General features: G+C 44.3%; 1 protein-coding gene across 1 annotated transcript; it reads right to left on the bottom strand.

Moving 5' to 3' along the window:
- Positions 1-34,854: 34,854 nt before the first annotated feature.
- LOC120667845 (dolabradiene synthase KSL4, chloroplastic-like) lies at positions 34,855-48,382 on the bottom strand. Its single transcript, XM_039947840.1, has 3 exons — positions 48,299-48,382; positions 35,168-35,447; positions 34,855-35,081 (listed from the first exon to the last, which is right to left on the bottom strand). The coding sequence occupies exons 1-3, from the start codon at positions 48,380-48,382 to the stop codon at positions 34,855-34,857; spliced, it is 591 nt and encodes a 196-aa protein (XP_039803774.1).
- Between the last annotated feature and the right edge of the window lie 23,707 nt (positions 48,383-72,089).

Raw genomic sequence — 72,089 nt, 5'->3', positions numbered from 1 at the left:
TGTAGATAGCATAGGAATTAAGTTTTCAAATTAAACAACACAAGATGTAAGGTCATTGGTAGACTTAAATCAAAGAGCAACATAGAATATGTGGGTCTATAATTTAGTCATTTAACCTCCACAAATAAAAGAGCCGGTATTTAATCATTTTAATTCCATTTAATTGAGAGTAAATGGTCAAGTCATATACAACATAGCGTAGGTAAAAGAAAGCAGCAACTTTCATCATTTTCCCATAAGCAAAGGCATTGCCAAAATGTATCAATGTGGTGAGCACAAATTTTGGTGATCCTACACTTATTGAAAACAAAAACAAAACTAGGTTGTCCTCCTAGAAGCCATGTGATAGGTTGAGAGATATATACAAAGGTTGCATCTATGGTTGAAGACATATATGTACAAGCATTTAGAAAAAGAGAGAGTTGAGGAAGAATTACCGTCCTTCTCGATGCTCGTAATGAAGTGTAGCGCGGCCTCCCCCATACTTAAGCATTGTGCTAAGCATGGAAGAAGAATCATGAGCATCTTGTGGCAACCGTGATTATCTTACTCCATGAGATCTTTCTTCCTTGTCTACGAAATCCCCCCCCCCATGCTTAGCATGATGCTAGGCATGGAAGGAGAAGATGGACCGTCTTGTAATTCTTGAAGTCCTTCCCTCATGTGTATGAATATCATCTTCAATGTGTCTTCACCTTTGTTGCCTCAATTTCCTTCAACTTATTCTTGTACTAAGTCATGGTCCCAGTCATTGCTTCACATCGTCGTCGCATCCTTCAATTCCTCGTTGTCCCATTGCTGCCTTATTTTCACGAATTTTTCTTTCAATTTAAAGAACAGAACATGTACTGAAACATTGCTCCATTGTGAAGTGCACAAAATTTCCTTTCCAATGAGTCCTCATTCGCCCAAAATTGATTCCGAACAAGAGAGTTATGTCCATTTCATCCCAGCGCTGCAATCTGTCCCGATGAATTTCAGAACACGCAACGTCCAATGTTCTTGCCATATCTCCTTGTACGGGTCTTTGAATTCATTGATCTTGGATGCGTTAGAACGGGAATTTCATGGAGCTTTTGAATATCAACTTTTTCTTCCTTGTACGTATCTGTCCATGTGCAAAATTTGATGAAAACAGCAGGGTTTGCTCTCAAACTTTGGAGATGTTGACGAATTTGATTTCTTCTTTGATCACGAATTCATGGGAAAGCTTTATCATGCCTACAAAACAATCAAGTGCACACAGTACCCCCGGGGTGACGGTCGGGAGTAGAGACAAATGCCAACAAACCAACCATCCCTAGAATATCAACTTGTGGGATAGCTAGCTTAGCGAAATCTAATGAGTGTACGTGTGTGCAAGTGTAAATGCAGATGAAAGGAAGATATATAAACAACGAAAATGTTTGCACCAAGTTCTAAACACCATGTTTACAACTAGGTTGCTTAATTTTCTATATAGCCATAAAGATATAACCGAGGTCAAAACACCATGTTCATTTCAAGGTTAAAAATTCTTCATGACGCAAGAAAGGTAAAGCGCATTGCAAAGCTTATAAATCAACCTAAAGCAACATGAGAACAAAATGGATTGCTATCTTGGTCAAAAGAGCTTAAAGATGGAGGTCCGCAAACAAGTTTAAACACCACGTTTACACAAGATTGCAAAAGGTAAATGCTATCATGATAAGCATTACATGGATAGGAAAGCATACATCAATAAGATTGAGACCAAGCTAGCAAAATGAGGGCATGAACAATGGAATGGATGCAAAGTGCAAATGCAAAGTTAGCAAAAACAAGTGTTAGCAAGGTTGAGAGGACCTTTCGATGTTGTTCCGCAACTAGCTTATTCAAAAACAATTGCTAAGAGTGACAAAAAGCCTTTGCGACACTTCATAAGAAGTGAGGCTTTTGTCAATGAAAAGGTTATTTATCAAAAAGGACCAAGCAACTGAGGTAACAAGGTTTTAGAAGTAGGTTTATGGGTTTCCTAAATTTTTTTTGGCTTAAAACAAAAATTTTGAAGAGAGAGTGTTGGGTATAGAAATTCTATCTAAGGTGGCTTTAAAAAAAACTAGAGAGAAACAAAAGTTAGATTTTTTTTTGAATGAAAAACATAACCTATGGTTTTATGATTGCTCTATGAGTGGTTTTCCTAAGGGTTTTAGGATCTCAAAAGCGAGGCTAGTCAATGTTTTTAGAAAAAAAGTTTTTTTTAAATGCAACATGCAATGCAATGCAAGGGTGAGACGAACAACATGGTATGCAATGCAACACGGGGTGGGTGAACAAAATGATATGACATGATGAGGTGGTCTAAAACAAAACAAAAAGTTAGCCTAAGTTAACTAGTCACAAGTTTAGAATCAAAGGGTGGTGCAATACTTCATAAATCTCTCTAAAAAGACACAAAGAGAAAGACTCAAAACACTAATAGGCACATAAAAAGGTCTACAAGTTTCCCAAGATCAAATAACAAAGTGCTCCCTCAATAACATTTAGAATGAACAACATGAAGTTGTGGTTTTTGTTAAAGCAATGGTACAATGTTACTTGATATTCCGATTAAAGAGTGCAATGTAGACGGTCATATTAATAAAATAAAAGATCAGGTTGCCTCCCACAAAGTGCTTCATTTAAAGTCATAGAGCTCGACTTTCTTACCTTCAAATTGATGCGAAGCCATGGTCCTTCATGCAAGAGGTGAAGGTGTTCCATGCAGCTTGATGTCGCCTCTTGTAATCCATCGTGGTTTGCTTGCAACATCTTCATTTGTCGAAGGTACACCGCTTGTGTATTTATTTGTCGATGATCTTGGGGTCTTTGTTGTGTTCTTCTCCTCTGAATTTGATCATGTACGCTTGATGAAAGCATTGCCCAAGCTCCTCCTCGTAGTCGTCATCGTTATCTCCTCTATCTTGCTCCCTTTATGTTGCTCCTGCCTTGGATTTTCCCCTGTATACAGAATATAACATATACCAAAATATAGTTCTATTGAAAAGTTTATGAAATTACCTTTCCAATAAGTGGTCATTCGCTTTAAACGGAGTCCAAACGAGAGAGTTATGACCGTTTTACTTTAGCGCTGCGTGCTGTCCAGAAAATTTCAGAGTGCACGACCTTCGATGTTTTGGCCATAACTTCTTGTAGGAAACTTTGATTGACTTCATTCTTGATTCGTTGGAACCAGAACTTCATGGGGCTTTTGAATATCCAAAAATATACTGCAATTTTCTTCTAAGGTCGAGCAGAATATTGATGATAACAATGACTTCTTACGAATCGATCCGAAGATGTTGATGATCTTGATCTTGTGGTCTTCAGAGCGTCTTGTTGTGCATCCTTGGCTTCAAGGTCATCACCATTGATTCACCAGCAAGTAGCATGGCTCCAATGGTCTGTCTCCACCGAGGCCTCCTGAAACCAGCGGAGCGATTTCCGCCTTGCTCTAGGGTAGCGACTTACCCTCGAGCGGCTCGAGCCGAGGCCTCCAGCAGTGCGCTTATTCTCCACCTCGCTCGAGGGTAGGGACCTACCCTCAAGCGGCTCGAGACCTCCTCGGCTGAGAAATGTCTCTCACATATGAACCGTTGTGCACTGATTAGGTGCTAATCAATGCCCGGTTAATACCATAATTCCTAGTAAATTGTCATGATCATCCTGAATGTGTTTTAATGTCATTTATGGGCGTAATCAAAGTGATAACGTCTCTTTGAGGGGAGCCGCACCTATATGAATGGACTGGAAACATTCAGGTGAGGGAGAGCTAAAAATTTGTCCTGCCATTTTTCGACATCCAGCTGTGTTGTGTCGTCGAGCTGTTAGATCTCGCCGACCCTTCCCTCGGCGAGCACTAAGGAGAAGGGTGAGCGGTATCTCCGAACCCTTGCCGTCGTGAAGCCTGCACAAGGGACGGCAATAAGGTTTCTAGGCAGCGCAACTGTGCGACCACTCGAGGCCGATTGACTACATTTCTGCACTGCAACAATCTGCACTGCATCGTCTCTTCACGAGGATGGAGCGCTGCTTGGCAAGAGTAATCGAATTTAACATGAGTATGTTTCGTTTCATTTCGTTTTACTCAATCAGTTTACAACTTTCCTTGAGATAGCAGTAGCATTGCTATTTCTATTTTGCCTCAAATTGTTGAAATCTGGTCTCTATAATGCATATTTCCAACATAACTTACCATAAAAATTTGAATTATCTTGGTCTACTAGTTTGGTAGATATGGTCAAATTACACCCTCTCTGGACTAACAGAATTCTGGTTTGACATCACTCTGAAACCCTGGGCATATCACCCTCTTAGGATCCGAATTGATCTTAGTGTTGACTAGATGAAATGTTCCTCACTACCTTAGGCATCTTCTATATATTTTTGAGAATTTTCTGATCTTGTTATCTATTTTCGATAAATTTCTTTGACTGTCCAAAATCAGCCATTCTTGTATAACCATCAGCTGATCCATCGGTCTTTTTGTTGGGATAGATGGACGAGTTGGTGGTGATCAACGAGCAGGGGCACATGCACTCAGCTTGTTTGCACTGGGACGGACTTCCTCGCCGTCTCTGGGAGCTTTTGAGTGCAGCCGGTTACCCCCAGCCACCACTCTACAATTGCCACGACTTCGTGGAGAGCGGGGTTCGTCGCTGCAGCGTGATGATGGTGATTCCGCAGCACCCGCTCAACGGGTGGGAGCCGATTGTGACTTAGGTGATCGGCCACAGTCTGCTGGACACTTGGGAGCTTACTACTATGAGGGCGATGACCACTTTCTACTCTCCGCACCCTCTAGAGGTGGTTCTGTCTGCTTTTGGGTTGTTCCCCGCACATGACCCGGCCGACCCACTTTGGCTTGACAGGATGGCCAAGGTGGACGCAGTTGCGACCCTCGACCCGGTCGGGGCACTTTGGACGACCGCGTTGTGCCTGGATGGTCTATACCGACTCCAGACCTTCCAGAGCTACGCCACCGCTCAGCTGGTTGACCAGGCTCAGGCCTTGCACCTGACCGTCCAACTGAGGGACGAACAGCTTCGGGAGGCCAATGACGAGCTTGAGAGTAGGGGTGCTTTGATCACCCAGTTCCAGAGTCAGGTACACAAGCTTCAGGACACGGTGATGGACCGTGACGCCACTATCCACTTCCTTGAGGACCAGTTTCACGACCTTCAGCTTGACCTCGACGACGCCCAGGGTCAGCTCCACCAGATGCAGGTTGCTCTTCACGCTCCACCCGGCCCGATGCAGGTGGATGAGGAGGAGGAGCCTCAGGAGATCCAGGGTGTTTCGGAGATGGACTTTGAGGAGCAGGCACCGTAGCCCACGCCGGTCGAGGCTCACACTTCCGCAGCGAGCGAGGCGTCGGTTAACATGTAGACCGAGGCGCTGTTTCCTAGCTTTTGTAGACTCCTCTTAGTGTGGCCTACTTTTTGGATCATGGGCTACTAGGCTAACTTAGAGTTGAGTAACCCTTAGTACTGATGTTAGTATCACTCAAGTAGAAATGGGAAGTTGATGTATGTAATGAACCCCTAATGCTACTCATGTGCGATGTTGGCGGACTGTGGAAAGCTGAATGCCGTAGCTAGTTCGAACTTTTATCCTTATTTCTTTTCCAAATTAGCTCATGAGTTGAATATCAAAGATGTTCCAAATTTTATCATCAAAATGCTCACAAACTTTCAGATCAAACGGATGTGTATAGCAGGAGATATTCGCAAATTACAGAGGCTCTGTTTTCTGTAAATTCAGAAAACCAGAGGAGTAATTGAATTCTTCGACTAACTTACTTTGGGAATCTGACTTTGCGTTGACTACCAAAGCTGTAGCTCATGAAATTTTCAATCTCCTATAAACATTTCAAGTTCATTTCATGCATAGAACTCCAGTTATGCGCTTTTTCGTGTCGCTGGTTTTCTGTGTACCATGATTTAAGCAAATCATATCCTTCCATTTATGTCTTGAGTTGTATATTTCCATTTGAGATGATGAAAATGTTGAGCCTAATGAAAACTACTCATGTTTCATATGGTTGGATCAACTCGAGGCAGTCCCAGTGGATTTGGAGCCGGAGGATATGGCAATCCACCACCACCCGCGGGTATAGCAGAAGTTCTTGCCGCGCAAACTGAAATTTTGCGGCAGTTGGTACAAGCTCAGCAACAACCGCGGGGTGGGCATCATGCTCATCAAGCACAAGAAGCGAGCTACCAGGACTTTCTCAGTACGCAGCCCCCGCTGTTCACTAAAGCGGATGAGCCACTTGACACGGACGCTTGGATTCGCACAATCGAGTCCAAGTTTTCGCTATTGACTGCTCCTTGTTCCGAAGCGAACAAGACTCAATATGCCGCGCAGCAACTTCCCGGATCAGCTCGTATGTGGTGGCATCATTACCATGGAATGCTACCGGCTGATCATGTGGTGAATTGGGATGAGTTCAAGAATGCTTTTCGAGCTCATCATATTCTAGCGGGACTTCTGGATCGGAAGCTCAATGAGTTCTTGGCATTAACTCAGGGCACTCGGACTGTATTACATTATGCCCAGGCTTTCAATCACTTGTGTCAATATGCTGGTCATCATGCGGACACCGACGCTAAGAAGCATGAATGCTTTCGTCGAGGCCTTAGTACCAAGTTGCAGGAAAGGCTGAATCTTGTCCGTGCTGATTCCTTCAATGATTTGGTGAATCTGGCCATTACCCTGGAGGATCTCATTTTTGCACACTGTGCTGAGAAGAAGTGCAAGGCACTTACTGGACCCTCGAGTGCCTCTGCGCCGAGGTATCGTATTGTGCAGAACACTCTAGCTGCGCCCTCTCAGAAGGCCCCTCAGCCAGGGCATTGGGTTATTCGGCCTCCTCAGCAGCAGCAGCAGGCTCGTTTCGGGCCACCCCAGCAAACTCTCTATGCTCCACCACCATAGCAGCAGACCGGCCCTAGGCCAAATTCTCAGCAGGCCGCTCGCCCTGACAACAACAACCGTTGTTTTAAATGTGGGAGCCCGAATCACTTTGCAAAAATGTGTCCGCAAGCGGGACAAAATCAGGGGCAGGCTTTTCGCAGAAATGATCAAAACAAGGGCAAGAAGCAAACTGTTCAAGTCAGGAAAGGCCGACTTAACTTCACCAATCTAGCTGATCCCCCTGAAGGAGCACCAATCATGTCGGGTACATTCTCTATAAACCATCACCCCGCAATTATTTTATTTGATTCTGGTGCATCTCATAACTTCATTAGTTCTAAATTTGGAGCAAGAGTTGGGTTAGATTTTTGTCACACCAAAGGTTCATACATGATCTCTACTCCGGGTGGTAAAGTCGCATCGAATCAAATCGTTAATAACGCACCAATAAAGTTGGGTAGTAAAACAATTTCCACCAACTTAATCCTACTACCACTCGAAGGGATGGATGTTATTCTAGGGATGAATTGGATGAATAAACATGGGGTACTATTAGATATCTCTTCCCGAGCCGTCAAAATTAATTCGCCTACCCATGGCCACTCGGTTCTATACCTACTTCATTCGGAACATGTCAATTCATGTGCTTATGCCATGAAAGATATTCGTATCGAAGATATTTCCGTAGTCCGTGAATATGCAGATGTTTTTTCCGAATGATTTACCTGGTATACCACCAGACCGGGATATTGAATTTGTCATTGAAGTACAGCTTGGTACAGCACCTATTTCAAAAAGGCCGTACCGAATGTCACCCAAAGAGTTGGCAGAACTGAAAATCCAATTGCAAGAACTACTGGACAAGGGTTTTATCCGCCCAAGTACTTCACCTTGGGGCTGTCCCGCATTGTTCGTAAAGAAGAAGGATGACAGTTTGAGATTGCGTGTTGATTACCGGCCTCTCAATGCGGTAACCATCAAAAATAAATACACACTTCCCCGCATTGATGTACTGTTCAATAAATTGGCTGGAGTAAAGATCTTCTCTAAGATTGATCTTCGTTCGGGGTATCATCAAATAAAAATCAGATCTTGTGATATTCCCAAGACCGCCTTCTCTACCAGATATGGTCTTTATGAATATTTGGTTATGTCTTTCGGTCTCACAAATGCTCCCGCTTATTTCATGTACCTTATGAATTCGGTATTCATGCCGGAACTTGACAAGTTAGTCATGGTTTTCATCGACGACATTCTGATTTATTCCAAAAATGAGGAGGAACATGAGAAACATCTACGCATTGTTCTTCAATGCCTCCGCGATCATCAGTTGTTTGCTAAATTCACTAAGTGTGAATTTTGGCTAGACACAGTCAAATTCTTGGGTCACACTATGTCCAGCGAAGGTATCTCATTGACCCCAGCAAAGTTCAAGAAGTGATGGACTGGAAACCTCCTACTTTTGTTCATCAGATTCGCAGTTTCCTCGGATTGGCGGGATATTACCGTAGGTTTATTTCGGATTTCTCCAGAATAGCAAAGCCCATGACGGAACTACTAAAGAATGATGTCAAGTTTAAATGAGATGCGAAGTGCGATGAAGCATTCCATACACTGAGAGCACACCTCACCACAGCTCTAGTTTTAGCTCAACCGGACAACAGCAAGTCCTACGATGTTTATTGTGATGCATCGGGCACTGGTCTTGGTTGTGTTTTAATGCAAGACAATCGAGTTATTGCATATGCTTCCCGATCCCTTCGATCACACGAACTCAATTATCCAACTCATGATCTTGAGCTAGCAGCGGTCATTCATGCTCTCAAGATTTGGAGACATTATCTTATGGGCACTCATTGCAATATTTTCACTGACCATAAGAGTCTCAAATATATCTTCACTCAAAGTGAGCTGAATATGAGGCAACGAAGATGGTTGGAGTTAATCAATGATTATGACTTGGAAGTTCATTATCATCCGGGCAAAGCTAATATCGTAGCCGATGCGCTCAGTCGCAAGGTTCACTGCAACTGTCTTTCAACAAAATCGTACAACGACTCATTATGTGCTGAAATGCAAAAGCTGAATTTGGAAATCATTCCTCAGGGTTCGCTAACTCACATTTCTGTGGAACCGACGCTCCATGACCAAGTCATCATGGCATAATTGCATAATAAGAGTGTCGGGGTCATCAAACAGAAAGTGCTAGAAGGCGAAAATAAATACAAGTGTTTCCGTGTGGACCATAAAGGAATTTTGTGGTTCGAGGATTGCCTAGTCGTTCCTAAAAATCATGAGCTACGGAAACAAATCTTGGACGAAGCACATCTCTCTAAATTTTCCATTCATCCGGGCAGCACCAAAATGTACCAAGATCTCAGGCAAAATTTTTGGTGGACTCGAATGAAGAGAGAAATTGTTAAATATGTTGCAGAATGTGACACATATCAGAGAGTGAAAGCTAGTCACTTGAAAGTTGCTGGAACTCTCCAACCTCTGCCAATTCCATCCTGGAAATGGGAAGATATCAGTATGGATTTCATTGTGGGATTACCCAATACCTCTCAACATCATGATTCCATATGGGTTATTGTTGACAGGCTCACAAAGACCGCTTATTTTATTCTAGTGCATACGGAATATCGAGCCAAGAAATATGCTGAAATCTATATCGATCGAATTGTATGTTTGCACGGTGTACCAAAAACCATTATCTACCATTATCTCGGATTGGGGTACTCAGTTTGTGGCACGATTCTGGGAGCAACTCCAAGAGGCTCTCGGAACTAAATTAATTCGAAGCTCAGCGTACCAACCACAAACTGATGGGCAAATCGAAAGAGTAAATCAAATTCTCGAAGACAAGCTTCGAGTGAGTGTCATCCATTATGACAAAAATTGGGACAAATGCTTGGCTTTGGCTGAATTCTCCTATAACAACAGCTATCAGGCCAGTCTGAAAATGGCACCTTTTGAAGCCTTATATGGTTGATGGTGTCGAACTCCTTTGAGTTGGCCCCAGACTGGAGAGCGCAACATATTTGGACCCGAATTAGTGGCCGAGGCTGAGGAGAAAGTGAAAATCATACAAGCGAATCTTCGAGTAGCCCAATCTCAGCAAAAGAGTTATTTTGATAAGCGGAGGAAGCCTTTGAAATTCAGTATTGGTGATCATGTCTATTTACGAGTTTCACCAACACGAGGCGTTCAACGCTTCGGAATCAAAGGCAAGTTAGCACCTCATTATGTCGGGCCATATGAGATTATTGAAGAATGTGGACCCGTGGCTTATCGACTGCGACTCCCGTCACGACTCGCAGCCATCCATAATGCTTTCCACATATCTCAACTCAAGAAATGCATCCGAGTTCCTACCGAAATCATAGACCAACAGGAAATATTGGTGGAACCCGACCTCCCTTATACTGAATATCCACTCAGAATTGTGGATCAAAAAGAGAGAGGTACCCGTCGAAAGGTGGTAAAAATATATAAAATTCAGTGGTCTCATCATACTGAAGAAGAAGCCACCTGGGAGACAGAAGATTATCTCAATCGACAATATCCGGGTTTTCTTAGCTTCACCCCAGGTATCCTATTCTCTGTCCTAAATCCAATCATCCAATCTCGGGATGAGATTCCTTTTAATGGGGGTAGGCTGTGACACCTCTGGTGTCTATACACTAAAATTCAGATCAAATCACTCAAATGAACTATAGGAAGGGTTTGGAAATTAAATTCAGCAAGAAAAGTACAAATAAAAGTCAAACTATACAATTTGAAATATAATGTGAGAGCAAAAAGGGTTAAAAACCTACTTAGAATCCTATTAAAAAATGTGCACAAAAATAAGTTTGGGTTATTAATGGTACCTTAAATGACATGTGCTGAATTCCACTTTCAGCCAAAACCCATCAAAAATCAAATAAAAACCAAAGCCCTTTAGTGCAAGTTTGAAAATTTAAAATAGTTCCAAATGTGTGCTTCAAATAAAAATTTTCCTAAAACAAAAGTTGTAGATCTCAAAAAGTTACACAAGTTTGGTATTCAACACTTTTTCATTTAAGCCCCGAAAAATAGAGAAAATTTTAGATTATCGAGAGGTCCCTAGGATTTTAGAAATTGAAAATAGGTCCTTTCCTTCATCTCCCTCTCTGTTTCCGCCGCCGCTCGCCGTACACCACCGGTGGACCTCGTCCACAGCGCATCGGCGACCATCTGGGCCCAGGAAGGTCTCAGGGGACACCTGGATGTCCGCTTGGCCTCTCCTCGCGCCTACACCCGTCCCTGACCACTTGACAAGGAGCCACAAGCCATGCGCCGCACCGCCTCCTCCGGTCGCCACCTCGCCGCTGAGTGTGCCCAAGCCGGTTCGACCTCCCCTGGAGCCTCAAACCTTCACCCTTAAGCGTCCTTGCTTATAAATCGAAGCCCCATGCTGAGCCACGCGCGTTCTCCCCCTCTTTCCCACTCCGCCCCCGCCATTAGCTTTGGCGAGCTAGAGCTCACCATGGAGCCGCCTCCCCCGACCCACATTGACCCCTCTGCCCGCACCAGCAGCCTCACCAGACCCCAGTGAAGCTCACACATGCGCCGAATCCCACTAGAGCCCACTCAATCGCCACTGCCCAATCGCGCCAGCGCCGGTGAGCTCAAGGCTCACCATGGACTGGCCGATTCTGGCGAAGACCGAGCACGACAACCATCCCAGAAGCTTCCTCACGCTCTCGCGGTGCTCGTGCGCTCGACGTTCAACCACCCCAAGCTCTTCTTCCTCCGCACCACCGGCTACCCGAGCTCCGCCGCCGCCTTCGACGCCGGCGACCTCGATTCCGGCCACCACCGACCCGAACACCGGCATTGGTAGGTACCTCTCGAACTCCTCTACCCAACGTGCCTCCCAGTTGCAGCCCTGATAAGCCCTGCCTAGCAGAACACCACCGACAAGATGCAACGGCGGAGAAGGCCGGTGAAGGACCCGGTTGTAACTTTTCTTTTTCGTTTAAAGGCTTGGCTGCAAGTTTTACAGAGGTTGACAATGAACTTCAAAAATGCATAACAAATCACAGAAAAATCGTAAAAATGCAAACTCAACTGATCTGGAATCCTTATAACAAAATCTACAAGTTTGGTTACACCAAAATCTGCAGAAACTCTACCTATTTTAATCTATGAAAAAGAATAGGAAAACCACCTAATGTTTGTTCTGGAAGTTCTGCTCACGGAATGACCTTGATACTTGGATATGTTGATTTTGGTAGAATGCTAGGCTTATGGTAAAAAGATGACACCCAGCTGAATCTGTTAATTTGCTTGAACAATCAAGATTCTTGAATCTGTTAAAACACTTCATGATTTAATACTGGAAAACATAGACATGATCTAGATCTAGAATTTTTCCTATATACATATGTAACTGAAATCTTGCTGATTTTAAGATTCAGACATGTTAGAGTTAGTTAGCTATATATCATGTTTAATGCTTGTTTAATCAACTTAATTCATCTTATATAGTTAATGTGCCTAGAAAAATCTAGATTTATTTCTGGAGTCTTACTTTAGCTCTGTAATCATTCTTGCAAAGTTTGCGTCATAGTTACTGAGTTTTGTTTCAGTTATAAATCATGCTTAGAATATCATAGCTAGGTTTGATATTTTTGTTCTGAATAAAATAAACCAGATATGATCATGGATTTTGGACATGTTCTTAGTCAGAGTAGATTATTACTAGGATAAAAAGTTTACCTGCAGTACTGATTATGTTGAACCTTGAATTAATATGCTAGCTCATGTAGAGTTAAATGCATAATTAATTTTTCTTGTAGAAATAATGGTTGATAATTTTTCTAGAATATGTTTAGGTCATATCTAGGTTTTGGTAAAATTTTGAGAACCGTATCCCTGGCATAACTTTCTGTGGAAATAATCTTGATCAATAGCTGGATAATTTTGTTAATTTTATAACCCCTAATACTTAAGGAAATAAAACCTGAAAATTTTACAGTACTGAGTAGATGATATGTAGATGCTTATGTAAATTTCATAGCATCGGAACCCATGTCAATCATTCTGTGAAAATTTGTGAAGTAATTAGAGTAATCTGTTTGCATGAATTTTTATGATTAAATGCTCTATGGTTAGATGCTGAAATTTACAAAGTAAATACCAGATTATCTGAACTGTTCTACATTAGATTTTCATCACTAGCTTATGAGTAGAATTGCTATTATGAAATTGTGAAAACATGCCATGCTCTATTGCTAAAAATGAAAACCAACACACCTACTCATTCATGAAGAAACATAGTGATAAATACTACTGCACAAATGACTGCCCAGTAAAGAAATTCACAAAGATCATTATTAAGTTAATTTGTTGGACTACAACTTCATTGTGAAGGAAAGAATCACTTATCATTTTGTAACCATGTTAATCTTGCATTGTATATAGAAACAATAAATCTTGATGACAGAGAATACGAGCTGGTTCCCGCGGACTTGTGTGTTGCTCAGGAGGTTAATTTGAATTGCACTAACTTAGCTCAAGACCTGGGTCAAGCCCAGAGGTTCCTCTACCTGGTGCCCAAGAAGGCAAGCCCCGGTGCATAATCCCATTATTTTCAGAGTTATTATTCATCTAACTATTCATAATGTGTTGTAATAATTTTTATTTGTGCATTTAAGTTTTCTAGGCGTTGATCGAAAAACCTTAGATGCATAATCCCTAGGTACCTATGTTTGATATCCGGATCTTTTTATCGACTAGTTGCCCTGCTAACTAGGAACGGTAGAAGTCGAGTGGTTTCCTGCCTCCCGCGAGCATATAGGAATTGACTGACTTTAAATTCCTGCTGAAATATAAGGACAACGGGCGGGGTTGTGTAGTAGTGATACCCCGCTGGTGTAGTCAAAATGGCTAAGGTCGCGGTGTGTGGCTTATTTCATTAAGCATTTGAAAGTACTAGCCACATACCGAGAAATATGGTAATTGGTAAGCTTAAGTACCTGATTGGACCAGCAAGTGGAATGATGTGGCACCCTCTTGGTAGAAGTAGGTTTTATTTTTGTCCGGACGTACGGGTGCAGAGTGGTCGGACTCTGTAGTCGGGGACGGTGTCCCGAATCCACGACCTGGAAAGAAAGGGGAACAGTAGCATGGGCGGGAGCGAAGTCGATCCCCATGCGTGTGGTTCTGGTTCCCCTGGCCAGGTTGAAATTCGATTCAGAAACATCTGCCTCTCACGGCATGAGATTGCTTAATGTTTTCGGCCACATAGAGTAACAAGTGGAACAAATGTTGATAATACTACTGGATAATTAAATGGTTGCTCTACCATGTTTGAGTAGAGATAGTTGCAAACTTAGAATGCTTAATCCAACTAGAAAGTGGCTAAAATAAAATTTGAAAGTAAGGATCAACTCTTAGTGGCATTTTTGGCAAAACAAACCCCACAAACCAAAAAGCCTTGCATGTCTAGTTATCGGACTATGTTATATCCGGTGACGGGTAAGTCTTGCTGAGTATTAGTATACTCAGCCTTACTTGTGGCACTATTTTCAGGTACTAACTTTGAAGATATGATTACGAGTCTGACTTGGCCTTGTACTCTGCCTCCAGGCTGGTCTGTCGAGTGGGATGGTCCTTCAGCTGGTGCTGACCGCCCTCCCACTGAGTGACGTGTTTCGTATGGGCTTTATCGATGCGTCACATCCTTTTGCTAGTTGCCTTTTACTGCTTCCGCTGAAATAATGAGACTTGAATAATTTGAGTAGTTGAACTCTGTAGTACTATACTACTCTAAACTTGGTTTGTAATAAATTTATCTTTCGCTGCAATCACTCTGAGATGTATGAGATGTTTTGTGTTGTAATCTCTGGGCTCACCTTCGTGTGGGTGTTGTCTACGCGATTCTGGAATAGCGTGGCTTTTATCGAGGCTTCACTCGAGGAACTACCGGTGCGTGCCGATTTGGGTCCGAGTTGCTTAGCGACGAAGATCAGTGCACCCGGGCCCAGTCTTTTGGGTGGTTCCACCACACTGCGTCAGATAGAGGCGCTAGAAGAGGAGAGAAAGGAGACTCCCAGGAGAAGGGTCAGGTCAGAGGTTTGGCGTGTCAAGCCAAAGGCCGATGATGGGCAGCAATCAGGATCATCAGCTGCACCTATTAACATGGTTTTCATGCTACCTAGTGAGTTCATGGCTCCAGACGATGATGATGAGAAGCAAGATTTGGAAGAAGCCATGGCTCAGCTAAATTTGGAACCTATACCAGCTACTTTTGAGAAACTAGAGGTTGAAAAATGTAAACATCTCAAAGCTTTGTTCTTGAAGGGATTTGTTGATGTTAAGCCTGTTACAAAGATGCTAGTAGATAGAGGAGCAGCAGTGAATATAATGCCGTATGCCATGTTACGCAAGCTTGGGAAAAGTAATGAAGATCTGACTAAGACATATGTGATGCTCAAAGATTACGAAGGGGTCGTATCTCCAGCGGTTGGAGCACTGTGTGTGGATTTGACCATCGGCAGTAAGACTCTACCTACTACTTTCTTTGTTATTAACGGGAAAGGGTCATACAGTTTGCTGTTGGGGAGAGATTGGATTCATGCCAATTGATGCATACCATCCACCATGCATCAATGTCTTATACAATGGATCGGTGATGTTGTTGAAGTCGTTGCTGCCGATTCATCATTTAGTATTGCATCGGCAGAAGCTTGTGAAGAAAGCTATAAGAGGGTAAAATATTTTTTTGGCCAAGCATGGGAGACAGAATTCTTAAAGATTGCCAATTATGAGATGAGTCTTGAGTGGCATTGTAAAAGATGATGATTTGAGCATCGGCTGAGTTTTGTATAGCCGACATGATATATGTCGCCTTTAGGGTAAAAAATATAAAAGATGAATTAAGTCAATGATGTTTTGATGACATTGGCTACTGATGGCCGATATAATTTTGTATCGACCATAAGGCAATAAAATCTAAAAGGAAAAAGGATGTATTGGTTGAAAGCAGAAGTTATGAATTAAACATTGTTTGCAACATATTAGTTGAAGTTTTTCGACCACGACAAGGACAAGTAGCAGTTTACAAAGATCCAAGAACATTCTGGATCACAGAGATTGCACGCAGGCGAATATCATCAGCATCTTGAATCTCCTTGATGTCAGCCTCGGCAGAACCTGGTACTGCTTTGATGCTTTTATGGAGTTGGTAGGACTGGCGAGCTTGTTCTTGTTTTTCTGCCTCAAATTGCTGAAGAGCCGATGGAAGCTGGGATAGTCTGTTGTCCACATCGGCAATTTCTTGATTTACTTGCTCCAGTTCTTTGATGAGGCGCTCTCGCTTGATTTCCAAGTCTCTTTTGGACTGTTCCATGTCTGCTTTAGACTGAGTTAAGGAGACAATCTTCCCGCGAGTTATTTCCACAAGATTCTTCAGATCATCTCTCTGTTTGATTGCTTGCTCTTGGTGGAGCCGATCAGGAAGATGTTTCTGAGCTTTGATGACTGAGATCAGGTGGCTCTCAATGTAAGCAGCAGGATGCAGTGCTTCCTCAAGAGGTTCGGGAAGAATGCCCTTCAGTGACTTCAAGATGGTACGAATCGGCTAAGCATCTCGAACTAGTTGGCCAATATCTTGGTTCAACAGCTGCAGAATTTCCTGGAGTTTGGCCTTGGTTTCTTCAGATAGTGGAGCCGATTCTGCTGATGACATAGCTTCATCTTCTGCACTAATTGTCCCAAGTTGAAAAGGAAATAGACTGTTGTCTGGACTATCCTGTGCCTGATTAAGAAGAAGGGAATGTTAATTGAGTGTTGCCCTTCTGGATTTTTAGAAAGATGAAATGTCTTACATGTATCAGAGGGACTTCATCAGTAACCAGTGCAGAAGAAGATGTAGGTAGCGATGCCGGAACATTAGAATCAGGGAGAGCATCTTGTGAGATGATTGGTGGTTCTTGTACGACGACTGGTGTTTGCTGAATGATGAAATTGATGTCAAATGCAAGATCGGATCAAAAGGAAAAGTTGGTTATGTTACCTGAACTGGCGAAGCAGTTGTTCTAGCCCTTTTGGAGGGTAAGCGTTGGATATGGTTCAAAATACAAAGTATCAGATAAATACCGAAAAAAGGTAAATAGACAAGTGAAATACCTGAACTATTGGAGATGTTTGGGGAACAATTTCTTGGACGTCCTCTTCATCTGTGTCTTGGGCAGCCGTTGTTTTGAGAGAAAAATCACACAAGATTTTCTCTACATGGAAAATAAAGAAAATGTGGGCGTGCCAGTGTATATAAAAAATACACAACAAACAAAAGACAGGAAACACAAGCTTTATTCATATTTTTATAAAATACAAATACAGGTTCCCATACACGTGTGCGCTGCCGTTGGGCAGATCTGACTTGGGCGATGTGGTCTTCTGGATCCCGGGGCCTCGGAAAGCTCCCGGTTAATTATCTCCGCAAGTCTAGCTTGCTAGAGTACCTCCGATTAAGCTGCTGTGGTCGTCGTCTTCGGTCTTCGCTTCGCGTTCTCCATGCATGATGGTGGTGGTGGTGTAGAGGTGCACGTCGGCGTCATCCATGGCCTCATCGGTGTCCATGAGCCGGTGTAGCACAGCTCGAACATCAGCAGCGCCCGCCTGCGTCGTTCGGCCTCGTCGGTCTCGAACGGTGTTGTAGTCGTAGTAGTAGGATGTCGATGCTTGGAGAAGACTTGAAGCTGGACCAAGTCAATGTCGCAACAGCTTGATCGTGGTCGAGGTAGTCGCTATTGTCTTGTTGGAGAAGGGGGTGTCGAGTTGCAGAGGCATAGCCGCGAGGAAGACTCCATGGAAGCCTTCAACTAGCTTAGCTGGCTAGCTTGTTTGGGCTCGTAACAGCAGTGCACGGCCGTGTGCATGGCTTCACATCTTGTACTCGGCGCATACATAGTGACGCCCAGCACACACTTGCATGTTGACGTGGATCAGGTTAGCGCCTTCTGCCGGCCAGCATCATGGCGGTGGCGTCTCCACGCCTCTGCGGCAGCTTGGAACAGCACGTCGTGGTCGTTGCGTCTCCGTAGCCCTATGGCATCCTCGCTGTTGCGCCGTCGGCGGTAGCATCCCCGTTGGCGTCTCTGTGCCTCTCCGGCAGCTTGCAACAGTAGTAGTGTAGTTGTCGTTGTTGCCTTTCCAACAGCCTCACAACTAGGCTGTCAGTGGTGGCGGCGAGGTGTGTCGGTGATGCATGGCAGCGAGTCGGATCGATGAGACGTCACGGTAGCTGCTTGTAGATGGACGAAGTGAAGGCAAGGCATCCGCATGCATATAAGTACAACTTGCTTCTCTGGTGGCGCACGTATACGTGCATGCCCCTGTAGCTAGCTAGCTTGCTAGCCATCAACAGCACACGTGCACTTGGCAAAGCACGTATGGATTTTACATGCAAGCAAATGCTCAGGCGCTGGCCGGCGAAGAGACCTCCAGGTCCAGTCTCCAGCTCGGCGCAGCTCTTTGACGTCGGTGTGACGGCGTCTTGCGGCAGTCAGTCTTCACAGCATCGCACGCCATCTTGATGTCGGCGCCGCCGTCCTCAGCGCCGGCTTGGATGCGCTGCGCCACCTCGTCACGCTCGTGCCTCAACATCGGCGTCGGTGCGGCGCCGGACTTCAGTAACTTCATGGCGGCACCGTTGTCGCTGGTTCGGTAGGCGGACCTCGACGTGCAGCGCGGGTCTCGTCCCCGGAGTGGTGCGGCGCCGTCGTCGTCGGCCGGCAGCTAGGCTCGATGGTGCAGCGGGATGTCGTCACGGCGCCGTCGTCGTCGGCCGGCAGCCAGGCTCGATGGTGCAGCGGGGTGTCGTCGCGGGCCGATGATGCCTCCATCCACCATCAACGTGCATGCGTACAGTCGTGTACATGCAATCTGTAGATGAAGATTAAGAGAAGAGAACTCAACCTGTTCCACCCCAAAGACGAACATGGGCGCCATGGCTTGGTTCTCCGCTCCTTCGACTTGTTCCTCTCGGCCTCTGTTCAACGCCGACGCGGTTGCCGACTCCGGCTCCGCGACGAAGAAGGCCAAGATGGTGGCAAGGTCGCCGCCGGCGTGGTGCAGGCGAGCGGGCCTGATGAGGGAGTGGACGGAGGCGATGTCGAGGTCGTCGCCGGCGTGGTGCAGGCGAGTGAACTTGACGAGGAAGCAGACGGAGTCGCAGGCGAGGTCGTCGTCGCTGGCGCCGGCTCTCCTTGTCTCTCTCTGCTTTGCCACTCGGCCGATCGAAAAAACTGAACCTTTTGCACTGAGTCGTACAGGGCTTTATATAGACTGGGTTAGGGTAGCACTCTGTTGCTGGCTCTCCCCCTTGACGCCGCCGGCCTCTAGTTTTTGTTGAGAAAAACCCGGAAGGCTTATCCCCCAGCTCCCGCCGTGCAAGTCGAACAACAAGGGCATCTGTCTACCCGGACTCGCTGCACCATGGGCCTGGCCAAAAACGAACTCCAGCACACGTACGTGAGAAGCTAACAAGATGAAGATGATGTACGTGGACTTCTCGTCTTGTTATGGGCTGATACGATCGGAGGTGTCGTTGTCACCGCGAGAGAGTTCAGGAGGTCAACCTGATGCTTCTAGAATCTTCTAGACTACGCCGGCTGCCGCGCGGGTCCGGCCATACGTGGCAATACGTCAACACGTACGTTGGTGCCGCATACGTGCACGGGCGCCAAGTACTTCGGCCGCCGCACGTACATGCATGTGCACGAATGGAACTATGCACACCCGTCCATCTTATTCCTTGCATTGGCTTCTCATATCACTGATGTATACGGTTCATTCATGAAGCCATATTTTAGATTAGTTGCACAAAATCTCATCAAACAAATGCCCCTCACCAATTTGAGCTTGGATGCGTAGCTAATCCGAGCTCGAATTGGTGAAAAGGATCTGTATGTTAACTGACACGTCGGCGGAACGCACGTAGCCGTGAATTGGAACGAATCCCTGTTAGCAGAGCAGGGACTCGTTTGTTACCTATAGAACGTCTAATTTGGACTCCGAATGAGGAAGTTATGCCTCTCGGAAGACCTCCTATAGCGAAAATGGCCTCTCATGCCATATTTCAATATAATATTTTGGTGATTGATGACACACATAACACTTGGCCTAATATATGTGTTAAGATGATCATTATCAGGCTTATAGGTCCAAGGGATGAAAAGATACAAAACCCCGAAGAAATCAGGTCGAAAGGACCAAGACAGAGGTAATTTGCTCTCACCAGTTAAACCGACGTGAGGCAAATTGTACTCGTCGGTGCAATAAACCTAGAAGCTGAGGCTAGGGTTTTGCGTCGGATGAACCGACGATGCCTGAAGACAACGCGTCGGTGCAATGACTTGAAGTGAAGACAGACCCAGAGGCACCAGTTGAACCGACGATGAAGACAGACCCAGAGGCACCAGTTGAAGTGGAGACAACACGTCTGAACTTGCACTCACCGGTTAAACCGACAAAGAATTCAAGAGCGTCGGTGCAATTGATCAAGTAGCCGTTAGAGCAGTAACAGCTAGTTGCTGGGAAATAGCATTCACCGGTTGAACCGGTGTTGACAAAACTGGAGCGTCGGTTTAACCGGCGTTAAGAAATTTCGTCAGCCTTTCCCAACGGCTAGTTTTAGAGATGTGGGTTATATATACCCCTCCAACCGGCCACAACTAAGTGTGAATGACCTCTCAAGCTGAAGAACAAGTGAAGAACTCATAGAGAGCATACCCAATCCACCAAAGTGCTTGAATTGACCATCCGGCAATTTGCACACTCTTGCGAGAGTTGCTTAGTGCTTGTATAGGGTTTAGTTCTTGCGAGAGCTCCCTTAAGAGAAGCCTTGCTGCGGCAAGCAACCATTGTACTCGTTGTGTGACCCTCCGACTTGGTGTGGAGCGGCAACGACACTTTGTGCGAGGAAGGAGACCCCTCTTGGTGAGAAGCTCCGATAGTGAAGACGGTGCCGTTGGTGACGCTTTGAGAGAGACGGTGGCGGTGGTCTTGTCTTGGTGACTTGGCGCCACTTAGCCTTTGCTTGCCGGAAGCCTTGGTGGCGAACGCAAGATGGTGATCAAACGAAGAGACTTGGCATCACACTTGTTCTTGTTGGACAAGTGGCCGTGGACGTAGGGAGGGACTTGGTGTCCTAACCGAACCACGTTAAATCGTGTGTCTTGGTGTCTTCACAGGAGTTTGCATATTCTCTCCCTCACCTCTTTACTTACCATATAACGTTTCCACATTTACTTTATCTTGCGTGCCTTTACTTTCCTAGTTAGTTTGATTAGGATTGGCTATAGGTTGCAAGTCTTTTAAGGGTAAGTAGAGAGTAGCATAGATAAACCTTAGTCATAACTAGCTTGTGTAGGACGTGTTAGGTTTATCTTATGCAAATAGATTGAGCCCTAGGTTAGAAAGCGATTAGCGACCCTATTCACCCCCTCCCCCTCTAGGGTCGGACACCCCGGTGATCCTTACAATTGGTATCAGAGTCTGGTCTCACACATCTTACGAGGATTAGCCAATTCCATTGGTAAATTTGTGAGAAAGCTCGCAGGAGACCCGTCTACTTCACCGTCAAGTGAGTATCATGTCCTGGGAAGGGATGAGTACCGATAGGGCTCCGTTTTTCGATGGCACGTGTTTTCCACGATGAAAAGTTCTTATGCAAGCACATCTCCAAGCCCGTGGGCTTGATGTTTGGCGTGTCACCAAATTAGGCATGAAAAATGAGAATAAGGCCGAGAGACAATATGATGCCATTGCAAAATCAATTCTACTGTCTTCTCTATGTGATAGTGTGTTTAATCATGTATTTGCTAATGAAAATGCTCATAAGCTATAGAAGCAAATTGTCGAGAATCATGAGGGCACAAAGGATGTTGCAAATCAAAAATATCATATTCTCGGCGAGGAGCTTAGTAGCTTTAAGCAACTTCCAAATGAAAATGCTCATGACATGTACTCACGATTAAACACTCTTGTCAATGAAATTAATGCCTTAGGTCTCAATCAAGTTAAAGATGAAGAAATCAACCGCAAGATTCTCCGAAGCCTTCGTAAGCCCGACTACGACATCATCAATACACTCTTGCAAAAGGAAGACTTGGTCAAGTTTACACCCAACCAAGTCATCAATCAAATCATTGCCCATGAATATAGTATGTGGATGACAAAGAAGAAAGAGCAAGAGTCCACCTCTTCTTCAAGCAAAAAGAGTCTCTCCGCCAAGCACTCATGCAAGCACCAACCAAGGCGACAAGACTCATCAAGCTCAAGTGAACAAGAAGAAGAGGATGAGGAAGATAGTGATGATGAATCAAGTTCAAGTGATGAAGAATATCCAAGGGACGTGCTATACCATCACTGCAAGATTGCCGAGCATGTACATGAGCTCTATGAGCTTGGGTACAAAACACTCATTAGAGGGAGTGCGGTTGGGATGGAGAAGATGGCGAAGAAAAAGAACAAATCAAGATCTCAAGCTCTCTCCGCCATCTACAAGCCCAAGAAAAGTGGTGAAAGCTCAAGTCACAAGAAAAATTCCAAGAGCTCCACCACCCATCGCCCTCGGAGATTATCACCACCTCCCATGTGTCTTATGGCACTAGGTAATAACGATGTAAGTGATGACTCCTCCAATGATGAATCAAATGTTGAAACCGATGAAATTAGTGAGATGATGACACTCCTCCATAATCAACAAGAATATCTCACTAAACAAAATGAAGAAATCAAAGCCCTCAAGACTAAAGAAAAACTTCATGATTCATTTGTCTCAAAATATGAGAACTTGCTAAACAAATATAATTTGTTAGACAATGAGCATGAAAAGCTTAAAATGAAATATGAGAGTCTTGAATCTAAAAGTGAATCATCATCAAATAAATCTTTTCCTTGCAATATTCCTTGTGCTATTCCCATTGTCAAGGTAGATGTGTCTACCTCTTGTGATCTAACCCCTTGCAATGAGGATGTGATTGTAGAAACATGTGATGATCTCATTGCTAAGGTAAATGATGAGCTCAAACAAGAGGTAGAAAGACTAATGGCGGACTTGAGGCGGCTCAAAGGAAAGTACACTCAAGAGCAAGTCCAACCTTCTCAAGATAACACCTCCACGGGCGTGAAGAAGCTTGAGAAGGGAGAAACCGTGACTTACTTCAAGTGTTGCAAAGAAGGCCACAAGTTCTACCAATGCAAGGAGAAAGAGGGCAAAACAAAGGGCAAAGAAAATAGCAAGCACAAGAACTTGAACAAAAGCAAGAAGGGACACAAGAAGGCTAAGGAGATCAAGAAAAACACATCTCCATGCTTGAAGGCTTCGTACATGTACACCAAGCCCACCCATAAGAACAAGCAAAAGAGCAACCACTACATACTTGAAAAGAAGAAGAATGGCAAGGTGGTGGCTCATGTTATGGGGTGGAGAACATATGGATGGAACTGGCCTATTTGGGTGCCCAAGGATATTATTCATACCATGGATGGCTCTCAAAAGGTTTGGGTCCCTAAGACTTAGGCACCAAACAAGTGCTACGGGGAATTTGAAGGCTTGGCAAGGTTTGGGATGCATGAGTAGGGATGCATCATGCAAAGATGAAGTAAAGGCAAGTTATGGATTAAAGATTAGTGACCCAAATTCCCCTCCCCTACATATGAGGTAATGAGCAAGGTAAAAGGATGATCTCAATTTCATTTGATATCCTTCATACATCATTGTAGCTCAATGCCTCTCTAGGATTGCATGATCTTATCTTTACTATTGGTCTTTCATTTGATATGCTTTCCTAGAAATTTCATATGGTAGGTTGTCTATGCTTTATCATATCTTATTACAACCTACATGAGCTTAATTGTTTCCCTCTCATGGCATATGTCGTCCATAGCTTATCTTGCAAATTGATATCACTCATACTCGTGGTAAAAATACTTTTGATATCAATTGTTTGCTTATGGTGCCATGATTAGCAAGTTATAAAGTTAAATCCCCATTATGTGAATTACATGTGCTTACATTTGTTTAAGGTGATTCAAACACTAATGCACATATTTAGGGGGAGCTAACTATATAACTTATGTTTGTGTGACTAATATGTTTTACAAGTGCTATTTGTTGTAGTCACCTAGAGTTATCTCCATGAGTTCAAATTTCTTTTGAACACTACCCCTACAATTCACAATTGGCATCACAATCGGTGTCAAGATAGGAGGTGCCACAAGCAATTGGCATCACAATTGGCTTGTTCAAATAAAGGGAGATATGCTAAATTTAGTGGGTATATAGCACTCTATCACTAGTAAATTTCTTTTGCTACTAATGCTCCTTGTTGCTAGTGGTTATGAAGCTTTTTAGGTGTTTGATGACAAAGGGGGAGAAATGTACCCTAAAAGCAAGCAAATGGTTTGGAGTAAATGATGCCATTAGCAAGGGGGAGGAATGGAAAATGCAATACAAAAGGATGCATGGTGATAGGGGAGATACTTAGTCAATGTAGGGGAGAAGTGCAATTTGATGATCCCATGGACTAAGGTACAAATTTTTCATTGCTCATATGGTTCAAACCACACAATTGTCTTACATTGGCCACAAGCCATTGTTTCACAATTGCTATCAAGCCGGAAGTACTTCGTCCTATGGACTAATCAAATGCTGGTAGCCTTTAAAATGAGCATTGAAATGTCATCCGAGCAAGCTATGTAGTTTCTAACTTTTCAAATTGGTATCAATTTCATATTCTTGCAATTCATCTTGCTTGCTTTTGGTTGTGTTGTCATCAATCACCAAAAAGGGGGAGATTGTAGTGAAAATGGCCTCTCATGCCATATTTCAATATAATGTTTTGGCGATTGATGACACACACAACACTTGGACTAATATATGTGTTAAGATGATCATTATCAGGCTTATAGGTCCAAGGGATGAAAAGATACAAAACCACGAAGAAATCAGGTTGAAAGGACCAAGACAGAGGTAATTTACTCTCACCGGTTAAACCGAGGTAATTGTACTCGTTGGTGCAATAAACCCAGAAGCATGGCTAGGGTTTTGCGTCGGATGAACCGACGATGCCTGAAGACAACGTGTCGGTGCAATGACTTGAAGACAGACCCAGAGGCACTAGTTGAACCGACGATGAAGAAAAAGTGAGCGTCGGTGCAGTTGTCCAGAGACTCCATTTTTCGGGGGGTTTCTGAACTTGCACTCACCAGTTAAACCGACGAAGAATTCAAGAGCATCGGTGCAATTGATCAATTAGCCGTTGGAGCAGTAACGGCTAGTTGCTAGGAAATATCATTCACCGGTTGAACCGGTGTTGACAAAACTGGAGCGTCGGTTTAACCGGCATTAAGGAATTTTGTCAGCCTTTCCCAACGGCTAGTTTTAGAGGTGTGGGTTATATATACCCCTCCAACCGGCCACAACTAAGTGTGGATGACCTCTCAAGCTGAAGAACAAGTGAAGAACTCATAGAGAGAATACCCAATCCACCAAAGTGCTTGAATTGACCATCCGGCAATTTGCACACTCTTGCGAGAGTTGCTTAGTGCTTGTATAGGGTTTAGTTCTTGAGAGAGCTCCCTTAAGAGAAGCCTTGCTGCGGCAAGCAACCATTGTACTCGTCATGTGACCCTCCGACTTGGTGTGGAGCGGCAACGACACTTTGTGAGGGGAAGGAGATCCCTCTTGGTGAGAAGCTCTGATAGTGAAGACGGTGCCATTGGTGATGCTTTGAGAGAGATGGTGGCGGTGGCCTTGTCTTGGTGACTTGGCGCCACTTAGCCTTTGCTTGCCGGAAGCCTTGGTGGCGAACGCAAGACGGTGATCAAGCGAAGAGACTTGGCATCACACTTGTTCTTGTTGGACAAGTGGCCGTGGACGTAGGGAGGGACTTGGTGTCCTAACCGAACCACGTTAAATCGTGTGTCTTGGTGTCTTCACGGGAGTTTGCATATTCTCTCCCTCACCTCTTTACTTATCGTATAACGTTTCCGCATTTACTCTATCTTGCGTGCCTTTACTTTCCTAGTTAGTTTGATTAGGATTGGCTATAGGTTGCAAGTCTTTTAAGGGTAAGTAGAGAGTAGCATAGATAAACCTTAGTCATAACTAGCTTGTGTAGGATGTGTTAGGTTTATCTTATGCAAATAGATTGAGCCCTAGGTTAGAAAGTGATTAGCAACCCTATTCACCCCCTCCCCCTCTAGGGTCGGACACCCCGGTGATCCTTACACCTGCACCTCGGTCTGACCGGTTAGACCGGTCCAGGGGCGGTCAGATCGGTCCGGACACCGGTCTAAAAAGTCCAATGCGAGTTAGGAGTTGTATTTTGATGTGGGATTTGTAAGGGTTTCGACTCCTAATGGGTACAGACCACCCCACCAAATAAATATAAAGGGTTACGGCCGATTGATACACATCCAATCGAACAAATCAACTTTTACCTCTCTACAAACCCTAATTCTCTTCCAACCTCTCCATGTTGTTCGTCTTCTGATCTCCACGACCAGGGATGGCGTCCTATGGCTTGCTGGTCAACCTAGGGCACATCCGGCGATGTTCACACCCTGACGGGGTCCCTCGCTGGCGAGAGCTTCGACGGCCTTTGCTAGTTTGCTTGTAAACTAGTCGTTCTTCGTCACGTAAGCACATTAGTTATCTCTTTGCTGGTTTGCTTTTAAATCTTGCCGTTCTTCACCACGTAAGTGTGATAGTTATCCCTCGAGACAACCGATTTCGGCAAAACCCTAGAAACCAGTCCGACCGGTCTGCTCAACCGGTCTAACCGGTCTGGACGGCCTTGCTGCCCTTCGGTCCATTTGCGGCTCGCACGCTCGAGTGTTCTCGTGTGTTGGCCGAAACTTGCGTCAACACAATTTTTGGCGACTCCACTGGGGAAGAAGATCTGGTTGCTCTAACCGTTCTATCTAGCCCTAACCAATTACCTAATTGATACACTATTTTTGGTTCACCATTATTTTGCATCTGGTCTTTTAGACCGATCGCATCTACATATTGTGGTATTGCATCAGGCTGCTCAAGCCGATTACATTCTACTTTGCTTGATGTTGCACATCAAAGATCAAAAGAGAAGAAAAGGGCTAGTCATTGATTGCTTGGATTATCAAGGATATCTGGATTTATTGATCATAAGACCAGAAACATCAAGACCAACTAAGAAACATTCATGGCGGGTTATTCCTATACTCCACAACGATATTACTACACCACGCCTGAGATATAGCATATAGATACATCGCATGCTCCTAATAATTATTGTGCTAGTATCACAAATTCTCAAGTTGATGTTGCTAGATATAATGATAGTATGCATATAGCATCGGCTAATCATTATTCAGATAATGCTTTTTATTATGCACATCATAATAACTCTGAAAACTACATGCAAAGGCCCATGTCAAATAATATGCATGCTTTGAATTTTCGTGCTACTAGCAATATTCAACATAAACTTTTCCACACATTGGTAGCGGAACAAGTTCATATGCCGATGAACAATTATCAAGGCCAAACTAATGTGGTGAGTTCGGCCAATTTTTATGAGGCACCATACGCTAATAATTTTAGTATTATTCAGCAGGGTGTTTCATATATTAATTCATCGGCAGCAAATTCACAATATCTGGCTCCATCACAGAGTATGCCGATGAATGAGAAATTTGGCCATGCTGATTTTAGCTATCCGGCCAATTATTCTCAAACTTCATATGCTGCACATCATGTTATTAGAGCGGAGGTTGCATCTGCAATTTCAGCACCACATACAGATTTGAATTCTAATGATTCGGCACCAAGTGTTATTTTTAACGCAAGCCGAATTAATGAAATTCAGCAACCTCACATGCACCTTCATCCGCTAGTGCAGCAAATATTTTGCCTCCAAATTCGGTCCACACTTGGAACAAATTGGAACAGAGATTCCATGATCACTTTTATAATGGAGGTAATGAAGCAACCTTGAAAAATTTAACATCGGTTAAGCAAGGTAGAGATGAGTCTGTTGATGATTACTTTATAAGGTTTAAAGATGTTAAAGACCGATGTTTTAATTTGTCAATTTCTGAAAGAGACTTAGCTAGATTGGCTCTAGATGGTTTATGTTCTCATTTTAAAGAAAAGCTTGAAGGTTATGATGATCCTTACATTAGACAACTTTACATTCGAGCTTTGCTCCTAGAGAACAAATTTAAGAGAGCCAAAGAATGTTGTAAAGCTCATCAGTCCAGTACATATGTTGATTGTGAATCCAACACATTGGATGATGAGGAAAAAGAAAATGATTCGAATATGGATAATAATTCGGTTATGTTGGGAACCGAATCAAATAAAGATTGTTCCGAATTTATTGTCACAAAAAAGTCTAGCTGTACAAAAACAAATTAGAATCAGTAAAATAGCTATACTTGATTTTTCTAAAGCCGAATGTGTTGTACAGTTTAATAGTGATTATGTATTGTCGAAGATCATAACAATGGAGGCTAGAAAGGAACATTGGCATGTCAATAGAAGGTAATTTCCAGCAATTCTGGAAAGACCGGTCTGACCGGCTCTATGAACAGGTATGACTGGTCCATGAAGGATGTGACCGTGGGCTACCATCAAGAGGAGAAGCATGATATTATCCACATCAAAGTTCCATGCCTCTCCAACATATTTGATAACGTATGCTGCACAAGTAATTTATTTAATTCCCAATCAGATCATATGGTTTCAGTTGATGCATCTATTAGCAAAATCATTGTGAATAATCCTAGAAGATCGATTGAGGAGGGTAATTTACTTGCTAGCAACAGAGTAATTTCAGATGTTATCGGCCAATGCATTGTGAAAATTAGAAAGGCTGATAACAGTAATATTTTGGCATTTAAAATCGCTCCATCATCATTGCCAAAATTTTTCTCTAAATGGTTTACTTGTGGTCACTCTGGAATTAAAAGTAAGAAACCAAGACCGAAAAGCATTGTGAAATCCGATGGTGATATAGTGGTATGCTCTAAAGCATCGGATATGAGAAGTACAAAGAAAGGTATAGCCGAATGGATCAACGAGAAATCTGAACCGTTCGTTTGCTCAGCCTTAAAACCTTCTCCACAAAAGCATCGGTTAGAGAAACTAAAATATACTTTTGATTTGACTTTGTGTGATGAATTATTTGATATCTTGCTTGAACAGAATTTTATTAAACCTTTTGATCAAAAAGTCTTGATGTCACCTCTTGATGCCAAAGAGCAAGATTATTGCAAGTTGCATAATTCATTTAATCATAGTACTCAAAATTGCAATATATTTCACCAAATTATACAATCGGTCATTAATTCCGGACGATTGAAATTTGCTCATGCACAAGGGAATGACCAGTTGAAATCAATTGGTATTGATGACAAGAAGTTACAAAATTGGCCAGTATCGACCAGCTCATGTAACAATGAAAATATTGTTGAAGTGGATGACTCTAACTTCTTGAATAATGAGAACATCGTCGATGAATTGCCAGTTGAGGATATTCTCAAGGACGATGAGCTTAGTGAAATTCCAGGGGACACTGGGGGGCAACTAGGATATTCACAATCGGAACAAGAACCGGTTACTCCTGCTGTGCTGGTAGAATCGGTCAGACCGGTTTGCTCAACTGGTCAGACCGGTACCAAATAGGTCAGACTAGTTGCCCAAACCAGTCAGGCCGGTTCTGATCAAGGGTGCTCAGGAAAACTGAAATCAGAGCATTGTAAAATCAATGGAGGTAAAGACCGTTTTAAGTATGAGGGCAAGAAGCCGAAGCTCAGTTTTGATGAACTTCTAGCTAAATATTTGAAACAAAACAAGGCCAAGCATGCTAATCGGTCAAATAATGATAAATCATCAAAGATGCCTCCTAAACATAATTCTAGGAGTTGGAATTGGCAAGGAGAAAAGTTTCATTCAGCAGCATCATATTCTCCTTTGAGATCATCAATGCCAATTCCATATTCTCCACATCCTAGTTTTCAACCCTATTCATCATGGGGGTGGAATGATCCATGGGCACATACTGCTTCATATTTTAGACCATATCATCTTTGGAGCACTAAGTCTTTGGAGCTTCATATTTTAGACCATATCATCAAATTGGCAAAAGAAGAAGCTCCAAAGACTTAGTGCCCAAGAGTTGAAACAAAGGAACATGGCGTGGGTTCCTAAAGGAAGTATTCAAACTCAAGACAAGGATGATGGTTCAGCAAAACGTGCAATGCAATTAAAGAAGAAGAGAAGGTCCAAGAGACGATCTTCAAATATGAGGTTTGCACCAAATCATCAAAATTATTGGTCAGTACATCATCCATTTAATTTACCCATGTCATATACGTCTATGTCTTGGAATTCATCCTATAATATGTTTGGTTACCCCTCATGTTTTAATTTTGATCCTCGGATGCCATATGGGTCTTTATATCATGGAGGGTAATCACCAAATTGCTATGCATATTGATTAATTTCAAAAGACGAAATATTTAGTTCCTAGATATGGTTTCAATTCTTGAATTTACATACCTCTCTAAATTTTATTTCGGCTATACATGTGCTTATGGATGAACTCACTATGGACGATAATTTATATCGTCTTTGGCATCATGTATGGCCGATGAGTGTCTTTGATCATCGTCCAAAAGCGTTAAGCTTCCCCGATAAGAGTTTACTTATGTGGCTTTAATTCCCGGGGGGCAAGATATTTATAAGTTATGTTTTTTCCCTATGGATTTTATACTTTGTTGAATCGGCTTGATAGAGTTCTCAAGGCATTGGTTCCGTTTTTGTTTCATCAAGTGATGCTATTTAGAGATGTATAGCCGGTTTAAATACTTTACACCAATAATTAAGCCGAATATGAAGTTTTGTATTCGAGCTTGAAATATTGAAATCCATAGGTGTGAAATATCCAAAGTGTTTGGTGGTTCAAGTGTTGATAGGTGCAGCAAGTTCCCAAGTTAAATTAATGCTTACTTGCATCACTATCTGCTTATTATGAGAATGGCTAGATGTGATGTCTTGCTTTGGCGAATTCATCATTTATCATACATATAGACATGACAATAATAGAGCTGATATTTTGACAAATCAAACATCTAGCTATATGATTAGAAAAAGGTCAAGTTCATATCACAAGGCCGATGTTTGTGGATGCCAAAGTATGCTCTCTAGATAGACCGGTCCAACCGGCTCAAGATACTGGTCTGACCGGATTCCAAGACCGGTCTGACCCTTTTTCCTGCAGGAGGCAATAAATCGGCTATGGTGGCCTAAAATTATGATGCAGCCGAGTTAAGCCATTAAGTTGCTGAAGCAAGCCGAACATGTTTCTTTTATTTCGGCTAGAGATTTTTGATTCATGGATGTGAGGCTGGTTGATACTGTCTTTAGTCATTATTGATCCCAGTCTTAATTCTGGAAGACATTGAAAAGATCAAATTACTCTTGATCATAATTTGGTCAATTTGTGCATTCATGGATGTGAGAAGGAATTTGATTGATATTTCAAATACCTATAGCCGAGGTGATGTGTACTCAGGCTGGTCATCTCACTGAAGATATTGGAACATGAGTAGCAAGGTGAAACTATTGTTGGGCCATATCAAAATATGTGATTGCTCGAATTCCTTCATCGTTGAAGACAAGATGTGATTGGTGCATCGGTGCTTTTCATTGTTTCAGTGCAGTTTTGGCATGGAGAAATGTTTCTTGGTACGCAAGCTTTACCAAGAAACAGGGGGGGCATATGTTGACACTCAAAATTGGCACAGTTAAGGTTTGGTGGACAATCAGAGCAGACCGGTCAGATCTGTCATCTAAACCGGTCAGACTGGTCAAGACAACTTTGTCAAATTGTCAATTGGACTTCACCATTGCGTAGATCTCGTCGAGAATATCGAAATGCATATATAGAACGTCCAATTTGGAATCTGGATGAGGAAGTTATGCCTCCCGGAAGACCTGCACCCCGGTTAGACCGGTCAGACCGGTCCAGGGGCGGTCAGACCGGTCTGGAGACCAGTCTGAAAAGTCCAATCTGAGTTAGGAGTTGTATTTTAATGCGGGATTTGTAAGGGTTTCAACTCCTAATTGGTACAGACCACCCCACCCTATAAATATGAAGGGTTACGGCCGATTGATACACATCCAATCGAACAAATCAACTTTTACCTCTCTACAAACCCTAATTCTCTTCCAACCTCTCCATGCTGTTTGTCTTCTGATCTCCACAACCAGGGATGGCGTCCTAAGGCTTGCTGGTCAATCTAAGGCACGTCCGGTGATGTTCACACCCTGACGGGGTCCCTCTTGGGCGAGAGCTTCGACGGCCTTTGCTAGTTTGCTTGTAAACTAGTCATTCTTCGTCACGTAAGCGTGTTGGTTATCTCTTTGCTGGTTTGCTTGTAAATCTTGCCGTTCTTCACCACGTAAGTGTAACAGTTATCCCTCGAGACGACCGATTTCGGCGAAACCCTAGAAACCGGTCCGACCGGTCTGGTCAACCGGTCTAACCGGTCTGGACGGTCTTGCTGCCCTTCGTTCCGTTTGCGACTCGCACGCTCGAGTGCTCTCGTGTGTTGGCCGAAACTTGCGTCAACACTGGGCACCACCACGGCCACGATGCCGCCCACACCAGCCACCATGTCGTCTCACGGTTGCACGTTAGTGCCCTCAAATTTATGGGCCCAAAGGATACAAAGTACGACCCAAACTCTATCCCTAACCTACCAAACTTACAACTCAACTCTAGTTGTAACCGAACTGTACACATATTAAACACATATCTAACATTTCTCGGGCACACAGCAAAACATCTTGTTACCGAGTGTGCTAAAGAATACACACGGAAAAGAAAAGGCACACGGCATGGGATGTATTTGCCATGTGCTGCATGTTATGCATACGGCAAGAATGTGTTTGCCGTGTGCTGCATGTTATGCACACGGCAAGGATGTGTTTGTCGTGTTCTGCACATGGCAAATGGAGGCACACGGCAAATATGACATTGCCGAGTGCTTTGGTGGGCACTTGGTAAATAAAATGTTTGCCGCGTGTATTATATTTTTGCCATTTGCTTCATGTTATGCATAGGGCTAAATATTTTTTTGCTTCTACCCTCCTAATTTTTTCTACTATTCACATAATGTATATGGTATTTCATATTAAGTTTTGGTATTTTTCTTGACTTTTAGCTATATTTATTTCTTTTATTTCATTGAACGTATTTATTCCGGATCAGTCAAATTAGAACTGCAAGTGTTTTAAATAATGAAATATAGTGAATCAAACAATGATATTTATGTTAATAAGTCCAATTTGAATCCGTATCCATGAAATGAAAGAAATTCCAAACATCTCGTTCACGAACCATGATCACGGACGTGTGGCCGAATCATTTTATAATTTTGTAAAAAGCAAATGAAGTCTGAAAATCATAAGATTTGTTATGATATCATGATTTCATCCGCGGAGCTAAGGTAAAAAAATGAGAAGATTTTGCACAAGTTATCATATACGCTCCTTACAAATCGAAACATCTCCAAAGAAGATCCATAGTTGAGAAGAAATCGTTTAGATTTCAAGACAAAGTGACGGTCAAATTGGCATTTTTGTGCAAAACTTTTTGTATATGCAAGACAACTTAGATTGTTTAATGACAAATGTTGGTTATTTTTCGGAGCCAGTTGGTAATTTTATTTTTTTGTAATTAAACAATATTTTTTGATATACATTGAATCTTTACGGGATCAAGTTGTCAGCGAATGGTTCGCTATACACGGGCAGACCGTCCACCCTTCAAGATGTTCCGAACACCTGCATACAGTATGCAGATGTTCGGATGTCTGAAGATCCGAACATCAAGGGCGGACGGTCCGCCCCCAGAAACCACGACTAGAACCGCAAGCGGATGGACTGTCTGCTCAACTAGGGTGAACCGTCAGCTCTTCAAGATGTTCGGACATCTGAACATCTTGAAGAGCAGACGGTTTGCTCGAGTCATTCTAGACACAGAAAAAGGAGAAGGGAACAAAAAAATAAAAAAAGGTTTTTCGTGTGCTCTTGATCTGGCACACGACAAAGTGAAATACAAATTTGTAAACGACCTCGGATGGAGAAACAGCCAAAACGAAAGTTGTAGATCTCGAAAAGTTACAAAACTTTATAGTTGACAACTTTTTAATTTAAATTCGTTTAGAGTCTCAAATAACTAATTTACACTCGGTTTAGTATGATATGTGCGAAAGAAAACGAAATATAGATACAAGTGAGAGTGTGCTGCAGTGGTAGAGGAGGGGCTGCGTAGCGCGCGGAAAATACTGCGACTTGCGACTTTGATGGAGATGGGCGGGCCGATGGTTCCCTTCCCTAAATAATTTCTTTTTTGCCATTTGTTTCAGGTTTTTTGGATTGAAATTTTGGTGAGTGTTATTTTTTTACCGTGGGCCAAAACAGCTACAGCAAAGGCTTTATTGTGTGCTCGAGAACGAGAAAAAGCACACGACAAAATCGGCTTTGCGGGCTTATGTTTGCCGTGTAGCCTTTGTCGTGTGCAACGCACGGCAAACACTTTGCCCTGTACTTTTGGGGCTTCGCCGTGTGTTAGAGCCACACGGCAAACTGCCTGAATACCGTACTGAGCTCAGCTGGTTTCAAGTTTCAACATATATCACAACACAACTAGCAAGTAACTTCTACCTGTATATATGGTGTCAAGTATGCTGTCTATTTCACCGGAAAAGCCCGGAGAGATCCCCATCTTCTCCAACGTGTCCACCATGCGAAGCTGGGAGTACGCGTTCCGCGAATGCACAGTGGGCACTGCAAATTAAATGGCCATTAGCACATGTTAGAAACTAACCTCAGTCTCTGTGTCCTTAATTCTGCCATCTTTTCTTGGCTGGCAGGACACGTTCTGCACTGCACCTGAGCTGCCGAATTTGCTGATGAGGGAATCCAGGTAGTCGAGTGCTCTCCCGTGGGATCTCCAGCCCCATGCCCATGGCGTGAGTGAGCATGCCGGGGAAGATGACGTTGAACCCTGCCGGCGTGTCGCTCCTGTCGTCCGTCACCAAGGACGCGTTGTGCCCGATGAAGCGGAGCCCTGCGTGCCAAGGCATCGGGGCATGACATGAGGACGACGCGATTAAAGCACCGACGATGGCCGGCAGCAGGAATGGACGAACTAACCTTTGCCGACGTGCTCGTCGCCGACGCCCCACGTCCGGAGCGCGAGGACGCACGCCATCGTCGACGAGAGCGCGTCCTTGCCCAGTAACCACGGGCCGTCGCCGGAGCCATCAGCCTGCGGCCCCCACGAGCCGTCGCCGCTCTGGTTCCGCAGGATCCAGTCCACGCACTTCGGGAAGCGCGAAGACTGAGGGGACCCCGGCGCCGGAACAATGGCGACCCATGCCGTGTCGTACGACGATGGCTGCGGGGGCGGCCCGGCGTTGAGAAGCTGCTCCCACTACTACAGAATAGGCCTTCGTTCCAGACCATTTGTCCCGGCAGCCTTTGGGCCCGGGACAATAGGTGGCTTTTGTCCCGGGTCCAACGGCTAGCCGGGTCAGCGGGGAGCCAAGGCCTTTGGTCCCGGTTGGAGACACCAACCGGGACAAAATGGGGCCCTTTTGTCCCGGTTGGTGGATCCAATCGGGACAAAAGGCCCGCGTACCCTTTTGTCCCGGTTGGAACCACCAACCGGGACAAAAGGCCCCCATTTTGTCCCGGTTGGTGTCTCCAACCGGGACAAAAGGCCTTGGTCCCCCTTATCCCCTTCCCTCTCCCCCCGCCCGAGCCATTCAGCTCACTTATTTCTTGCTGTTCTCGGCTCGGGAGGGAGGAGTTCTTGCTCATTTCTTCACCACATTTGTGAAGATGTTTGATTCTCCGTCCATCCATCGGCGCTAAACGTTTGGGGCTTGTTTTTCTCTTCTTCCTTGACTTGTATAGCTCATTTCATGCTTTAGAAATAGAGAAAATGTGTAGCTAGCTCATTTCTTGGACATTTAGCTAGATTGCATATGTATGTGTGATTTTCTTTTAGATTTAGATGAGTATGTGGATAGTAGAAATTTTTAGAATGAGTGTAGACACTTCATGTGATGTACTTGTATACATGACCATATTGTGGATAGTTGATTTTTGTATTCAAGAATGAATTAATGAAATGAGTATATTAATTTTTTTTGTAATATGAATGGATTATTCTGATACTCTAGTGATGTATTTATTCAGGCTCACATTGAAACCATCTAGAAGCTAAAAAAATATTTATTTCGAAACAAGTATACGTCGTTAATCTCCATCCAACAGTGATGGCACTACCTTTCGGGAATACACGATGCGCTATAAGCACGTCGCGAATTGGTTGGTCGCATCACCAGCACTTCCGATTGATAAGAAGACAACATTTGACGCAGTCAGCATGGCCGTTGTTGTACTGAGAGCATATCAACGAGCATGCTGCCTGTGCCAAGTGCTGTGCCTATTAATCGTAAATGTTGGTGCTGCGACTGGCCGATTGGTGACATCCTTGTACCGCACCGTATCCCCCCGAAAGGCAGTGTTATCACCGCAGGGTTGAGGTTACTGACATATACATTTTCAGAAATAAAGGTTTATTTTTCTTCTAGAGGGTTTCTGGATATTGAAAAGAGTGTACTCCTGGAACTGAAGGGTGTCAAAGTAATTAGAAGTTATAGAGAATTATTTCAATTAATTAGAGATTTCTTGAGGATTAATGATACATTTTGTCTTTTTTATATGATTTCATTGTTATTTGCAAGAGTTATTAATCTGATCATTGTAATTGTAATAGTAAATAATTTTTGCATTGTAATGGTAAGAATTTATAATTTTGTGGAAAATAAATATATTTTTCAGTAAAATATGGCTTCAGCAGCTGGAGAGAGTGGCACCGATGGGGGTGATCGTTGTCCTTCTGGAGAGAAGGGCACAACTCGAGCAGGTCGTCGGTCCAAAAAACCTAGTGCTTTTCATAGGGCAGCGCTCCGTTATTTGGAAAAAGAATATAGAGAATGCATGGCAAGGGGCGAGGAACCTCCGTTTGATCTTGAGGATTTATTGCGGCGTTACGGTTCGTCACCACCAAACTCGGAGGTTTCAGCTCCGCCATCTTCTTCTGCACCAGCAAGAAATCCGTTAGAGCATTCTGCGTTCCAACGCAAGGACGGTTGAAAACCTATGTGTTGTTGACCGAATTTTTAAATTTCATGTATAATACTCCTTTGTTAAGTTCTGTAATGGATTAAGTACTCCTTTTAATTAATCAAGATGTATGATGGATATTGCATATCTTTTAATTATTCATGTTATGTTACATTTAATTTAATTTAGGTTTGATATATTTTATTTATTCGATACGTGTAAAGAATTCAAATCGATTTATTTAAAATGCAGATGGACCGGTAATGGATGTACAATGATGACCGATGTTCGAAAGAATTCATTGATGGCTTGCATTATTTTTTGTCTGTGGCTGAGGCAAACAAGCAGAATGATTTTATGTGCTGCACGTGTGTTCATTGCAACAATAACAAGAATTACTCATCTTCAAGAATCCTACACAACCACATTTTCGCAAATGGTTTCATGGAGAAGTATGTTTGTTGGACGAAGCACGGAGAACAGGGGGTTACCATGGAAGACAATGAAGAAGAAGATTTTGACGACCACTTTCCCGGGAATGCTGGAATCGGTGCATTCGATGATGATATTCCCATGGAAGAGCCCGAAGTAGATGTAGCAGAAAATGATCCCAGCGACGATCTGGGGCAGGCATTGCACAATGTGCAGGCAGACTGTGAGAGTGAAACGGAGAGGTTGAAGTTCCAGAAGTTGTTAGAGGACCACCATAAGTTGTTGTACCCAGATTGTCAAAATGGATTTAAGAAACTTGGCACCACCTTGGAGTTGCTGCAATGGAAGGCGACAAATGATGTATCCGACAAGGGATTTGGTGAATTACTCAAACTTGTTAAAAAATACTTCCTAAGGACAATGAATTGTCTGCCACAACGTATGAAGCCAAACAATTTGTTTGCCCTTTAGGACTGGAAGTGCAAAAGATACATGCATGCCCCAACGACTGCATCCTCTACCGAGGCGAGTACGAGAATTTGGATGCATATCCCGTATGCAGTGCATTGCGTTACATGATTAGAAAAGATGATCCTGGAGATGTCGAGGGGGAGCCTCCCCAGAAGAGAGTTCCTGCGAAGGTCATATGGTATTCGCCTATAATACCACGTTTGAAGCGTCTGTTTAGAAATAAAGATAATGCTAAGTTGATACAATGGCACAAAGAGGAACGCAAGAAAGACTCGATGTTGAGACACCCCGCTGATGGGTCGCAGTGGAGAAAAATAGATAGAACGTACCCTGAATTTGATTTGGATGCGAGAAACATAAGGTTCGGTTTGAGTACGGATGGCATGAATCCTTTTGGTGAGATGAGCAGTGGTCATAGCACTTGGCCTGTGACTCTTTGTCTGTACAATCTTCCACCATGGCTCTGCATGAAACGAAAGTTCATCATGATGCCAGTGCTTATCCCGGGTCCAAAGCAGTCTGGAAATGACATTGATGTGTACCTAAGACCATTGGTCGAAGAACTCTTATTGCTCTGGGGCGATAAAGGTGTACGGATGTGGGATGAATACAAACAGGAAAACTTCAACCTACGAGCATTGCTGTTCGTAATGATCAATGACTGTCCTGCTCTTAGTAACTTGTCAGGACATTTGAACAAGGGATACAAAGCATGCACACACTGTTTAGATGATACCGATAATATATGGTTGACTCACTGTAAGAAGGTTGTATACATGGGTCATCGTCGGTTTCTTCCCATCAGGCATGCAGTACGAAAGAAGGGTAAGCATTTCAAAAGCCAAGTGGACCACCGAACAAAACCGATGCACCGTAGTGGTAAAGACGTCTTCAACATGGTAAAAGATCTAGAAGTTATTTTTGGAAAGGGATCTGGTAGCCAACCTGTTCCGAACGAAAACGGAATGGCGCCCATGTGGAAGAAGAAATTTATATTTTGGGAGCTACCATATTGGGAAGTCTTAGATGTTCGTCATGCAATTGATGTGATGCACCTCACGAAGAATTTTTGCGTCAACCTGATAGCATTCTTGGGAGTGTACGGAAAGACAAAAGATACAGTAGAAGCACGTCAAGAATTGCAACGTATGGAAGAACGAGATGCCTTACATCCACAACAGCGAGATAATGGACGACAATACTTAAGTCCTGCCAGCTATACTCTTAGCTAGGAAGAGAAAGAAACCATGTTTGACTGCTTGAGCAGTATAAAGGTTCCATCTGGATACTCATCCAATATAAAAGGAATCTTAAATTTGGCAGAGAAGAAATTTACAAATCTCAAGTCCCATGACTGCCATGTGCTTATGACCGAACTTCTTCCGGTTGTGCTGCGGGGGATTCTGCCTGATAACGTCCGGTTAACCATCGTGAAGATATGTGCCTTCCTCAACGCAGTTTCTCAGAAGATAATTGACCCGGAGATTTTGATAAAGCTGCAAAACGATGTGGTGCAATGTCTTGTTGGCTTTGAGCTGATATTTCCACCATCTTTCTTCAACATCATGACACATCTTCTAGTGCACCTTATCAAAGAGATTGATATCCTCGGACCAGTATTTCTACACAACATGTTCCCATTCGAAAGGTTCATGGGGGTACTCAAGAAATGTGTTCGTAATAGAGCTCGTCCAGAAGGAAGCATCGCCAGTGCCTACGGAACTGAGGAGGTCATTGACTTTTGTGTTGACTTTATTGATGACCTTAAACCGATTGGAGTCCCTGAATCGCGATATGAGGGGAGACTAACTGGAAAGGGTACATTAGGAAAGAAATCTTATGTCTGCACAGATGATTTCTCATTCAAGAAAGCGCATTATACGGTTCTTCAACAATCATCCTTGGTTGACCCATATATCGAGGAACACAAGAAAATTCTGCTCTCCAATTTCCCGGAAAAGTCTGAGGCATGGATTACACGTGAGCACATGAACACTTTCTGCAGCTGGTTGCGGAAGCATCTAATGCATAACATGGATATAAGTGAACAACTGTTCTTATTGGCTAGGGGACCATCTTGGAATATCTTAACATACCAAGGGTACGAGATAAATGGAAACACATTTTATACGATAGCCAAAGATAAAAAGAGTACCAACCAAAACAGCGGTGTTCGTATGGATGCCACGGACAATAATGGAAAAAAAGACACATATTACAGCTACATTGAAGAGATATGGGAGCTGGATTACGGTCCCAATTTCAAGGTGCCTCTATTTCGTTGCCAATGGGTTAAGCTTTCTGGAGGAGGGGTAACAAAAAGATGAGTATGGGATGACAATAGTTGATCTCAACAATCTTGGGTATAGAGACGAGCCATTTGTCCTAGCCCAGGATGTCGCTCAGGTTTTCTACATTAAGGACATGTCCAGCAAGCCAAAGAAGGGGATAAACAAGCAAAATGATGAGCCTAAGCGACACATAGTTCTATCAGGAAAGAGAAACATCGTTGGAGTGGAGGACAAGACAGACTTTTCAGAAGAATATAATAATTTTGTTGCCATTCCACCTTTCGAAGTAAATGCTGATCCATGCATCATGCTAGCCAATGATGATGCTCCATACTTGCGCCGTGATCATAATCAAGGGACATTTGTGAAGAGAAAGTCTGTTACCGCTAATCCTTAATGTACTTGAATCATTTTATATTATTGTATAAAAACATAATCGCAATTCGAATACTTTTATTATATATGTACTGTACAATTATACTTTATGTGTTATATATATTATTTTATATATTTTTCACTTAATTACTAGACTAAATTATAATTTTCATTCAATAATGGATTACTCAACTAATTTTATTTATTTCATGAAATTACATTCACATTAACACACTATACTCTCTCACTAACACACACAATCTCACTAACACACACTATCTCTCAAACTCACACACTACTCATTAATATCATGAAATTGCTTAATTTTATCTAAAATTCACTTTTTAAACGTTAATATCGTGATAGAATCCACTTTCTGTCGAAAAGCAACAGTTTGAAAAAAAAAATTCACCTAATATATTTTTGCATGGTCAAAATAACAAATATGATTTCAAAAAAGTTAGATATTTCATTGACCCAATCACTTGAATGAAAATTAATTATTTTTGTTGCGTTTATCAAGTTTATATAGAGATAAGAAATTTTGTTCCATAATTTTTGGAATCATAATTTTATTAACTGAATTAACAAATGAAAGCCAATTTCAAAAGAGAAGTAAAAAGAAACAAAAACAAACACAACATTAGGCGGGAACGAGGGAAAACGGGCCCCTTTTGTCCCGGGTGGTAGATCCACCCGGGACTAAAGGTGGGCCGCGGGCTGGGAATTTTCCCGGCCCGCCCAAAAACACATTTTGTCCCGGGTGAAGCCACCACCCGGGACAAAAGCCCCCCCCCCCATATATTTCCTTCCTCCCTCCTTCGCCCTTCCCCCAAACACTTGTTTCTTTTGGTGCCGCCACCGTCCCCTGCTCCCCCCACCGCGCGAGCCCAACGTCCCCGAGCACCGCCGCCGTCGACGGCACCGCCCAGAGCCCCGCCGCGCGAGCCCAACGTCACCGAGCGCCGTCGTCCCTGCGAGCGCCGCCGCCGTTGACGTCCGCCATCTCGGCCCCGGCCCCGTGCCACCTCGGCTTCATCGCCCCGGCCTCCACTCCGCATGCATGCCCTCGTCTTCGCCGCCCCCGGCGGCCTCCACTGCACGCCACCGCGCCGCCAGCTCCCCGCCTCATCGTCCAGGGCCGTGCCGCGCCCCTAGGTTTCCCCGCCGCCCTGTGTGAGTAGTGTGGCCCGCCGCATTTTCTTTTTTCTTTTCAAATTTTATGTTTATGTAGAATTCAATTATTAGAATTCAATTATCATGTATAAGTAGTGTTAATTTAATTTATTATATATTAAGTAGAATTCAATTATTAGAATTAGGTGCAAATTTTGTGCAAATGTTATTAGAATTCAATTTTGGATATATTATTAGAATTCAATTATAGATATATTAGTAGAATTCAATTATGGAAATATTATTAGAATTCAATTTTGGAAATATTATTAGAATTTAATTAAGGAAATATTATTAGAATTCAATTTTCGATATATTATTAGAATTCAATTTTGGATATATTATTAGCAACAAATTATGGATATATTATTAGAGAGAATTTCGAGAGAAATAGAGAAGGAAATATAGAATTAGAGAGAATTTCTATTATGATGTATTCATTATTTAATTATGTCATTCAAACACTTTAATTCATCATGTATTTATTATTTTTTATGTCATTCAAAGAGTTCAATTTATCATGTATTTATTCTTTAATTATGTCTCGAGCTCGCAAACTCGCGCTAACACACAAACCTTTCCGATAGTTTCCGATAGTTTCCGATCGTTACCGATCCCGACCGAATCGTTTCCGATCCCGACCGAATCGTTTCCGATCGTTACCGATACCGACCGAATCATTTCCGATCGTTACCGATACCGATCGAATCGTTTCCGATAGTTTCCGATCGTTACCGATCTAAATATGTGGATTATTTAGATAATTTTTTAAGGGTTTTATTTTATTCATATTTTAGTTACGATGGACCCGCGACACACAGACGTGGAAGGCGAACAGTTCCTGTTGAATATGATTGGCGAAGGTCAAGGAGATGTCGCTGAACAAACTGATGATGGCAGCAATACCGACATATATTTGAATATGTCCGGTGATGGAATTGAGGCACCATCTATTCAGGATGACGCTGCTGCTGAACAAAGTGCTAATGTACATATCACAACTATACTTATTTGTAGTGACAATCATATTTTCATCTGAATCTATATGAATACTATGAATGTTTTTTTATAGCCGTCTGGATCATCGTCGCAGCAGAAAAAGACGAAGCGAGGCCCAACAAAAAAACTGGAAGGGCGGTTCATTATAACGGAAGTTGGTCCAGATGGCGAACCGATCGCTCCAGAAGCTGCCGCCAAAAAATTCATAAGACAATCCAGATGTATTGTCAGGGACCACATCCCGATCAGCTTCAGGCTCTAGAAAGCTTCCAATCCAAGCGAGGAACGGGATGCGGTACCCGAAAGAGAAAAAGAATGGTGCTGGCGGGAGCTTAAGAAAAACTTCACGGTTCCAGCTGAATCCGAAGAGATATGCAAGCGCTGGACCCTGAGTAAGATGGCCAAACAGCTGCGATCATTCAAGAAAATTTTGACGAAGAAATATATCAAGACCGGGAGAACACCCGTATTTACCGGCGAGCTCGAAAAGCTCAGGGGTCACTGGGATGCATTTGTGGAATACAAGTCTTCAGAGCTTGGGCTTCAGAAGGTGCAGAAGGCCAAAGACAACGCCTCGAAGAAAGTGTACCATCACACTCTAGGCCAAGGAGGCTACAAGCTTGCAGTACCCAAATAGGAGAAGATGGAGTAGGATCTGCTTGACAGAGGCATCCAACTTGCGACCATGAACTGGCCTGAAAGGTCAAGGACCTGGTTTTATGGTCACGGGGGAAGCTTGGACCCATTGACTGGTGACTGCATCTATGGGCCAAACATCCAGCGAGCAGCCCAGAGACTACAGGAGGCCATATAAGCAGCGGCCGAGGGAACATTCCAGCCGGATAGAGAGAAGGACGAGCTGACTTATGCCCTTGGGAATCCAGAGCATCTGGGCCGCACAAGAGGCAAAGGCGTGGTTCCGTGGAAGTATGGGTTCAGGGATTACATTGATTCATATAGAAGCCGGCAAAGAAGAAACAATGATGTGCGGGAGCACTTGCGAAGGCTAGAGGAACGGCTCATGACACACGATCAAAGACTGGAGGAAGAGGTTCAACGCCAAGTGGCCGTAGCAATGAGCCAGCAACAGCAAGCGCAAACGGTGCCTCCAGAGCCTAGTGTCGCAGCCGATCACCTGTCTTAACGGAAAAGCAGCTGCGCTTCCACAGACGTCGCCGTCGCCGAGTCAACGGGGATCCAGGCCGCAGTTGAAGCGTCGGCCCCGCAGCGATTTCCAGTGGATGAGATCACCCACCGGACACCTTGTGACCTGCAGACTGCCGTTAAGAACTTAATGTTCACTGTTGCGTACGGTACCGCCATGCCAACCGAACCAGGCGACGTGTACCACGGGCAGCAAATTCCGCCTAGATACACAAGAGTTGGCGTAGAGCAGGTGTTCCAGGGTTGGGAGACGCTCGAGCTTGATATTCCTGGAGGCGATGGGGAGAGGACACTAGCAGAAGCCATTCATGGCTACATCCTATGGGATAAGTGCTACATTGGCCTAAATTCGGATGATCAAACACCAAGACCGGCATCTCAGCATGCCTCTCCAAGACCGGCATCTCCGCAAAACTCCCCAAGGGCAGCACTGTCTCGGCAAGGTTCACTGGCACATTCTCCATCACCATCATCTCATGCGCCGATGAACACTCAAGCGTCACCGTCGCCTCCATGGTCACCCCCTCCGCCGCCGGCAAAGAAGCAAAAACGGCTGCCGGCAAAGAAGGTAGCTGCACCGGCTAAGGAGCCTCCAAAGAAGAAGGAAAAGGAGAAGAAAACCAAGGAGGCTCCTATTAAACCCTGGGACATGAGCCTTGAAGAATGCGATCGGATAATTCAAGAAAGAGTTAAAGAGCACTTCAAGCCGAAGCCGAAGCTGGAGCCCGAGAAAGTGATAAATTCGATAGATTTGAAATTTTTTAAGGGAATGTGCGAAGCAAATAAGAGAAAATTCATTCCGAGAGACCCCCTTCATACTACGAACGCACAATTATCAAAACTACTGAGAAAAAGAAGAGACAATCAAAGTCGTCGTCGTCCGACGTTCCACAGCTCGGAGCCCAAAAGAAACAATCAATAGAGCCTCTCGTAGTGGGACAGACGACGCAAGAACAAGACTTTGTTACATTTTTGAAAGAATCAAACCTGACGGCCGCTCAGATTGCAGGGTGAGAAGATATTCCAAAGGCCGATGTGGTCGTCAAATGGATGTTTGAGATCGGCAAAACTCTTGTACCCCCGAAGTAGTGTCTGTGCTTCCAACGCAAATGTATAAGCTGCACCAGCACTACATGCGTGCGATGGCCGATTGCATCTTCATGCAGGGCGCAAAGATTAAAGATGACGATTTCTTACGGGGGGAGGCCATTATATGGATAAACTGGGAAGAAATTTACCAACTATTCCATCAGGAGGCCCTCGACATCTCTATGGTCAGCTTTTGGGTTCTGTAAGTATTTTACTCTCCTTACGTATTGTTTTGCATGATCTCAACATACTGATCTCTTGATTTATTCGGTATCATGTAGAATGGAGATACATACTTGCAGAAGAAAGGGATACTCTCACCTCGGCTTCATCGACCCAATTACTTGTAATTGGAGGCTTCTACGTGACAATTCCGATGAGATATTCCAAAACTTGTTCAAGTACATAAGCGTTCATCACAACAAGCAAATGATATTGTTTTCTTACAACTTTGCGTGAGTGATTCCTTCCGTCTAACTCTTTCTATTCTGTAATTGAATTGTTTAAACCTTAACTACCAAGAACTGCCTCCGTATAATCTTGCAGTGAACACTTTGTCCTAATTTTCATAATTCCCGAGAAGAGCCTACTCGTGGTTATGGACTCATTGAGGAGACCTCCAGAACAATACGAAAATCTTCTTAACATGATGAAAAAGTAATTCTACCACTACTCCGTCGATGACCTATAATTTAAATCACTTTGTTGCTTGACTATAATTGTTCTAATCATGCACAGGGTTTGGAAAGAATTTGCTAAAAATCATCCAGGCAAATTTGACAAGGAATTGAAGATCAAGACAGATTTTGCGGTACACACTTGGATGATTCGTTGCACGATTCATTAGTTTTATTATATATTCATGTAAATACCTGATAATTTCTTCTCTCTTAAAGTGTATGAGGCAGAAAACCAGGCACTGTATTGTGCGCATACTATGTATGCGAGAACATCCATGGTCTGGTAGGTCCTCCAAAGGGCTGGACAGATTGGGAGGAGGAAGTAAGTAAAAAACTTGTTAATATTTGAACTCATATTTTAATTAGTCGAAATTAATTATCCCCTTTTTCCATAGGTCGGGGAGATGCGCGATAAACTCATACCGGAGGAAAAGATTATGGCGATTCAAGAACAATTCTCCGGATTTATTGTTGAGCAAGTCCTCGATCTAAAAGGCGAATTCTACTATGATGTAATATCTAATATTGACAATCACAACAAATATGACAATATACATGTATATATGTAATTAAGAACAAATATATCTATGTAAATATATATGTGTGTCTATGTATTAAATTTCTATTTATGAGTATGTATGTATGTATGTATAAAATTTCCAAAAGGCGAATTCTACTATGTAATTAAGAACGAATATACCTATGCAAATATGATGGAGTATGTATGTATTATATATATAAGCACTCTAATAATATATATGTGTATATATATTTATATAATATTGGTCCTAGTAATTTTCATATGTAAAGGAATTCACATGTATAGATATGTGTATACATACATATATATATATATATATATATATATATATATATATATATATATATATATATATATATGAGTGAATTAATTTATATATGAAAACTATCTAGGACAAATATTATATAAGTAACTATATATATATGTATATATTAGTGAAGATCATACACACTGAATTCTAATACATAAGTTTAATTGAAATGCAAAAGTATAATTGAAATAGAAAAAGAATTGAGAAAAGAAAAACATGAAAAAAAGAGACCTTTTGTCCCGGTTGGTAACACCAACCGGGACAAAAGAGTGCGCCAGCCACGTGGGCGCTGGCTGCACCTTTTGTCCCGGTTGGTGTTACCAACCGGGACAAAAGGTCATTTTTTTGTCCCGGTTGCCAGACCCGGGACAAAAGAACACCTCTTTTATCCCGGACTGGCGTTCCTGGTTGGGAAACCGGGACAACAGCGGTTTCCCAACCGGGACAAATCAACGTTTTTGTAGTAGTGTCCCTGATCCTCTCCTCCACCGGCTTCTCCCTTCTCCTAATGCTGCTGCCGCCACGCGCAGCATGTACGGCACGTCGCGTTCGTGTTGGCAGGAACAGCAGACCTGTGGATTGTGCCGAAGAAGGATGGAGGATTGGTGCCCGAAGAGGAGGGGCTCATGGGGTGATGATGGCCTCAGCGACACCATAGCCACAGCTTTCGCTAGATACGAGTTTACCTACTGCAGCTCCGACGAAACTACTGATCGGCTGAGTCGGTATTATAAACCTAAAACGTCGGTGACTATTCTGCTGGGATTGGATTTGATATTATCCAAAATCCAATTGGACTTTGGCATTCGATATATCTCACTAGATTTGGACATACTCGCTGTCTCCAGATTTGGACTTGATTGCTCGCTCCACCAGAAATATAAGACAACCTAAGCAAATCAAACTCTTTTAGGTTTGACCAAATTTATCAAAATAATAATAATATTTCCAATGTCAAATAAGAATAATAGATCTATTATAATTTTTGTATATTTTACACCCTACGTTCTAGAATAAATGCACTTACAGAGTTTGGGTGCAGATATCAATGCTAGTGTGTGTGTATATATATATAGTAACTCTATTTAATAACCTGGGTATGGAATAAGCTATTCCATACCCGAGCATTCTAGCGCGTCCAATCCGCCGCGCCTGTTTTTTCCCGCCCAGTGTTCCCCTCCCGGTTTTTCCCGGTTTTTTACCCCACCACCCCACGCCACCACCACCACCGAACACGCGCCCAGCCCACTCCCAAAGCCGCCCCACCCAAACCGCATAGCTCGGATCCGCCGCACCTCCCGCCGTCGGCGATGCCGCCCCAACCCCGGCGCCGCTCCTCCCTCGCGATGCCGTACCACCCTCCCTAGCGCTGCTCCTCCCTCGCGACGTCGATCTCCACCCGATGCGCACGCCTACCGCCCAGCTCGGATCCGGCGCACCTCCCTGCCGTCAGCGATGCGGCCCCAACCTCGGCGCCGCTCCGCCCTCCCGACGCCGCACCACCTTCCCCAACGCTGCACCTTCCTCGCGACGTCGATCTCCTCCTGACGCGCCAGGCGCTGTACCACCCTCCCATCGCCGCACCCTCCCCCAGATTCGCCCCCAACCCCGGCGCCGCACAGCCCTCCCGGCGCCGCACCGCCTTCCCGCGCCGCACAACGCGATGTCACTCTCCTCCTCCCGGCGCTCCTGCCGCTGCACCATCCTCCCGACGAGGCTACTGACACCGGTGCCGCATCCTCCTCTCTCCCTTCCGCTGCGATATTTATTTCTCAATTCTGATTCTGATCTATATTGTCCTTGTCTGCCCCATGTGACCTGAATCATGATCTAGTTTTTTTCCTCTCGCTGGATTTGCTGGTTTAATTTATGTCTTGCCCTCCATCGCAGATCCCCCGCGCCCCGACGCAACAGGCCTGCACCACGCCATTGTGCTTGGCCACCACCGATTCCGTCGATGTTCACCATCCGTGAGCCCACATCCATCTTTCCCATTATCTTATCTCTTCACTTGCCCCCTTTAAATACCTCACCAGGTGATTTCTTTTGATCTGTTGCCTTATTATTAATTAATATATGAGCCAAGAAATCCGGATTGGGTGAGATTTCATCCGATTGGCTGCTGTTTCAGTCCCTAACGTGATGAGTTTGTGACTCTCATTGATGGCAGGATCGATCCTGATGCGTGGTCACCCATCCCTGGCTGACGAGCTGGTGGCATGGCTGACGAGCTGGTGGCCATGAGTAGATGCACGACGACGTGCAACAACACCGAAATGCCGAATCAAGCATCCAGCAGAGAGGACAAGTGCCGCGGCCCCTGCCCTCAGGTGCCTTGCCCGGCCCTTTTGTGCTTTCTTCTATTATCAACAGGTGCATTGTATTCTTTTTATGAAACTCCACGGGTGCATGTGTTCAGGAGGGGATTTTTTTGTTTGCTAATTAATCTCCGAGTCCAACGTACGTGCGTAGCTGTAGATAACAACATCTCTTGGCAGAGTTATGATTACTAGATTAGCTAGAAAATTATTTGGCAGATTTTGCTGAATTTGTTGATTGATGGTTCAGTTTATTTTTAGCTGACAATTATAATGCCCTGCCCGTGCCTAGACAGAGCTTGCAGCTGTTTTTCGTGGATCTGTGCAACTAATGATCCATGATTAGCTTTATGTTTTGGTGGATTAATCAGATGCATAATTTATCAAAAATATTCAACTTTCGTCAGTTATATCATTGAGATATAAAAGCTGCCTTGCCATGGCCATTTTTGTTCAGTCAAAATAATTTGTGTCCATTGCCTCCCGGATCTAGACTGCTCTTAGTTCACAGGCTACAAATGAAGATTAAAAGTGTTATTTTGGATGACTTAAAATCACACTAGTAATGAAGATGGTGTTCTGTACAATGTAAGGTTTTGCCATACAGATATACTTTCTCCTATTTTTGTGTTACTGCATACAATTTTCTATCTGCAGACTATTTAATTTCCGTTGGTTGATTTACCTTGGAGGTTCTGATGATTTGTCCAGGTTGTAGTTCAAAATAGGTCATAGGTTGTTCCAATTGGTAGCTGCGTCATTCTTTTCCCTGTTTCATTATTTTATAGTTCAGTTTCTTGATGATTTGTTCAGGTTGCAGTTGTGCCCCCCTTTTCTTACCTTCATTCTATCCCCCAGCTGTTTCTTGATTGCCTGTGTTGGTGGCGATGGTGTGTAATAATAATCATTAGGTTGGAAAATTAAATCGAGTACCTGCTGGTGTTTTCAGTCAGTTAGTATTCTATTCCCCTGCTGCTGCTTGATAGCCCGCGTTGGTGGAGACGGTTAGTGGGGACGATTTGTAATAATGGTGAGAGGTTAAAGAATTAAATTGAGTAGTGGTGTACCTTCTGGTGTTTTCAGCTTATTGGCAGTCCCAAATTTAGTGACCTATTGTTTTCAGCTTATTGGCAGTCCCAAATTTAGTGATGGCTGGGTGCTAAGGCAACCAGTTCAGCTTCTTTTTTGCTTGTGCCCCATATTTAGTGATAATGGGCGTCATGAAGTATTTTCTGGCATGTCAAAGCCAGTACTAATCCCTGTGTGTGCAGATCGGAGACCCTTTCCACGAGAGCATCTTTGGCGACCATCAACATTTGTGTGCGATGTAGCTCAAATTGGGATGTCGATTGTTGCAATCTATATCTTCGTGATCCCTTTTCCTTCACACGTCCTAAATCTCATGTGACTGAAATTACCTTTGTTTTCAGGCGACAGGAGTTAGCTTTGCCATTCAGGCGATAGGAGTTTACTTTAGGCAGCATGTCACAGCCCAAGAAAAAAAAAGAGAAATAAATTTTTCCCTCGCCAGGCCCGCCTGTCAGCCTCCCCTTCCCTCCCTCCTCCCTGCTCTGTTTCGGCGCCGCACGCGTCGCCCCATCGCCGGCGTCCATCCTCGTAACACGTGCCGGTCATCCTCACGTTCCGTGTCACCCCCTCACTCCTCTCATCGCCTTAAGGCCCGACCGGCCCCTTCCCCTTCAAACCCTAGCCTTATTCGTCCCCAAATCCTCCATTGCCACCATCGCCCCGAGCGCCGCCGCCGCTGCGGTTCGTCGCCCTCGCTGAGTCCCTCGTCGATTCTTCGCGGGGGGAGCATCTCCTACCCCTCCTCGACCCGTTCCCCTCCTTATCCGGCCCCTTCCTCTCCCCTGCAGGGCCGCCGCTGCGTTGGTCCGCCCGCCGCCGCCCAACACCGTCGCGCCGCCCGTCCGTTGCCGCTCCTCGCCTGCGCCGCTGCCGGTGAGGCTCGCCGCCACCTCCTCCACCCTGTGGACACCTCCCCTTCCCCCGCTCTGGCCCTGCCTCGCCGCGCCGCCTCGTGCCGCCGTCGCCGGGCGTGCGCGCGAGCGTCGCGCCACGCGCACCCCGTGGCCGTGCCCACGCGCGGGTCAAGGCGCGTGCCTTGCCTTGACCCCGGCTGGGTGGGCCGCTGGCCCATGGGCCCCGCCTGTCAGCCTCAGGGCTGGCTGGCTGTGGGTGCACCTAGCATTTTGGCTAGGGTTTTGTGATGCTTATTTTGTCTGCAATCTTGCAAAATCCATAGAAATTCGTGTGTAATTCCGAAAAATGTGAAAGTTGTTTTGTTGGATTCCTCTAGCGTATATCTACTCAAGAAAAATATTTTTTTGCATGTTACTTTTCTGTAGATTTATCTATAGTTTTATCTTGCAAAAGTTAGTTTAATGCTTATTTATTTGTGTATTGATTTAAAAATTTCAAACTAAATTTTTTTAGACTCCTTGTGAGGTGTAGTTTTCAGTGGTGAAACTTGTTCACATGGTTCCTTGCTGTTTATCAAAGTTTTAGCTTGTTTTCTTATGCTTTATCTGAAAATGGTTTAATATTGAACTTTTTTCTGGAAAGTGAGAAAATAGTAAAACCAGTTTTTTTAGCTTTGATTTCGTGCCTAGTATCTTAGATAATTTTCTTGGATTTGTTTAGTTAATTTTGTATGCATTTTATGATTTACCTTGTTTATAGTGGCTGAAAACTAATATATTTATGATTAATTATAGGAAAGTTCTTTTGCTGCAAAACCAATTTTCTTGAGTTTCTTGCAATGTTCTCGGCATGCTCAAATTATTTGATGATTTATGCTTGTCGTTTAATTCATTTCTTAATTCTTGCATCGCATTCATGCATTATAGTGACCGAACCGTCGGAGGTCGAACCAGTGGAGCCCACCGAGTCCGTGGAGCCTGAACCCGGAATCCCGTTCGTGGTCGAGCCCGAAGTTAACCAAGGCAAGCAGCTAAGCATATTCCTTGCACCTGTCTAATCTGATTTAGTTTAGCTATTCCACCTGGGTATTGTTGGGCTATATATGTATAGTATGTATGTATTGCATTGTTGTACCTATCTTGATACATAGTCCTTCCTTGATTTGTTATCCTTGTTCTTGGCACTAGTTAGTTAGTTAATTACTTAACTTGACTAGATGCTTAGCCCTGCTTAGAATACTTACATTGCTCGCTGTGGCGGAACCACCCAAAACTACTGGGCCCGGGTGCACTGATCTTCGTTGCTAAGCAACTCTGACCCAATTTGGCACTCACCGGTATTTCCTCGAGTGAAGCCTCGATAAAAGCCACGCTATTCCAGGATCAGCAGACAACACTCACACGAAGGTGAGCCCAGAGATTACAACACAAACCATTTCATACATCTCAGAGTGATTGCAGCGGAAAGAAAAATTTATTACAAACCATGTTCAGACTAGTGAAGTACTACGGAGTTCCAGCTCCTCAAATTATTCAAGTCTCAAAGTTCAGCGGAAGCATTAAAAGATAACTAACGAAATAACGTGACGCATCGGTAAAGCCCGTACGAATGCGTCACTCAGCGGGAGGGTGATTAGCACCAGCTGAAGGGCCATCCCACTCAACAGACCAACCCGGAGGCAGAGTGCAAGGCCAAGTAAGACTCGCAAACAGATCTTCAAAGTTAGTACCTGAAAAACAGTGCCACAAGCAAGGCTGAGTATACTAATACTCAGCAAGACTGACCCGTCTCCGGATATAACATAGTCCGATAGCTAGACATGCAAGCTTTTTGGTTGGTAAGGTTTGTTTGCCAAAAATGCCGCTAAGTGTTGATCCTTACTTTCAGGTTTTACTTAGCCAGATTCTAGTGGAATTAACCATTCTAAATTTGCAACTAACTCTACTCAAACATGGTAGAGCAACCATTTAATCAACCAGCAATATTTTCATCATCGTATTCCACTTGTTACTCTATGTGACCGAAATCATTAAGCAATCTCATGTCGTGAGAGGCGGACGATTCTGAATCGAATTTCAACCTGGCCAGGGGAACCTAGACCACACGCATGGGGATCGACTTCGCTCCCGCCCACGCTACTTTTCCCCTTTCTTTCCAGTCCGTGGATCCGGAACACCCTCCCCGACTACAGAGTCCGACCACTCTGCACCCGTACGTCGCGACATAAAAATAAACCCTACTTCTACCAGGAGGGTGCGAGATCGTTCCACTCGCCGGTCCAATCAGGTACTTAAGCTTACCGATTACCATATTTCTCGGTATGTGGCTAGTACTTTCAAACGCTTAACAAAATGAGCCACACACCGCGACCTTAGCCATTTTTGACTACACCAGCGGGGTATCACAACTACACAACCCCGCCTGTTGTCCTTACATTTCAACAGGAAATAAAGTCAGTACATTTCCTATTTGCTCGCGAGAGGCAGGGAACCACTCGACTTCTACCGTGCCTATTTAGCATGGCAACTAGTCGATAAAAAGATCCGGTATCAAACATAGGTTCCTATGGATCATGCATCTAGGGTTTTCGATCAACGCCTAGAGAACTTAAATGCAGAAAACCAACTGTTACCATACATTAATAAATAGATAGCAGAATGGTAATTCGGAAAAATAGTGGGATTATGCTCCGGGGCTTGCCTTCTTGGGCACTGTCAGACAGAAAAGCTTCTGGGGCTTGGCCCAGGTCTTGAGACAAGTTAGTACAGTTCAGATTAACCTCCTGCTCCGCACGAGAGTCCGCGGGCACCAGTTCGTAGTCTCCGTCCGCGAGGTTAACCGTTTCTATATGCAATGCAAGATTTTGAGTTATTCAGGGATATAATTTCTTTCCTTCACGATAAAGTTGTAGTCCACGAAAGTTAATTTAGTGATGATTTCACATTTCATTGCATGGGCAATCGTTTATAGAGTAGCAAGCATAACTACGGTTATTCATGAATGAGTGGGGTTTTGGGTTTTCATTTTCAATTTCAACACATAGCATGCTTTCATTATTCCTTAACAACACAACTACTAAAGAGCTAGTGATGAAACACTAAAGTAACTCAGATTCAAACTTGAACATTCAGGGTATAAATTTCAGCATCTATCATAGAGCAAAAACTATAACTATTCATGCAACTGGATTACTCTAGTTACTTCATATTTTTGTACAGAATGTTCAACATGGATTCTAGTGCTACAAATTTTATGCAAGCAACTTCAAAGCATAAACTCAGTACTGAAATTTTTCCAGATTTTATACACTTATATAGCAGAGGTGATAAAAAGATTAAAAACAGCAAGCCATCAACAAAGATTAAATCTACCGAAAGTTTTACTAAGGATTTGGTTCTCAAATTTTTACCAGAGACTAGTCCTGAGTTAAACATACTCCAGAAAATTTTTCAAGATTTAACTCACTATACTAAATTAGTTATTCAGTTAACTTAACATGAGTTTGCATAAATTTCTCAAGATGCATCTGACCAGCATTGCATCTGAACTTTTTATCACGGGTAGAACATACTCTAAACAAGATCATGCCCAAAAATAAAGATCAGAAACATTGTAGATTACTCAGAACAAAAATAGTAAATCTAGCCCTAAGATGCTAAGCATGATTATTCACCAAGGCAAAACTCAGTAAATGCAGCTCAAAATTCTTAGACAGGAACACAGAGCTAAAAAGAGACTCCAGAAATAAACATGGATTTTTCTGAGCATAACAACTATATATAAGGAATTAAGTTGATAAGACAAGCATAAATCATGGTATAAAGCAAATGAATTGTAATAAATTTGAAATTTAGAGATTTGCAGAGATTCAGTGGCACAAGGCTGTAGTAAAATTTTCAGAGCAAGTTCATGTACATATTTTCCAGAATTAAATCGAGAATGCTAACAACAGATTAGAGAATCTTGATTGTTCTAACCTGATAACTGTTTTGGTTTGGTGTCATCTTTTTACTGTGATCTTAGCATCCCATTAGTTATAACATATCCAAAAATCAAGGTCATTTGATGAGCAGAACTTCATGAACATGCATAAGGTGATTTTCTTAATCTTTTCCCTTGATTAAATTCGGTTGAGTTTATGCAAATGTGAATGTTACAAAATTTGTAGATTTTGTTACAAGGATTCCAGATCAGTTGAGTTTGCATTTTTCTGATTTTTCTGTGATTTGTTTCGCATTTTAGAAGTTCACTGGTATACACTGTAAAACTTGCAGAGACACCCTTGAACGAAAAAAAGAAATTACAACCGGGTCCTTCGCCGGCCTTCTCCGCCGTGGCATCTTGCCGGTGGTGTTCTGCGGTGCAGGGCTTACCGGGGCTGCCACGGGGAGGCGCGTGGGGGAGAAAGGATCGAGGAACACCTACCCTGGTCGACGTTCGAGCGTTTGGAGCACAGGTTCAAGCTCGTCGGCGTTGATGGCGGGTCGGTTGTTCGGTTCGCCGGCGCTGGAGGCGAAGGAGGGCTCGGGGTAGGGGAACAAGGTGCGCACGAGCACCGCGTGAGCTCGTGGATGCTTCTGGGGTAGCTGTCGGGCTCGGTCTTCCCCGGAGCTGGCCGGTCCGCGGTGAGCCTGAGCTCGCCGGCGGCGGCGCAAAAGGGGAACGGCTTCGGGAGGGGGTTTGGATTCGATTCCGCACGCGTGGAGCTTAACTGGGAGGTGGCGAAGCTGCTGCGGTGGTCGGAGGGGGCAATGTGGGGCTGGGCTAGCCGGTCCGCGCGAGCTGGATCTCGGCGGCCATGGCGGAGCGGCGGGAGGAGGAAGAAGGGGAAGAAGGGGCGCGACTGTGGGGTGCTGGGGTTCTTTATAGGCCAAGGAGCTCCTGGGGGAGGAATGCAGTGACTGGGGGCGGTTGATTTGGTCCTGGGTGGCTCAACGGCGAGCGGGCGGAGGAGGCAGCGGCGCTGCGCCGGCCGGGGTGTCGTGGCGGCTCGGGAGCGGCCTGGGACGCGTGTGGGCGTGGGAGGGCGCCAAGGGGCAGGCCAGGTGGCGTGGAGAGGTTTCCCCGGGTCCATTTGGCCGCGGGCGCGCGGTGGACTTTCGTCCACCGGCGGCGTACGGCAGGCGGCGGCTGAAACAGAGCAAGCCGGGAGAAAGAGATGGAGGTAGGGGCTCTTTTGCGATTTCTGAAAATTTCAGGGACCTCTCGGTAAACAAAAATTATCTCCTAATTGGAGGGCTCAAATGGAAAAGTGTTGAATACCACTTTTGCATAACTTTTCAAGATCTTCAACTTTTGTGTTATGTAAAATTTCATTTGAAACTCACATTTTGAACTATTGGTACATTTGCATATTTGCACAAAAGGACTTTAGTTTTATTCAGTTTTTGAATTGATTTTGGCTGAAGTTCAATTGAGCACATGTCAATTGAAACACCTCTCATGAGCAACTAAAATTTTGTGCACAATTTTTGAAATAAATTTTGAGTTGCTTCCCACTCCTTTTTCTTTTTCCTTTAATTTCTTTTGTATGATTTGTCTTTTATTTGATCCTTTCTTTTTGAATTAATTTCTCAAATGTTTCTTTTAACTTTAACTAAGGTACCTTGATTGCATTAGATGTGCTAACACCTGAGGTGTCACAACCTACCCCCCTTAACAAGAATCTCGTCCCGAGATTGGATGATTGAATTGAGGTGGGGAAAATGATATACCTGAGGTAGAGCTAAGGAAACCCGGATAGTGTCGATTAAGATAATCCTCCGTCTCCCAAGTGGCTTCTTCTTCAGTGTGATGAGACCACTGAATTTTATACATTTTTACCACCTTTCGACGAGTACCTCTCTCTTTTTGATCCAGAATTCTGAGTGGATATTCGGTATATGAGAGATCGGGCTCCACTAAAATTTCCTGTTGATCAATGATTTCCGTAGGAACTCGAACACATTTCTTGAGTTGGGATATGTGGAAAACATTATGGATGGCGGCAAGTCGTGAAGGAAGTCGCAAACGATAAGCCACGGGTCCACATTCTTCAATGATTTCATATGGCCCGACATAGCGAGGTGCGAGCTTACCCCTAACTCCGAAACGTTGAACGCCTCGAGTTGGGGACACTCGTAAATAGACGTGATTACCAACCATGAACTTCAAAGTATCCCTTCTTTTATCGAAATAACTCTTTTGCCGAGACTGGGCTGCTCGGAGGTTTGCTTGTACTATTTTTACTTTCTCTTCAGCCTCGACCACTAATTCAGGTCCAAAGATTTGACGTTCTCCAGTCTGGGACCAACTCAAAGGAGTTCGACACCGTCGACCATACAAGGCCTCGAAGGGTGCCATCTTCAGACTGGCCTGATAGCTGTTGTTATAAGAAAACTCTGCCAAGGATAAACATTTGTCCCAGTTCTTGTCATAATGGATGACACATGCTCGAAGCATATCTTCAAGAATTTGATTAACCCTTTCGGTCTGTCCGTCAGTCTGTGGATGGTAAGCTGAGCTTCGAATTAATTTAGTTCCGAGAGCCTCTTGGAGTTGCTCCCAAAACCTTGCCACAAACTGAGGACCACGATCCGATATAATTGTTTTGGGTATACCGTGTAGGCAGACAATCCGATCCATATAGAGCTCAGCATATTTCTTGGCTCGATATTCAGTATGCACTGGAATAAAATGAGCAGTCTTTGTGAGGCTATCAACAATGACCCAAATGGAATCATGGTGCTGAGAAGTATTTGGTAAGCCCACGATGAAATCCATGCTGATATCTTCCCATTTCCAAGACGGAATCGGTAGAGGTTGGAGAGTTCCAGCAACTTTCAAGTGACTCGCTTTCACTCTCTGGCAGGTGTTACATTCTGCGACATATTTGGCAATCTCTCTCTTCATGCGAGTCCACCAAAAATTTTGGCTGAGATCTTGGTACATCTTGGTGCTGCCCGGATGAATAGAGAATTTAGAGAGATGTGCTTCGTCCAGGATTTGTTTCCGCAGGTCAGGATTCTTGGGAACGACTAGGCGATCCTCGAACCACAAAATTCCTTTATGGTCCACTCGGAAACACTTATATTTATTTTCACCTTCTACTACTTGCTGCTTGATGATACCAACACTTTTGTCGTGTAATTGTGCCATGATGACCTGGTCATAGAGTGTCGGTTCCACCGAAATATGATTCAAAGAGCCCTGAGGAATAATTTCTAATTTCAGCCTTTGCATTTCAGCACACAATGTGTCATTATATGACTCCATTGATAGGCAATTGCAGTGAACCTTGCGACTGAGCGCATCGGCTACAACATTCGCCTTGCCCGGATGATAATGAACCTCCAGATCATAATCTTTGATTAATTCCAGCCATCTTCGTTGCCTCATATTCAGCTCACTTTGAGTGAAAATGTATTTGAGACTCTTATGGTCGGTATAGATATTGCAATGAGTGCCCATAAGATAATGTCTCCAAAGCTTGAGAGCATGAATAACGGCGGCTAGTTCCAGATCATGAGTGGGATAATTTAGCTCGTGTGGCCGAAGAGCTCGGGAAGCATAAGCTATCACCCGATTGTCTTGCATTAGAACACAACCAAGACCAGTGCCTGAAGCATCACAATAAACGTCGTATGGTTTATTGTTGTCAGGTTGAGCCAAGACTGGTGCAGTGGTTAGATGTGCTCTCAATGTATGGAATGCTTCATCACACTTCGTGTTCCATTTAAACTTGACATCTTTCCTTAGTAGTTCTGTCATGGGCTTAGCAATTCTGGAGAAGTCCGGAATAAATCTGCGGTAATACCCCGCCAAGCCGAGAAAACTGCGGATCTGATGAGCTGAAGTAGGAGGTTTCCAGTCCATCACTTCTTGTACTTTGCTGGGATCAACAGAAATGCCTTCACTAGATATAGTGTGACCCAGAAATTTGACTGTGTCCAGCCAGAATTCACACTTGGAGAATTTTGCGTACAGCTTATGATCTCTGAGACGTTGAAGAACAATGCGCAGATGTTGCTCATGTTCTGCCTCATCTTTGGAATAGATCAGAATGTCGTCAATAAAGACCACGACAAACTTGTCAAGTTCCGGCATAAATACCAAGTTCATGAGATACATAAAATAAGCCGGAGCATTGGTGAGACCGAAAGACATAACCAAATATTCATAGAGACCATATCGGGTTGAGAAGGCGGTCTTGGGAATATCGCAAGGCCGGATTTTAATTTGATGATAACCCGAACGAAGATCAATCTTGGAGAAAATCTTTGCTCCAGCCAATTGATCAAACAATACATCAATGCGGGGAAGTGGATATTTATTTTTGATGGTCACCGCATTGAGAGGCCGGTAATCAACACACAACCTCAGACTATCATCTTTCTTCTTTACGAACAATGCTGGACAGCCCCAAGGTGAAGCACTTGGGCGGATAAAACCCTTGTCCAACAGTTCTTGTAGCTGGATTTTTAGTTCAGCCAATTCTTTAGGCGGCATTCGGTATGGCCTTTTTGAAATAGGTGCTGTACCAGGCTGAAGTTCAATGACAAGTCTGGCGGCATACCAGGTAAATCCTCCGGAAAAACATCTACATATTCACGGACTACCGGAATATCTTCGAGACGAATATCTTTCATGGCATAGGCACAAGAGCTGTTGTATTGGTGATGAGGTAAATATAGAACCGAATGACCATGAGTTGGAGAATTTATTTCAACGGCTCGGGAAGAGATATCTAACATTACCCCATGTCTTTTCATCCAATCCATTCCCAGAATAATGTCCATACCTTCTAGTGGCAACAAGATTAAAGTGGTAGGAACAGTTTTACTACCCAAACTAAGTGGCGCATTATGAACGATTTGGTTTGATGCGACTTTACCACCCGGGGTAGATATCATGAATGACCCTTTTGTGTGACAGAAATCTAACCCAACCCTTGCCCCAAATTTAGAACTAATGAAGCTATGAGAGGCACCAGAATCGAATAAGATAACTGTGGGGTGTTGGTTTATAGAGAATGTACCCGACATGATTGGTGCTCCTTCGGGTAGTTCAGCAAGGTTGGTGAAGTTAAGTCGGCCCTGCCTGACTTGAATGGTTTGCCTCTTGCCCTTGTTCTGATCATTCCTGCGAGAAGCCTGCCCTTGAGATTGTCCCGCCTGGGGGCACATCTTGGCAAAGTGATCCGGACTCCCGCATCTGAAACAGCGGTTATTATTATCGGGGCGAGCGGCTGGCTGAGCATTCGGCCTAGGGCCGTTCTGCTGCTGCTGAGGTGCAAATCGAGCTTGCTGGGGAAGCCCGAATCGAGTCTGCTGCTGCTGTTGAGGAGGCCGAATAATCCAACGCCCTGGCTGAGGGGCCTTCTGAGAGGACGCGGGTGGGTTATTTTGCACAATACGATACCTCGGTGCAGAGGCACTCGAGGGTCCAGCAGGTGCCTTGCGCTTCTTTTCAGCGCGGTGTGCAGAAATTAGATCCTCCTGAGATATAGCCATATTCACCAATTCATTGAATGAGTCTGCTCGGACAAGATTTAGCCTCTCCTGTAATTTGGTACTAAGGCCTCGACGGAAGCGTTCACGCTTCTTAGCGTCGGTATCGGCATGATGTCCAGCATACTGACACAATTGATGGAATACTTGAGCATACTGCACCACGGTACGAGTGCACTGAGTCAAGGCCAAGAACTCGTTGAGCTTACGGTCAAGAAGTCCAGCTGGAATATGATGATCTCGAAAAGCCAATTTGAATTCATTCCAATTCACCACATGATCAGCCGGTAGCATCCCGTGGTAATGATCCCACCACATACGAGCTGATCCGCGAAGCTGCTGCGCGGCATAGCGAGTCTTGTTCGCTTCGGAACAAGGAGTAGTCAATAGAGAAAACTTGGACTCGATCGTGCGAATCCAAGCGTCAGCGTCCAGAGGCTCATCCGCTTTATTGAACAGCGGAGGCTGAGTGCTGAGGAAATCTTGGTAGCTCGCCTCTTGTGCGTGATGAGCATGATGCCCACCCCGCGGTTGTTGCTGAGCTTGAACCAACTGCCGCAAAATCTCTGTCTGGGCAGCAAGAACCTCAGCAATACCCACTGGTGGAGGAGGTGGAGGTGGATCGCCATTCCCTCCGGCTCCAAAACCACTAGGGGTGCCTCGAGTTGATCCAACCATCTGAAATGTGAGTACTTTTGCATTAGGCTCATCATTATCATCATTTCAAATGGAATATACATCTCAAAATGACATGGAAATACTGGAAATTGCTTAATCAGGTTGTGCAGCAAAACCAGCGATACGAAAACGCTCATAACTGGAGTTCGGTACATGATATGGACTTGAAATTTTTACAAGAGATAGGAAATTTCATGATCTACAACTTTGGTAGTCATCACAAAGTCAGATTTCCAGAGTAGGTTAGTCGAAAAATTCAATTACTCCTCCTCTGGTTTTTCTGCTTCACAGAAAACAGAGCTTCTGTAATTTGCGATTATCTCCTGCAATACCAATCCGTTTGGGCTGAAATTTTGCGAGCAGGTTCCTGATGAAATTTGGAACAACTTTGGTATTCAACTCAGGAGCTAAATCCGAAAGGAAAAGAGGATAAAAATTCGAACTAACTGCTGCCTTCAGCTTTTTGCAGATCACTGATAATTAACACTAGTAGCATTAGGGGTTCATTACATCCATCGTTCTCTCCTTTCTACTTGGTCACTCCTAACATCAGTACTAAGGGGGTTACTCAACTCTAAGTTAGCCTAGTAGCCATGATCCAAAAGTAGGCCACACTAAGAGGAGTCTACAAAAGCTAAGAAACAGCGCCTCGGTCTACATGTTGACCGATGCCTCACTCGCCGCGGGAGTGTGAACCTCAACCGGTGCGGGCTGCGGCGCCTGGTCCTCGGAGTCCATCTCTGAAACGCCCTCTATCTCCTGGGACTCGTCCTCCTCATCCACCTGCATCTCGTCGGGAGGTGCGTGAAGGGCATCCTGCGCGTGCTGTATCGCGTGGAGCTGCCCCTGAGCCTCGTCCATCTCAAGCTGCAGGTCGTGAAACTGGTCCTCCAGGAAGTTGATCGTAGCTTCACGATCCGACACAGTGTCCTGAAGCTCGTGAACCTGGCCGTGGAGCTGGGCGATAAGAGTAGCCCTGCTCTCGAGCTCGGTACTAGCCTCCTGAAGCTGCCCATCTCTCAGCTGGACCGCCAGGTGCAAGGCCTGAGCGTGGTCCACCAACTGAGCGACGGCGTAACCCTGGTAAGTGTGAAGTCTGTAGAGACCGTCCAAGCACCTCGCTGTCGTCCGAAGGGCCCCGACCGGGTCAAGGGTAGCGACCACGTCCACGTGTGCCATCCGGTCGAGCCAAAGCGGGTCTGCCGGGTCAGGTGCAGGGAACAACCCGAACGCGGTCAGAACCACCTCCAGAGGGCGCAAAGAGCAAAAGGTGGTCATTGCCCTCATGGCGGTAAGCTCCCAGGTGTCCAGCAAGTAGTGACCGACCATCTGAGTCACGATCGGCTCCCACCCGTTGAGCGGGTGCTGCGGGATCACCATCGTCACACTGCAGCGACGAACTCCGTCCTCCACAAACTCGTGGCCATCGTAAACCGGTGGCTGGAGGTAACCGGCTGCACTCAACAGCTCCCAAAGACGGCGGGGAAACCCGTCCCAGTGCAGGCAAGCGGAGTGCACGTGCCCCTGTGCGTCAACGACCAGCAGCTCTTCCATCTGTCCCAACAAAAGACCGATGGATCAGCTGATGGTAACAAGAACTACTAACTCTGGAACAGTGAAAGAAATGGCCAAAACTGTAGAGAACTTGCTTCAAAAATTCTCAAAAATTTACACAAGATCCCTCTGATATTAAGGAACAATTCATCTAGTCACCACTAAGATCAATTCGGACTCCATGGGGGTGATATGATCAGGTATTCGGAGTGACGTCAACCAGGAAAACTGAGTGTCCAGAGAGGGTGTATTTTGACTATAACTCTCAACATAGAAGTCAAAAATTCTTCAAATTTTTATGGTAAGCTCATCACTTAGTTGTCTACAACTTTCATGTTGAACGATTTTTAGTTTGAGCAACTTATAAAGGTCGAAAAATTTCAGTTGTATAGACGGTTCAGAGTTAACAGTTTTACACAGGGTTGATCCAAAAATACAAATACCATGCTAGAAGGCTTCAAAAATTTTCAAATTTTTACAGCAGCTTGATAACTTAGGAAACATCGTTTAGTCTTACTACCCCAAGTCGATTTGCGTGACTTAACAGAAGGTTAAAATTCTTGGAAACCAGGTTGCAGACTTTCTGGATGCTCCTTAGGATAGTGTTTTAACTGATTTGCTTGCGATTTCCCCAGAGATTTATTTGCTAATCTTTTTGAGAATGAATGTAGAACCTATACGTCCTCACCAAGGAAAAATTGCCAAGTAATCTTGGTCTTCCGCAATGACTTTGGTGGCATACATATTACGTCTCTCACTATATAGCTACTCGATATAGCTAGATAGCCTATAATTCGATTTCGAGTTAGCGTACCTGCAGAAGATTGACAGTATATAAAATGAACCTTTCGTGCCAGCACTCACGAAAGCGTCCCCATACATTACCGATCACTATAGAATCGGCATCCATACCATTACCGCCGTATGGACAACGTTAAGCATACGTTATCGAAACAACGTATTGACTGAGTACCGTCTTTGATGGGGAATTGAATTCCAATTTCGAACTATTACTCCCCATATACTCAACCGAAGTTGGTATATGGGCAGCAGCTCAAGTAGGCCACTGCTTGAGCTCCAGCGTTCGGCTCGCATCACCGACGGGAAGGTCAGACTCCCTCAGCTGACTGAGTAAGCATACCTCCGCGGCGACGATGTAGTTGCAGAATTTAAATTGCGGAATTTAAATACTGAAAAGTAATGTGCTGGAAGTTAGCCATACAAAATAAGCCACCTGATTATACCCATAAGATTCCCTAGGGCTTTACGTCCTAGACTTGTCCTTGGAGATCCTAAACTCTTTCAAAAACTTTGGTAGTTTTGAAGTCAAGTTTTAAATTGTTGTTTGAAAACCGAGGTTGTCATCTCTGGTAGGCTGTCTGCGAGCTCTGATACCAGCTGTGGCCGAACCACCCAAAACTACTGGGCCCGGGTGCACTGATCTTCGTTGCTAAGCAACTCTGACCCAATTTGGCACTCACCGGTAGTTCCTCGAGTGAAGCCTCGATAAAAGCCACGCTATTCCAGGATCAGCAGACAACACTCACACGAAGGTGAGCCCAGAGATTACAACACAAACCATTTCATACATCTCAGAGTGATTGCAGCGGAAAGAAAAATTTATTACAAACCATGTTCAGACTAGTGAAGTACTACGGAGTTCCAGCTCCTCAAATTATTCAAGTCTCAAAGTTCAGCGGAAGCATTAAAAGATAACTAACGAAATAACGTGACGCATCGGTAAAGCCCGTACGAATGCGTCACTCAGCGGGAGGGTGATTAGCACCAGCTGAAGGGCCATCCCACTCAACAGACCAACCCGGAGGCAGAGTGCAAGGCCAAGTAAGACTCGCAAACAGATCTTCAAAGTTAGTACCTGAAAAACAGTGCCACAAGCAAGGCTGAGTATACTAATACTCAGCAAGACTGACCCGTCTCCGGATATAACATAGTCCGATAGCTAAACATGCAAGCTTTTTGGTTGGTAAGGTTTGTTTGCCAAAAATGCCGCTAAGTGTTGATCCTTACTTTCAGGTTTTACTTAGCCAGATTCTAGTGGAATTAACCATTCTAAATTTGCAACTAACTCTACTCAAACATGGTAGAGCAACCATTTAATCAACCAGCAATATTTTCATCATCGTATTCCACTTGTTACTCTATGTGACCGAAATCATTAAGCAATCTCATGCCGTGAGAGGCGGACGATTCTGAATCGAATTTCAACCTGGCCAGGGGAACCTAGACCACACGCATGGGGATCGACTTCGCTCCCGCCCACGCTACTTTTCCCCTTTCTTTCCAGTCCGTGGATCCGGAACACCCTCCCCGACTACAGAGTCCGACCACTCTGCACCCGTACGTCGCGACATAAAAATAAACCCTACTTCTACCAAGAGGGTGCGAGATCGTTCCACTCGCCGGTCCAATCAGGTACTTAAGCTTACCGATTACCATATTTCTCGGTATGTGGCTAGTACTTTCAAACGCTTAACAAAATGAGCCACACACCGCGACCTTAGCCATTTTTGACTACACCAGCGGGGTATCACAACTACACAACCCCGCCTGTTGTCCTTACATTTCAACAGGAAATAAAGTCAGTACATTTCCTATTTGCTCGCGAGAGGCAGGGAACCACTCGACTTCTACCGTGCCTATTTAGCATGGCAACTAGTCGATAAAAAGATCCGGTATCAAACATAGGTTCCTATGGATCATGCATCTAGGGTTTTCAATCAACGCCTAGAGAACTTAAATGCAGAAAACCAACTGTTACCATACATTAATAAATAGATAGCAGAATGGTAATTCGGAAAAATAGTGGGATTATGCTCCGGGGCTTGCCTTCTTGGGCACTGTCAGACAGAAAAGCTTCTGGGGCTTGGCCCAGGTCTTGAGACAAGTTAGTACAGTTCAGATTAACCTCCTGCTCCGCACGAGAGTCCGCGGGCACCAGTTCGTAGTCTCCGTCCGCGAGGTTAACCGTTTCTATATGCAATGCAAGATTTTGAGTTATTCAGGGATATAATTTCTTTCCTTCACGATAAAGTTGTAGTCCACGAAAGTTAATTTAGTGATGATTTCACATTTCATTGCATGGGCAATCGTTTATAGAGTAGCAAGCATAACTACGGTTATTCATGAATGAGTGGGGTTTTGGGTTTTCATTTTCAATTTCAACACATAGCATGCTTTCATTATTCCTTAACAACACAACTACTAAAGAGCTAGTGATGAAACACTAAAGTAACTCAGATTCAAACTTGAACATTCAGGGTATAAATTTCAGCATCTATCATAGAGCAAAAACTATAACTATTCATGCAACTGGATTACTCTAGTTACTTCATATTTTTGTACAGAATGTTCAACATGGATTCTGGTGCTACAAATTTTATGCAAGCAACTTCAAAGCATAAACTCAGTACTGAAATTTTTCCAGATTTTATACACTTATATAGCAGAGGTGATAAAAAGATTAAAAACAGCAAGCCATCAACAAAGATTAAATCTACCGAAAGTTTTACTAAGGATTTGGTTCTCAAATTTTTACCAGAGACTAGTCCTGAGTTAAACATACTCCAGAAATTTTTTCAAGATTTAACTCACTATACTAAATTAGTTATTCAGTTAACTTAACATGAGTTTGCATAAATTTCTCAAGATGCATCTGACCAGCATTGCATCTGAACTTTTTATCACGGGTAGAACATACTCTAAACAAGATCATGCCCAAAAATAAAGATCAGAAACATTGTAGATTACTCAAAACAAAAATAGTAAATCTAGCCCTAAGATGCTAAGCATGATTATTCACCAAGGCAAAACTCAGTAAATGCAGCTCAAAATTCTTAGACAGGAACACAGAGCTAAAAAGAGACTCCAGAAATAAACATGGATTTTTCTGAGCATAAGAACTATATATAAGGAATTAAGTTGATAAGACAAGAATAAATCATGGTATAAAGCAAATGAATTGTAATAAATTTGAAATTTAGAGATTTGCAGAGATTCAGTGGCACAAGGCTGTAGTAAAATTTTCAGAGCAAGTTCATGTACATATTTTCCAGAATTAAATCGAGAATGCTAACAACAGATTAGAGAATCTTGATTGTTCTAACCTGATAACTATTTTGGTTTGGTGTCATCTTTTTACTGTGATCTTAGCATCCCATTAGTTATAACATAACCAAAAATCAAGGTCATTTGATGAGCAGAACTTCATGAACATGCATAAGGTGATTTTCTTAATCTTTTCCCTTGATTAAATTCGGTTGAGTTTCTGCAAATGTGAATGTTACAAAATTTGTAGATTTTGTTACAAGGATTCCAGATCAGTTGAGTTTGCATTTTTCTGATTTTTCTGTGATTTGTTTCACATTTTAGAAGTTCACTGGTATACACTGTAAAACTTGCAGAGACACCCTTGAACGAAAAAAAGAAATTACAACCGGGTCCTTCGCCGGCCTTCTCCGCCGTGGCATCTTGCCGGTGGTGTTCTGCGGTGCAGGGCTTACCGGGGCTGCCACGGGGAGGCGCGTGGGGGAGAAAGGATCGAGGAACACCTACCCTGGTCGACGTTCGAGCGTTTGGAGCACAGGTTCAAGCTCGTCGGCGTTGATGGCGGGTCGGTTGTTCGGTTCGCCGGCGCTGGAGGCGAAGGAGGGCTCGGGGTAGGGGAACAAGGTGCGCACGAGCACCGCGTGAGCTCGTGGATGCTTCTGGGGTAGCTGTCGGGCTCGGTCTTCCCCGGAGCTGGCCGGTCCGCGGTGAGCCTGAGCTCGCCGGCGGCGGCGCAAAAGGGGAACGGCTTCGGGAGGGGGTTTGGATTCGATTCCGCGCGCGTGGAGCTTAACTGGGAGGTGGCGAAGCTGCTGCGGTGGTCGGAGGGTGCAATGTGGGGCTGGGCTAGCCGGTCCGCGCGAGCTGGATCTCGGCGGCCATGGCGGAGCGGCGGGAGGAGGAAGAAGGGGAAGAAGGGGCGCGACTGTGGGGTGCTGGGGGTCTTTATAGGCGAAGGAGCTCCTGGGGGAGGAATGCAGTGACTGGGGGCGGTTGATTTGGTCCTGGGTGGCTCAACGGCGAGCGGGCGGAGGAGGCAGCGGCGCTGCGCCGGCCGGGGTGTCGTGGCGGCTCGGGAGCGGCCTGGGACGCGTGTGGGCGTGGGAGGGCGCCAAGGGGCAGGCCAGGTGGCGTGGAGAGGTTTCCCCGGGTCCATTTGGCCGTGGGCGCGCGGTGGACGAAGTCCACCGGCGGCGTACGGCAGGCGGCGGCTGAAACAGAGCAAGCCGGGAGAAAGAGATGGAGGTAGGGGCTCTTTTGCGATTTCTGAAAATTTCAGGGACCTCTCGGTAAACAAAAATTATCTCCTAATTGGAGGGCTCAAATGGAAAAGTGTTGAATACCACTTTTGCATAACTTTTCAAGATCTTCAACTTTTGTGTTATGCAAAATTTCATTTGAAACTCACATTTTGAACTATTGGTACATTTGCATATTTGCACAAAAGGACTTTAGTTTTATTCAGTTTTTGAATTGATTTTGGCTGAAGTTCAATTGAGCACATGTCAATTGAAACACCTCTCATGAGCAACTAAAATTTTGTGCACAATTTTTGAAATAAATTTTGAGTTGCTTCCCACTCCTTTTTCTTTTTCCTTTAATTTCTTTTGTATGATTTGTCTTTTATTTGATCCTTTCTTTTTGAATTAATTTCTCAAATGTTTCTTTTAACTTTAACTAAGGTACCTTGATTGCATTAGATGTGCTAACACCTGAGGTGTCACACTCGCTAGACAGGAATGGTTTGGAGGATCACATTTACCATTTACCCTTGATCGCACTGGTTCGGTTGGGTTGTTAAGAGTTTGGTAGTATCGAGATTCGAGCGGAATGGTAGGGCCTAGAGAATGGAGTCACATGGGCATAGTCCGCTTGAATCGTTTAAGGACCGTCCATGGATGACGTCGGTTTTGAGCACCTTTCCGTGCTACCACATATCCAATATAATGGTACGGATAAGCCAATTACCTTCTTTGACTTGATCATTGATGTGCAGTCCTAGATACGTGGCTACGGACTATGCAGAGAGGCTTAGAGGTGTCCCCCGGGTGGACCTATGTGTAGGAAAGTTTAGTGACGGCCCCGGTGGAAACTAAGTCTCTACTCGTAAGCTAGGTGTGAAGTTCAATGATCGAGCCTTGTTGGGAACAGTTGACGTGAGTACCCCTTGCCCGGCGTGATCGGTTGGGTGAGTCGCATGGTCCTCGCGTCGTGTGGGTAAAGTAGTACACCCTTGCAAGGTTATAATCATTTCGAATTGCCGCGCTCTCGGTTATGAGCAAGCTCATTATCCCATGAACTCATCTTAGAAATTCGGTTATGGTGGAAATGGTTCATGGCACCTATGTGTCACTTTATATGTTATACTCGTAACTAACTAAAATTTAATGGGGGTTTGGGCAATATTAATTAATTGTGATAGGTGATAGTGTAGAGAGCTAATGCTGATGCAATAATTACTTAACCTTAAAGCTTTTACTTGAGCCATTGCATGATCCTTGTATATGTAATAGCGTAAGTCTTGCGGGTACCTTTTGTACTCAGGTTGCTTTCTAAACCTAGTTGCAGGTGAGCCGGAAGTGGTGTTCGGCCACTTCTACCCCGCTGATCCAAACGCGGGGGAAGAGTAGGTCGTGGTGGCTATAATGATGTCCTTGAGCAAGGCATCATTACTTTAGTAAGTCTTTATCGTAATCGAGCTCCGTGAGAGTATGTAAATACAATAAACTTTAAGTTTCCGTTTAATATGACTATCGTGAGCCTAAGGCTTGTAATGGAAGTTAGCTGAACCCTCCTATATCAAACTTGTAATATTAAGTGTGTAAAATTGCTCTTTATGGATCATCGACAATGTACGCGCTTGTATAACGGTACGTGTGCTTAATCCTGGGCATTTGGCAAACACGTACCGGGACTACCGGGTTTGTTCTCGTTCTAGGTGAATTGTGTTGGTTAAATGCCTCTAAGGTGTGGATTAGCACGTGGCGTGTCGAGAGACGGACACGTGCTAGCCCTCATCTTAAAGGATTAATCAATAATTTCACCTAAACCGAGGGCAAATTGGGCGGTTCTCACACAACAGTTCATGGATTTCTTTCTCACGACGTTTGTTTGGGCAATTTGAGCTATTTGACGTAGTGTCAAATCTTGTTCATTTCTTGATAGATCGTAACTATAACAATTTATCTAGGTTGGAACATTTTGTTCTCATTGCGACGTGTTCATATTGTTCATTTAGTTACCAATGCTATGTTCCAATGCAGCAGGCTCCACCAGTGTTGCGGTGACGTATCTCGTTCATGGAGGGGGATGACTACATGAACATAGATTTCCAAAGCACCAGAGTTCTAGCATATGCTATCTAGTCCCTAACCGTGTCACTGTTTTTCCTTGATCCCTCATGAATTCAGCTTCTCAGGAGTTTGTCCACCCAGATGTTGATGCCTAGAGGAATATGATAGCCAGACTTCTGACAGCAACATCACAGTTCAACTTTTCAGAAATTGTTTGCATCGCTGCTTCAGATACAATGAAAAGAGAACTGGCTGCACACCTTTTTGTTCAGATGGCTTCAAAAAAACTCTGCTGATCCGAAGAAGTTTGAATTATTCTTTTGATTCCAGAACATACAAATTGGTGAAAGCATTATGGATGTAGTACTGCAACAATTTTGCACGATAACATTAGTTGTAGTTACCACCATTCTGATACATATTGGTGTTTACTCTGCACCTTGCCTCGGAGCAGTGTCAATGTTTAATGTATCCAATATCAGAGTTCATCTCTTCAGAAATCAAAAGTGTTACTGCTTTGGCTACAAGATGAGAATCGGCCATTATTCTGTTCTGGTAGATAGCTTCAGGAGACTTTGCAAGTCCTGTTTTTGTTAGTAGGTTTGATGTACTGTGCTGACCTGATGCAGTTGAATTGCCTTATGAGCTTCAGAGCTTGAAAAAAAAAATCTGAAAGCTTTATGTAGAAATAATGCTTGATTGAGTCTCCCTTATTGGCTTCTACCATCACAAGAAAATTGAGTTTATTAGTAACAAAAACGAATGCAAGATCGTACTAATAGTTGTTGTCAAAATATTATTGGGATTTCAAAAATAAAGTCCATGGTGTTGAAGCCCAGCACATCTCGGCAGCACGGATGGAGACGTGTACGCGGGGGTCAAAACAAACTAGGCACTGCGACTCCACGTGCGCACGCCGGCAGGACGGGTTGGCTCCAATCGACACGTCGGGAGCACAACTGCTCGGAGACGTGCGCGCGCCAGTATGGAATAATATTTGGATATGAAATAGCGGAATATTGCTATTGGCTATCCTAGGTACTGAGTAAGTAAGGTGTATTTGGCAGGGCTCCGGCTCCTCTAAAAACAGCTCCGGCTCTGGCTCCTCGGGTAGAGCGGCTTCTCTGATGAAACTAGAGCCATTTTAGAAAACGTTTGGCAAAACGGCTTCACCCTATTCTTTATGAATAGATTGAATATGTGAATGTCCATAATGCCCTTATGTTTTTTTCTATGTTTACCTTTTCTTCCCATCTTTTCTTTCCTCCTTATCTCTTCTTTCTTCCTTCCTGCATGGCCTCTGCCCCTGCCGCCTCCGCAGCACTCTCTCTGCCGGCCTTCCTCGTGCTCGCCTCCAGGAAACGGCCGGTTGCTCGTCCCCCCCCTCCCGCGCTGCCAGTTTCTCGGCCTCTCGCACCACCGGGCCATCTCAATACCGCCAGACGCTCGGCCTCCCGCGCCGCCGCCGCTGGCCTCCGGGGCAGCTGCCGCTGCTGGCCCCCCACGCAGCCGCTCGGCCTCCCGGTCAACTCTGCCCCGCCTCCACCCCACATCGCGCCCCTCCGCCGCCGCCTCATCTTCGACCGTCGTGCGCTCCTCCGCCGCGAGATCTCCGTCGCCGCTGTCTCCTGCCCCGCCGCAGCGTGCAAAGGCGGCACAAGGAGGCACTGCGCGTGCGCGTGGGCGCGGGGGCAAAGGTGGCAGAATACCTTGAGGAGCTCCGTGGAGCCGCGCGGAGCCACGATTTGCAGCTCCAGCTCCCTCCGACCACTCCAGTCACCGTGATTTCAGGGCCAAATAGGGCCTGATATTCAGCAACCGAGCCAACCAGCTCCTGACCTGACCGCACCGAGCGCCTCCCCCACCCCGTCCGATTTTTTTGCTCTTCGCCGGTTCCCCACCCTCCGTTGGCTTTTTTTTTCTTTTCCTCCGCCAGCGCCTGATAGATCGTGGGAGGACAAATCAGTTTCCAATTTCTCCCGCTACTCCTCCCCATGCCGCACCGGCCAGCTGCAATCCCGGCGAGGCTCAGCTCCGCCTGCTCCCGTGCCGCCCCGGCGCGATCCTGCGC

This window comes from Panicum virgatum, chromosome 3N (genome assembly GCF_016808335.1).
Source record: "Panicum virgatum strain AP13 chromosome 3N, P.virgatum_v5, whole genome shotgun sequence".
NCBI classification, from domain to species: Eukaryota; Viridiplantae; Streptophyta; class Magnoliopsida; order Poales; family Poaceae; genus Panicum; species Panicum virgatum.
The sequence above is the reverse complement of the archived record's forward strand: the minus strand, read 5'-3'. Positions and strand labels throughout refer to the sequence as shown.

Excerpts from the sequence above, each read along its gene's own strand:
- LOC120667845 (XM_039947840.1), bottom strand. The coding sequence starts at position 48,382 with ATGGTGCAGCGGCAGGAGCGCCGGGAGGAGGAGAGTGACATCGCGTTG. Across the intron at positions 35,448-48,298 it reads GGTGCGGCGCCGGGAGGGCT|TGGGAGCAGCTTCTCAACGC; the intron begins GTGCGGCGCCGG and ends ATTCTGTAGTAG. Across the intron at positions 35,082-35,167 it reads CGACGAGCACGTCGGCAAAG|GGCTCCGCTTCATCGGGCAC; the intron begins GTTAGTTCGTCC and ends CTTGGCACGCAG.